General features: G+C 45.3%; 3 protein-coding genes, 1 non-coding gene and 1 pseudogene across 4 annotated transcripts; 4 read left to right on the top strand and 1 right to left on the bottom strand.

The window, feature by feature from the left end:
* Positions 1–16812: 16812 nt before the first annotated feature.
* On the top strand, positions 16813–16947 carry LOC137365911 (U2 spliceosomal RNA; annotated as a pseudogene).
* A 13436-nt stretch (positions 16948–30383) lies between these two features.
* LOC137365885 (histone H2B 1/2-like) lies at positions 30384–30761 on the top strand. The gene has a single exon (XM_068028129.1). It carries the CDS (start codon positions 30384–30386, stop codon positions 30759–30761), a length of 378 nt encoding a protein of 125 aa, XP_067884230.1.
* Positions 30762–31622: 861 nt separating this feature from the next.
* LOC137365891 (histone H2A-like) lies at positions 31623–32012 on the top strand. The gene has a single exon (XM_068028134.1). It carries the CDS (start codon positions 31623–31625, stop codon positions 32010–32012), a length of 390 nt encoding a protein of 129 aa, XP_067884235.1.
* Positions 32013–55716: 23704 nt separating this feature from the next.
* LOC137365856 (histone H2B-like) lies at positions 55717–56091 on the bottom strand. Its single transcript, XM_068028099.1, has one exon. The coding sequence runs from the start codon at positions 56089–56091 to the stop codon at positions 55717–55719; it is 375 nt and encodes a 124-aa protein (XP_067884200.1).
* A 14165-nt stretch (positions 56092–70256) lies between these two features.
* trnam-cau (transfer RNA methionine (anticodon CAU)) lies at positions 70257–70328 on the top strand. Its single transcript has one exon. It is a non-coding gene; the product is annotated as a tRNA-Met (tRNA).
* Positions 70329–72089: the final 1761 nt, after the last annotated feature.

Raw genomic sequence — 72089 nt, 5'->3', positions numbered from 1 at the left:
CTTTAACTGACTGTCCCAGAAACAGACACATGAAAAGTGAATTGCAACACACATTAAGTACCAGAGACTGCCAAATGCAGAATGAGCTCTGGATGTGCACATGCAGACTGTACCAGAAATTGACTAATACTGAATGGGACCCACACTCATACGTTGTACCAGAGACTAACAGCTAAAGAATATATCCAACATTCACTTCCAGTACCAGAAAATAATATATGCATAACAGATATCACTCACATACACGAGCAGAGATTGACAGACAACAGAATGAATCCCACAATCTCATTCAGTACCAGATACTAACAGGTACAGAATTACTCCCATACACACTGTACTAGGCACTGAAAGACATAGGAGGAATTGTACATTCACATACAATAGCAGACACTGACAGATACTGTAGGAGTCACATGCTCACAGTGAGTACCAGATACTGTTGAAAAGAGAATTAATCCCACACTTGCATTCATTGCAAGAGACTGACAGATACATAAATGATATCAATACTCACATCGGAGACTGACATGCAGAACTTGAACCACACCCATACATAGTACCAAAACCTGAAAGGTATTAAATCAATAAAACAATCAGTATCTTACACATTCAATAAAACAGTGTCAAAGACTGACAGAGGTCACTTGCATAGAATAGCAGAGATTTTCATGGACAGAATGCATCTTATTTCACATTCAGTCTGGATATTGACCAATACACAATGAATCCTACGATCATACTCAATACCAAGTTCAGACAGACACCATATATATCCCCCACTTACTCACAGTATCATAGATTGACAGACACAGAGTGAGTCACAAAATCAATGAATTTCAGAGACCAGCAGATAGAGAATTAATCTCACTCTCACAGAAAGAACCAGAGACTGACAAATATACAATGAGACCCAAGCTCACATAAAGTGACAGACACTTAATTAAAACCACACACATACATAATACCTTAGACTTACACATTGAGAATGAATCAAACAATCACATTCTGACTGTAAGACTGGTGCATACAGAATGAATCTCACACTTAAATTTAGTTCCAGACACTGACAGATACAGAATGATATCCACATTCACCCACAGTAGCAGATAAATACAGAAGCTGCCACACATTCACATACAATACTCATGATTGACATACAGAATGAATCACACAATCACATTTAGTTCCATAGACTGACACTCAAATAATCTCACACTCAGATACAGGACAACAGAGATAGATTTAGAATTAAATTTGCTGTCATATAATGTACCAGAAAGTGTGACAAAATTAATCTCATACAGTACAAAAGATTGATGGAATTTGTCCCACACTCAATGTAATAGGTTTTAAGTAAGTGAAGTGGGGATGGTGGAGGGGTGGGGAGGATATGTGGAGGTGGGGAAGAGAACAAAAGGGAAGGTGTGTGTTCAGGCAGGAGACAGTTGCCCACCTCCTCCTGGAATGTGTCTTTGCAAAGCAGGTGTGGAAAGAGATGCAGTGGATTTTGTTGAGATTCATCCCAAGCAGCTCTGTAACGCAAGAGTCTGTGCTCTACGGGCTGTTCCCAGAGACGCGCACCGAGACAAACATCAACTGCTGCTGGAAGACTATCAATTTGGTGAAAGACGCCCTTTGGTCTGCACAAAACTTGCTGGTCTTCCAGCGCAAAGAGTTGTCCACCACCGAATGTTGCAGACTGGCACATTCCAAGGTCCAGTACGACGTGCTGAGGAACGCACTAAAGCTTGGGGCAGCCGCAGCAAAGGCTCAATGGGGAAAGACCAATGTGTAAGGTCCCCCCAACAAGATGAACGGAGGGGCTGGATCCATGGAAAACCCCTTGAACTGAATCTGGAAAATTTTTGTTTGCGAAAAAATGTAAAATGAAATGGAAGGGTGGTGAGGCAACTCACTCCAGTATTGAAGGAAACTGATCTCCTTTGCATTGTTTGTATTTTTGTAATGTATATTTTACAGATTTTTATGAATAAAATATATTTTGGAATTTTAAAAAAAGTGTTAGGGCAGGAGAGAATTACTGACAAGCAGGTCATGCGGCAAAGACAAAGGGAGAGTGCTAATGGTGCAGTGAAGGACAAAACATTAGTGTACAGACAGTGTTAATGACAGAATAATGAACAGCTCGCTCCAAAAGCACAAACTTGAAAAACCAAGATTAAGGCAGGAACATGGTAACAAAAAATTATCAATCAAAATAAAATAAAATAATAAAAAAGATCCAGCCATGCTCTGAAATTATTTTACTCAATGTTCAGTCCGGGAGGCTGTTGAGTGTCTAATCAGAAAATGAGGTTCTGTTCCTGGAGCTTGCTTTACTGGAACACTGCAGCAGGCCGAGGACAGAAATGTGGGCATGAGAACAGTGTGGTGAAGTGAAGTGGCAAGCAAACGGAAGCTTGGGTTCATGCTTGCAGATTGTCCGGAGATGTTCCGCAAAGCAGTCACCCAATCTACGTTTGGTCTCCCCAATGTAGAGGTGCCGCATTGTGAGCAGCGAACACAGAAGACAAAATTGAAAGAAGTACAAGTAAATCGCTGCTTCACTGGAAGGAGTGCTTGGGGCCTTGGATGGTGAGGAGAGAGGAGGTAAAAGGGCAGGATCTATGCCTCCTGCGATTATATGGGAAGAGGCCATGGGAAGGGGAATGCTGACAGGGCAGTGGAGGGGAAGATGTGTTTCGTAATGGCATCATGCTGGAGGTGGCAGAAATAGTGGAGGATGATCCTTTGGATGTGCAGGCAGGTCGGGTGGAATTTGGTTGCAGTTCTGGGAGGGAGGGGATGGGATGAGGGCAGAAGTGCAGGAAATAGGTCAGACACGGTTGAGGGCCCTGTCAACCACAGTGTGGGGGAATCCTCGGTTGAGGAAAAAGGAAGACATATCAGAACTGCTGTTGTCGAAGGTTGCATCATCAGAAATGATGTGTCAGAGATGGAGAAACTGGGAGAATGGAATGGAGTCCTTACAGGAAGCAGGGTGTGAGAAAGTGTAGTCAAGGTAACTGTGGGAGTCAAAGAACAAGAACAAAGAACAAAGATAATTACAGCACAGGAACAGGCCCTTCGGCCCTCCAAGCCTGCGCCGATCCAGATCCTCTCTCTAAACATGTCGCCTATTTTCTAAGGTTCTGTATCTCTTTTCTTCCTGCCCATTCATGTATCTGTCTAGATACATCTTAAAAGACTCCATCGTGCCCGCATCTATCACCTCCGCTGGCAATGCGTTCCAGGTGCCCACCACCCTCTGCGTAAAGAACTTTCCACGCATATCCCCCCTAAACTTTTCCCCTTTCACTTTGAACTCGTGTCCTCTAGTAATTGAAACCCCCACTCTGGGAAAAAGCCTCTTGCTATCCACCCTGTCTATACCTCTCATGATTTTGTACACCTCAATCAGGTCCCCCCTCAACCTCCGTCTTTCTAATGAAAATAATCCTAATCTGCTCAACCTCTCTTCATAGCTAGCGCCCTCCATACCAGGCAACATCCTGGTAAACCTCCTCTGCACCCTCTCCAAAGCATCCACATCCTTTTGATAATGTGGCGACCAGAAGTGTACGCAGTATTCCAAATGTGGCCGAACCAAAGTCCTATACAACTGTAACATGACCTGCCAACTCTTGTACTCAATGCCCCGTCCGATGAAGGAAAGCATGCCGTATGCCTTCTTGACCACTCTATTTACCTGCGTTGCCACCTTCAGGGAACAGTGGACCTGAACACCCAAATCTCTCTGGACATCAATTTTCCCCAGGAATTTTCCATTTACTGTATAGTTCACTCTTGAATTGGATCTTCCAAAATGCATCACCTCGCATTTGCCCTGATTGAACTCCATCTGCCATTTCTCTGCCCAACTCTCCAATCTATCTATATTCTGCTGTATTCTCTGACAGTCCCCTTCACTATCTGCTACTCCACCAATCTTAGTGTCGTCTGCAAATTTGCTAATCAGTCCACCTATACTTTCCTCCAAATCATTAATGTATATCACAAACAACAGTGGTCCCAGCACGGATCCCTGTGGAACACCACTGGTCACACGTCTCCATTTTGAGAAACTCCCTTCTACTGCTACTCTCTGTCTCCTGTTGCCCAGCCAGTTCTTTATCCATCTAGCTAGTACACCTTGGACCCCAAGCGCCTTCACTTTCTCCATCAGCCTGCCATGGGGAACCTTATCAAACGCCTTACTGAAGTCCATGTATATGACATCGACAGCCCTTCCCTCATCAATCAACTTTGTCTCTTCCTCAAAGAATTCTATTAAGTTGGTAAGACATGACCTTCCCTGCACAAAACCATGTTGCCTATCACTGATGAGCCCATTTTCTTCCAAATGGGAATAGATCCTATCCCTCAGTATCTTCTCCAGCAGCTTCCCTACCACTGACGTCAGGCTCACCGGTCTATAATTACCTGGATTATCCCTGCTACCCTTCTTAAACAAGGGGACAACATTAGCAATTTTCCAGTCCTCCGGGACCTCACCCGTGTTTAAGGATGCTGCAAAGATATCTGTTAAGGCCCCAGCTATTTCCTCTCTCGCTTCCCTCAGTAACCTGGGATAGATCCCATCCGGACCTGGGGACTTGTCCACCTTAATGCCCTTTAGAATACCCAACACTTCCTCCCTCCTTATGCCGACTTGACCTAGAGTAATCAAACATCTGTTCCTAACCTCAACATCCGTCATGTCCCTCTCCTCGGTGAATACCCATGCAAAGTACTCGTTTAGAATCTCACCCATTTTCTCTGACTCCACGCATAACATTCCTCCTTTGTCCTTTAGTGGGCCAATCCTTTCTCCAGTTACCCTCTTTCTCCTTATATATGAATAAAAGGCTTTGGGATTTTCCTTAACCCTGTTCGCTAAAGATATTTCATGACCCCTTTTAGCCCTCTTAATTCCTCGTTTCAGATTGGTCCTAATCTCCCGATATTCTTTCAAAGCTTCGTCTTTCATCAGCCGCCTAGACCTTATGTATGCTTCCTTTTTCCTCTTAGCTAGTCTCACAATTTCACCTGTCATCCATGGTTCCCTAATCTTGCCATTTCTATCCCTCATTTTCACAGGAACATGTCTCTCCTGCACGCTAATCAACCTCTCTTTAAAAGCCTCCCACATATCACATGTGGATTTACCTTCAAACAGCTGCTCCCAATCTACATTTCCCAGCTCCTGCCGAATTTTGGTGTAGTTGGCCTTCCCCCAATTTAGCACTCTCCCTTTTGGACCACTCTCGTCTTTGTCCATGAGTATTTTAAAGCTTACGGAATTGTGATCACTATTCCCAAAGTAGTCCCCTACTGAAACTTCAACAAATTGGCCGGGCTCATTCCCCAACACCAGGTCCAGTATGGCCCCTTCCCGAGTTGGACTATTTACATACTGCTCTAGAAAACCCTCCTGGATGCTCCTTACAAATTCTGCTCCATCTGGACCTCTAACACTAAGCGAATCCCAGTCAATGTTGGGAAAATTAAAATCTCCTATCACCACCACCCTGTTGCTCCTACATCTTTCCATAATCTGTTTACATATTTGTACCTCTATCTCACGCTCGCTGTTGGGAGGCCTGTAGTACAGCCCCAACATTGTTACCGCACCCTTCCTATTTCTGAGTTCTGTCCATATTGCCTCACTGCTCGAGTCCTCCATAGTGCCCTCCTTCAGCACAGCTGTGATATCCTCTTTGACCAGTAATGCAACTCCTCCACCCCTTTTACCTCCCTCTCTATCCCGCCTGAAGCATCGATATCCTGGGATATTTAGTTGCCAATCATGCCCTTCCCTCAACCAAGTCTCAGTAATAGCAATAACATCATACTCCCAGGTACTAATCCAAGCCCTAAGTTCATCTGCCTTACCTACTACACTTCTTGCATTAAAACAAATGCACCTCAGACCACCAGTCCCTTTATATTCATCATCTGCTCCCTGCCTGCTCTTCCCCTTAGTCACACTGACTTCATTATCTAGTTCCTTACAGGCTTTAGTTACTGCCTCCTTACTGTCAACTGACCTCAATTGGTTCCAATCCCCCTGCCACATTAGTTTAAACCCTCCCCAACAGCGTTAGCAAAAGCACCTCCAAGGACATTGGTTCCAGTCCGGCCCAGGTGTAGACCGTCCAATTTGTAATAGTCCCACCTCCCCCAGAACCGGTCCCAATGTCCCAAAAATCTGAACCCCTCCTTCCTGCACCATCTCTCAAGCCACGCATTCATCCTGACTATTCTTTCATTTTTACTCTGACTATCACGTGGCACTGGTAGTAATCCTGAGATTACTACCTTTGAGGTCCTACTTTTTAACTTGGCTCCTCACTCCCTAAACTCTGCATGTAGGACCTCATCACGTTTTTTACCTATCTCATTCGAGCCTATGTGCACAATGACAACTGGCTGTTCACCCTCCTCCTTTAGAATGTTCTGCAGCCGATCTGAGACGTCCCTGACCCGTGCACCTGGGAGGCAACATACCATTCGGGAGCCTCGTTTTCGACCACAGAACCGCCTATCTACTCCCCTTACAATCGAATCCCCTACGACTATAGCCCTTCCACTCTTTTTCCCGCCCTTCGGAACAGCAGAGCCAGCCACGGTGCCATGGACCTGGCTACTGCTGCCTTCCCCTGGTGAGCCATCTCCCTCAACAGTATCCAAAACGGTATACTTGTTTTGGAGGGAGATGACCGCAGGGGACTCCTGCGCTGCCTTCCTGCTCTTTCTCTTCCTTTTGGTCACCCATTCCCTTTCTCCCTCAGCAATCCTAATCTGCGGTGTGACCAATTCACTAAACGTGCTATCCACGACCTCCTCAGCATCGCGCATGCTCCAAAGTGAGTCCATCCGCAGCTCGAGAGCCGTCATGCGGTCTAACAAGAGCTGCAGCTGGACACACTTCCTGCACGTGAAGGAGTCAGGGTCATCAGCCATGTCCCTGAGCTCCCACATTGAGCAAGAGGAGCATGATACGGGTCTGAGATCTCCTGCCATTTTTAATCTTAAGTTTAAACTTAGTCGGTGGGCTTAGAAAGAATATTAGCGGACAGCCTTAAATTCAGAGATGGAGACAGAGAAGTCACAAAGGGAAGGGAAGTGTCGGAGATAGATCATGTGAAGGTGAGGGAAGGGTGGAAATTGGAAGCAAAGTTGATGAAGTTTTCCAGTTCCGGGCGGGAGCAGGAAATGACACTGACACAGTCATCATTCTACCGGAAAAAGAGCTGGGGTGTGGGGCCCTGAGTAGGACTGGAAAAAGGAATGTTTGACATACACCACAAAAAGACAGGCATAACTAGGACCCATGTGGGTAACCATGGCAATACCTTTTATGTTATTCTCTGAGGAACACACCTCCTGATTCACCAAACCGTGTCCACCCTCTACAAGGCGCAAGTGAGGTGTGTAATGGAATACTCTCCACTTGCCTAGCTGAGTTCAGCTCTAACTTCACTCTGGAAGCTCGACCCCATCCAGGACAAAGTAGCTCACTTGATCAACATCCCGTCCACCACCTTAAATATTCACTCCTTCCACCACTGGTGCACAGTGGCAGCAGTGTTTACAATCCTAGACAGCACCTTCCAAACACGTGAACTCTACCACCATTTTTAAAAATTCATTCATGGGATGTGGGTGTTGCTGGCTAGGCCAGCATTTATTGCCCATCCCTAATTGCCCTGGAGAAGGTGGTGGTGAGCTGCCTTCTTGAACCGCTGCTGTTCATGTGAGGTAGGTACACTCACAGTGCCGTTAGGAAGGGAGTTCCAGGGCTTTGACCCAGTGACAGTGAAGGAACGACAATATAGTTCCACATCAGGATAGTGTGTGACTTGGAGGGGAACTTGCTGGTGGTGGTGTTCCCATGCATTTGCTGCCCTTGTACCTCTAGTTGGTATAGGTTGTGGATTTGGAAAGTGCTGTCGAAGGATCCTCGGTGCGTTGCTGCAGTGCATCTTGTAGATGGTGCACACTGCTGCCACTGTGCGCGCTGGTGGAGGGAGTGAATGTTTGTGGATGGGGTGCCAATCAAGTGGGCTGCTTTGTCCTGCATGGTATCAAGATTCTTGCATGTTCTTGGAGCTGCATCCATCCAGCAAGTGGAGAGTGTTCCATCACGTTCCTGACTTGTGCCTTGTAGATGGTCGACAGGCTTTGGGGAGTCAGGAGGAGACTTACTCGTTGCAGGATTACTAGCCTGTGACCTGCTCTTGTAGCCACAGTATTTTGTGGCTACTCCAGTTCAATTTCTGGTCAATGGCAGCCCCTAGGATGTCGATAGTGGGGGATTCGGCAATGGTAATGCCATTGAATGTCAAGGGAGATGCTTAGATTCTCTCTTGTTGAAAGTGGTCATTGGATAAGTCCTGGATACTGTCGAGCACTTGTTGCATTTCTACACAGACTGCTTCAGTATCTGAGGAGTCACGAATGGTGCTGAACACTGTGCAATTATCAGCCAAAATCCCCACTTCTGACCTTATGATTGAAGAAGGTTATTGATGAAGCAGCTGAAGATGGTTGGGCCCAGGACACTACCCTGAGGAACTCCTGCAGTGATCTCCTGGAGCTCAGATGATTGACGTCCAACAACCACAACCATCTTCCTTTTTGCTAGGTATGTCTCTAACCAGCGGAGAGATATCCCCCTGATTCCTTAGAAGGACAAGAGCAGCAGACACATGGGAATACTACAATCAGCAACCTCCCCTCCAATCCAAATCCTGACTTGGAACTAGTTTGCCGTGCCTTCCCTGGGGCATATCAAAATCCTGGAACTCCCTCCCTAATAGCACTGTGTGTGTACCTATAACATATGGACTGCAGTGGTTCAAGTAGGCAGCTCACCAAAACCAGGGCAATTAGGGATGGGCAATAAATGATGGTCTTGCCAGCGATGCTTACATCCCATGAAAAAAAATAACAAAAATAAAATGGAGTTAAAATCTCTATGAAAGAAATCTTTATAAAATTCTGCAATCAGTCCATGTGACCAGGGGATCCCCACCCCCTTCATTCCAGTTTTTACTTGCATTGATTCCACTTCATTGTCACACAAGATTCTCTCATCCTCCTTTCAACCTTCTTCAATAAAACCACTCACTTTCCATCAAGAATTTGCAAATGGATTCATTTATGATGCTGGAACATTCCTCACACAGAAATTATTCAACTCAGTAAAAACATTCTTACAGCTGATAACTTTGCTACCAATTGAAGGACTGTCTAATGTGGTTATCAAGTCAGAGTGAAAAGTTTATTAAACTTGGTTCCATTCAATCCAGCTGTCATAAACTTTGAACCTTTATTCATTTTATAAACAGTATTTGAAGGGTCTCAGTAACAATGTTCAGTGTTGATGAGATTGGGGTCTGGGTGAGAAGCTGCTGAGTGTGACAGGGTCAGGACTGAATGCAGGAAGTTCTCTAACAGTCTCTCTCTCTCTTTCTCCCTCTCTATTGCTGAAGGGATTGAGTTGATTGACAACTGGCGGCTGCTGGTATTTGAATAAATGAAGTTCCTTCCAACCATTTTTTGATTGACAGCTACACAGAACTTTTTTGTCCCAGGACACAAAAATGAACAGAAGTGGATCAGTGTAGGATGATTCTCGGTCTGTATAAAAGGGGTGTGATTTCAGCTGCCATGGTCCAGTGGTTAAAGTTTTCAACATTGAAATCCACTGGACTTATCCGAGTTTGGTTTGAGTCCTGCTCACAGAGGATCTATTCAGTGATTTTTATTATTTTTAATCTTTAATCCTCTATTTCCACAAAACGCAGGCACTGAAATAACTCATACTCCTCACCATTGCTATCCATTATACAGGTAGTGGCTGCATGGTCCAATGGAGACACACTCGGAGGGCTCTGGGAGAGGTTTCTTCTCGGGTTTTAGGACTCTTTTGGTCTACCAACAGCAACCGGATGTCTGCAGAGGAACTCGGAGTGCCAGGCCGCTCAGAGGACAGACTTCCTAGGATCAATTTTAATCAGGGGACAAAATATCAGTGGAACAGAACATCAAAGGTCCGAGGATTGAGGCTGAAATTCCCGATGTTTTGGAAGAAACCTGCAGATGTGGGACGTTAATATTTGCTCGGTGCAGATTCACTTTAGTCCGTTATTGTGTCCTGCGACAAACAAATGGCTGGCAGCTGTCAATCCAAAAAATAAAAATCAGAAGATTCTGGCAATTTCCACCCTTACAGCTCTCAGCAGTCTTGGTTCCATCCCATCCAGTCCTAATGACTTATCAACATGAAGTACAGCCAGCCGTTCCAGTATCTCCTATTTATTAGAACGCGCTGACTGAGCTGTGTCTTCATCACTTCTGGGCAATCAGACAGTTCACCCTTCATTCTGCTCTGATTCACTTTCCCAAAGCGGATCTCCAGATTCTCAAATCTGGGGACAAGGATTTCTTATTTGCTTCCTTTCAGTTTTTATCATTCTCAACTGATAATATAATCCAAAACTCGGACAAATCCTCCACCTTGCATCGTGTCCCAGGCTCAGTAGAAAGCAGCACATAGTGACATGAACACACTGACAGATACAATCCGTCACACTCTGATTCAGTGAGATTAATGTCAAGAGTGGTTTCCAGATCAAATGCAATGATGAACAAATTTCTCTCAAAGGAGGTGTGGTTGACTGAGGTACCTTTATAGTATTTGCAGTGAATTTCTGTGCAAGAAGGGACAATCGTCAAACATCCATTCCGAAATCCTTCGCTCAGCAAAGACAGATAGAGTCCTGTTTTAAATAAAAACAGAAAGTGCTGGAAATATTCAGCAGGTCTGGTAGCATCTGTGCAGAGAGGAGCAGAGTTAACATTTCAGCAGTTCTGATAAAATGTCACAGACCTGAAAGGTTAACTCTGCGTCTCTGTCCACAGATGCCACCAGACCCGCTGAGTATTTCCAGTACTTTCTGTTTTCATTTCAGATTTCCAGCATCTGCAGTATTTTGCTTTTGTTGCTGTCCTGTCTTATTGTGCTGCTCAATAAAGTAGTTGGAAAACCTAGTTACAGTAAGGCTTTAAGGGGATTTGAATCCAGGATTGATCTGTTCATTAAAGAGGTGCTTCGACCAACTAAATCAAAGGGTCAAAATACAGTGTTTGAGTTTTTTGAGCTACAGATTAGTGCAGATCTTTCTAGCTGTGCTGAACATTGATTTCCATCTCCGGGTTCCTTCTGAGTCTGTGAGATTGCAGTTCTTTGCGAGTGAGTGCCAGACATGAAGATATGTTTAGACGATTTCTCGTAAGTCATTTGCATCTCCATATTTTTCTGAAATTTGTACAAACACATTAAATGAGGGAATCACATAAGTCACGCCGTGAAATTTCTCCACAAAACACTGAAAGGTGACAGTGTTTATTGTGAGGGGTTTCCACTTATTCAGACACATATCTAGTAAAAGTGATCAGGACGTGATTCACATATGTAGTGTATTTGTATATTATGCTAATAATGTAATGACGTGATGATGTAATGGCGTGAATAAACACTTATTTGAACTGGCCATATTTGGTGTCCATTTCCTCTGCTGGACCCACCTGAAAATATTAGAGAAAATGGCAACTAGGGGAAGATAAAGTCTGTAAATATAGGCAGAAAACAGCAGCAGGGACTGCAGTAAACAAGATCAGCCTGGTGACTTAGTTGCTCGGATAGTGGAGAATTTAGCTGGGTTGTGGGCAGCCTCAGCCTCAGACTGTCTCCTGAGTTGAATAGGATACCGCAGGGTCTTAGTGCTCATTGAGGAAATTTGGCTGTACCCATGTGATACAGCTGAAAGCTGGCAACGAATGAGAGGCTTTGAGCAACATTCCGTTCCTGTATTGAAAGAATGGGCATGTTCTTAGAGTTAAGAATATTTTGGGACTGGTAGGTGAGGCGGTCAAGACTCAGAATAAGGCAATTCCTGAGCAAAGGAAAACAATTTTGCTTGTGGAAATTGGCCTGGAAGTGTCTGGCATGCTGACAAAGCTTCCTGCTCTGAACAAAGCAAAATATGTGCCAGTCAAAACAAAATCACCAAGTTGGAGGAACATTTCAATCCTAAGCCACTAGAGATAGCAGAATGCTATAAATTTGGAACCAGAAATCAGAAAAGTAGTGAAGCAATTGGTGAGTATATTGTGGCACTGAAGAATTTTTATTCCGTTGCAACTTTGGCACATTCTTAGACCATGCATTTTGAGACATATTTGTGTGTGGATTTGTGAACAAAAGAATCCAATCAAAGTTACTAAACACACAAAATCTTACATTTGAGATCGTGTGTAAGATTGCTGTTTCCATGGAGATGGCATCAAAGAATGTTAGGGAATTTTATCCCATGCTGGTAACTAGTACAGGCTTCTGTCCACTGTTAAAGTGCTTCAGCCAAGTCTAAAGTGGACAGACATAGCCAGAAGAGTGCCAATGATAGCAGTTTAGTGTTGTTATCACCATAAGGGCAACTACACAGCACAATCATGTCAGTACAGAAACGCAAAATGTTTCAATTGTCAAGCAGAGGCCAAAGAAGGAAAGGGAACTAATTCCAGTGGTAATGGAAAACAGTGATGTTATGAGGGTGGAGTTCACAATCTTGAAGTGAATCCAGAGTGCCTAACCAAAGAGGAGCAAGGGCTGTACAGCATTTATGCCACTAGCAATCACTCAAATGATGGAGACTTTTGTATAATGTTGTTGGAAAATAAACAGTCCATTGCTACGACCATGGATTGCTCCATCATGAGTAGAGAAATGTATGGGAGCAAAGTCAGTGATGTACCTCTAACTGAGAGCACAGCTCAATTGAAAACCTACTCTGGTGAGGTGTTAGCAATGTGTTGGCAAATGGAGTGTAATGTGCAACATAAGGGCAGGCCCCTCAAGATACCTGTTTTTTATTCATTATTTCATGGGAGGCGGGCATCACTGGCAAGGCCAGCATTTATTGCCCATTCCTAATTGCCCTTGACAACTGAATTGCTTGCTAGGTCATTTCAGAGGACAGGTGAGAGTAAACCACATTGTTGTGGGCCAGCATCACATCCAGGCCAGACCAGGTAAGCACAGCAGATTGCCTTCTGTAAAGGGTATGAGTGAACCAGATGGGTTTTAATGAAAATCAATTATAGTTGCATGGCACCACTACTCAGATTTTATATTATTCATTAATGAATTGAATCTGAATTCCACCAGCTGCCATGGTGGGATTTAAACCCATATCCCCAGGGCATTAGTCTGAGTCGTGAGATTATCAGTTCAGTGACATTACTGCTGTGCCAGCCTCTCCCCTACAAGGTAGTGAGATATGTCAACAAACCAATAATAATGGGGAAAGACTGGCTTTGAAAGCTGAAGTTAGACTGGAAGCATGTTTTTTCATGTGGTGTACCTTGGCCTGAAAATCAATGAAAAGAACTCCAGCCAGTGAAAGAGAAGATAGAGGCTATGGTCAAAGCCCCAAAGACAAAAAGATGTGTCTGAGCTTAGATCTTTTCTCGGCATGGTCCAATACTACTCACAATTTCTGCCTGAGCATGCAATGGTGTTAGCTCCACTACATAAGTTGTTGAAGAAAGATGTGAAATGGAAATGGTCTGAAACACAAGATGCTAATGATGCATGTAAGAGAAGCTCGATCAGTGACACACTACACATTCATTACCACACAAATGGTGAACTGAAGCTAGCTTCAAAATATGGAGTTGCAGCAGTAATCAGTCATGTTGTGGATCATGGCCGCTGCAAAGGCTCAATGGGGAAAGAACACTGTGTAAGGTCTTCCCACCAGAGTGAACTAAAGGGCTGGACCCATGGGAAACCCCTCTGGCTGTCTACACCAACATGGGTCTGCTGTAAAATGTACATGGCATGTAAAATGGAATGGAAGGGGTGTGAGGCAACGCACTCCTGTATCGAAGAAAACTGATTTCCTTTGCGCTTTTGGAATGTCAACTTGGTGCTGTTTTGGACTGTTTTGTAAAGCTTTTTTTAAACAGATTTTTATGAATGGAGTATACTTTTGGGAAAAAGTGTCTGGCAGAGGTGAAGGATGCAAGGGACCTGGCAAAGGCAGAGCAAAGCGGCACCGCACAGTGCTTCGTGATAATATCCAGGGCATCACCAAACCAGCAATCCTCCGCCTGGCTCGCCGTGGCAGGGTCAAGCGGATCTCGGGTTTGATCTATGAGGAGACTCGCGGGGTGTTGAAAGGTTTCCTGGAGAATGTGATCAGGGATGCGGTCACCTACACTGAGCACGTCAAGCGCAAGACGGTCACTGCCATGGATGTGGTGTACGCTCTGAAACGGCAGGGCCGCACTCTCTGCGGATTCGGCGGCTGAGAAACCAGCCCCTTTCCCACAAACACACAACAAAGGCTCTTCGAAGAGCCACCCACCGCCTCACAGAGAGAGCAGTGACCTGGAAACGGGAGATGGGATAGGCTGTTCAGAACTGACTGGAATAAATCTGTGCTGTGTTCGGGTATAAAACTGGAATCCCCGAGTTTGACATTTCATTTGCAGCAAGGAAGTGCAGTGGATTTGATTTTCAAAACGGGCTGTGTAAACAGTGCCCGAGGCTCCACACTTAGTTATTTCCCCAGTCGACACATGCCCTCAGTGAAAAGCCACATCACTCCTCCAGAATCACTCATTGTTTTCAAAGAATTTCAAAATGATTTCGCTGCAATGAGGGAATCCGGGAGTTTTGCAGCAGCCGTTAAATCGGTCACTGGAACCAGACCCACTTGTGATGTTATTTCCCCCGAGACGGTGTTTCCTGCACTGAAACTGACAGGGTTTGTGAAACTGACCAATTTCCAAAATATACTTTATTCATAAAAATCTGTAAAAATTACATTGCCAAACAGTTTCAAACAGCACCAAAAAATACAAACATTGCAAGGGAGATCAGTTTCCTTCAACACAATCATGAGTTGCTTCACAACCCTTCCATTTCACATTTGTCATGCCAATTACAGTTTTACATTTACAGCAAATGAACATTTTCCCGATACAGTTCGAGGGGTTTCCCATGGATCCAGCCCCTCAGTTCAGCCTGGTGGGGGGACCTTACACAGTGGTCTTTCCTCATTGAGCCTTTGCTGCGGCTACCCCAAGCTTCAGTGCATCCCTCAGCACGTAGTCCTGGTCCTTGGAATGTGCCAGTCTGCAACATTCGGTGGTGGACAACTCCTTGCGCTGGAAGACAGCAAGTTTCGGGCAGACCAAAGGGCGTCTTTCACCGAATTGATAGTCCTCCAACAGCAGTTGATGTCTGTCTCGGTGTGTGTCCCTGGGAACAGCCCGTAGAGCACAGACTCCTGTGTTACAGAGCTGCTTGGGATAAACCTCGACATAAACCAATGCATCTCTTTCCACACCTGCTTTGCAAAGACATATTCCAGGAGGAGGTGGGCAACCGTCTCTTCCCCACCACAGCCACCGTGGGGGCATTGCGCGGAGGGGGCGAGTCTTCGGGCGTGCAGGAAGGATCTGACGGGGAAGGCTCTTCTCACCACCAGCCAAACTACATCTTGGTGCTTGTTTGAAAGTTCTGGTGATGAGGCATTCTGCCAAATGACTTTGGTGGTCTGCTCGGGGAACCATCCGACAGGATACCCCATCTCCTTTTCCCGTAGGGCCTTGAGAACATTCCGTGCAGACCACTGCCTGATGGATCAGTGGTCAAAGGTGTTTTCCCGCAGAAACTGCTCCACGAAGGATAGGTGGTACAGCACGGTCCAACTACATGGAGCGTTCCGCGGCAATGTGACCAGGCCCATCCTTCGCAACACTGGGAACAGATGGAACCTCAGCACGTAGTGACACTTGCAGTTTGCATACTGGAGGTCTACACACAGCTTGATGCAGCCGCACACGAAGGTGGTCATCAGGATGAGGGCAACGTTGGGTACATTTTTCCCGCCCTTGACCAGAGATTTGAACATCGTGTCCCTCTGGACCCAGTCCATTGTTGATCCCCAGATGAAGCGGAAAATGGCTCGGGTGACCACCACACTTGAGTGCCTCTGCTGCCTGGGATTGTCACCCCCTCTCATGCTCGCATCCTTCCTAATAGACTCAGCAAAGGGTTCAACACAGCAAACAAACAAGACAGGGGAGAGAGGACAGCCATGTCTGACTCCAGATTGGATCAGGAAACTTTCCGATTCCCACCCATTGATTGAGACTGCGCTACTGATGTTTGTGTAGAGCAGTTTGATCCAATTGCAGATTCCCTCCCTAAACCCCATTTTGGAAAGAACGTCCATCATGTAGGTGTGCGATTTCCTGTCAAAAGCCATCTCCTGGTCCAGGCTGATGAGGCAGGTGTCCACCCTCCTGTCCCGTACATAGGCGATCGTATCCCTGAGTAGCACGAGACTATCAGAGATCTTCCTGACGGGTACAGTACAGGTCTGGTCAGGGTGAATCACCAACTCCAGAGCAGACTTGACTCGACTGGCTATGACTTTGGACAGAGTTTCAGCTCAGTCATTCAGGGACCTGGAATTCACACAGTTTGAGCCCATGCTTACCCGAACCCACTTCTGATTGGTCACCCTCTTCTTATTCACACGTCTTAACCAATCACAGAGCCTTGAATTAGAAAATGCAGCCAAGCATTGGCTTAAATTGTCGACCTGACAGAATATTTTAAATCGAAAAAGCCTCCAATTTCAGTGCAGTAAAGAAGCGAATTCCTGGAAAATCTATGTCCAGTAGCTTGGGGTCCAGGCAACTGAAGGCAGGACCGCCAGTGGTGGAGCTTCTCAGCCTTTTGGCTAAGATCAAGTGTAGTATCTGTTCTTATCAGTACTTACTTGGCAGAGGAGAAACCATGATCAGTGGCTTTTGATCCTGGGTAGGCTTTGAGTAAAATGGCTATAACTAATCTTTGAGCTTCAGGCCAGGGAGTGCGGAACACCATTCGGGTGGTGGTGAAGGACAAGGAAGGAGATGCACTGGTCGATCGCACCTTCTTCATCAAGAAAATCCTCATCGATTGCTGTGGATTTCAAGCTAGGCACATCTTCTGCCTGCAGGATTTCCCCAGCAGTGGGTATATCGACATGACATTCAAGAATGTGGCGGGGTGCATCAAGTTCCTGAAGGCGTTCAAGGAGAAAGGGGACCGGGCGCCGCTGTCGATCCTCCCAGTGGAGCCGCTCTTCACGCTTCCGTCACAACATGACCGGGTGGTGACAATTCACCTCTCCAACCCCCATGTTCCTGTGGTGGATGTACTCACCTTTCTCGCCAGGTACGTCGAGGTGGCCAGCACTGATGTCAAAGACCCCTTTGGGATTTGGACCAATAAGCGGCAAGTCAAGGTGACCTTGACGGTCGATGCCAATGGAGCCATCATCCACCCTCCCTCCAGCTTCGCTATCAGGGGAAGTCGAGGCTTCTTGGTCTACGCTGGGCAGCCCAAAGTTTGTAGCACCTGTGGCAAATCTGGTCACGTGGCAGCTAACTGCAGCACGGTTGTCTGCAAGAACTGCAAGAAGGAAGGCCATCAGACCAAGGACTGTAAGCAGAGTAAGTGTTGCAACCTGTGTGGTGCGGCAGGCCATCTCTACAAAACCTGCCCCAAACGCTGCCTCAGTTATGCTCAGGCGGCAAGGTCCAAGGAAAGGCCGGGAGAAGGTTCGACGAAGGCGTCCGGTGTTGGAAAGGAGACAAGCAACCTTCTCTGCAGTGAGGAACTTCTACCTGAGAAGGAGAAGAAAGGGAAGGCAACTGAAACCAGCAACCCGGCACCTACCCTGCACCCGGAAACCCCTCCTCCACAGACAGAATCAATGGAGGAGGAGGCAGCAGATGGACAAACAGGTCAGTGGCAGTTTGTCCAAAGGAAAACCACAAAGAAAAGACCTCCAAAAGCGGAACAGGCCACCACCCAAACCAGTGGCAAGAGGAGGCTACCGTCTGAGACAGACTACAGCAGCTCCTCTTCACTGAATGAGGAAGTGCCGGAGCGACAGCACCTTCAAAAGAAGCGGCAGAACTCAAAAGGAGCTGGAAGATAAAGCCCCCCAGCCCCCGGGCACTGGAAGCTGTGATGGGCCTGTCAAGCCCCAAACCCAAAGCGCCACACCTAGCGACATGGCCAACACATCCCAGCTCTGGGACACTGAGAGCAAAGACACATCTGGCGCACTTCAGCTCTGGAAAGCCGGCAGCAGTGATGCTTTCGAGGAGGAACAGAGGGGAACAGCAGAGAACAGCCCAATCCCTGCTGCCAACAAGACCCCCGCCCCCCCACCGATGTCACCTCAGTGGAAGAAACCCTGCATGAAAAACCAGGAGGGGTTTCTGAGCCCAACGAGTGTGAAACAGCTTGCGTACACTATGGGTATACAGGAACATCCTGAAGGACTGGGACTAGGAAGGACAAATGGTATGGGAAGCAACAACTAACTTTAAAAAAATGGGTATAACGATTGCTTCAATTAATGTGCGTAGCATTAAATCCACTATGCGATGGATTACCTCGCCAAGGTCAAAGCCGACCCCCTGTTTCTGCAGGAGTGTGGAATACCACATCTCAGCACCGACAGGCAGTGGTCGCAATGGTGGTCCCACGGGCCATCGATCTGGTCAGGGGGTAATGATTGCCATTCCTCCGGCCTGGGTCTTCTGCTGCGGGGAGGTGACTTCACCATCTCCGAAGTTAAGGAGGTGGTGGGCAGTCGCCTCCTCATCGCAGATGTAATGTACAACAATGCTTCGCTCTGGTTGATCAGCATGTACGCCCCGTTTCAATGCAGCGAACGGTTGACCGTCTTTAGAATTAGAATTAGAATTAGAACTAGAACATTACAGCGCAGTACAGGCCCTTCGGCCCTCGATGTTGCGCCGACCATCTGACCTACACTATTCCATTTTCATCCATATGTCTATCCAATGACCACTTAAATGCCCTTAAAGTTGGCGAGTCTACTACTGTTGCAGACAGGGCGTTCCACGCCCCTTCTACTCTCTGCGTAAAGAAACTACCTCTGACATCTGTCCTATATCTTTCACCCCTCAACTTAAAGCTATGTCCCCTCGTGTTTGCCATCATCATCCGAGGAAAAAGACTTTCAATATCCACCCTATCTAACCCTCTGATTATCTTGGATGTCTCTATTAAGTCACCTCTCCTCCTCCTTCTCTCTAACGAAAACAACCCCAAGTCCCTCAGCCTTTCCTCGTAAGACCTTCCTTCCATACCAGGCAACATCCTAGTAAATCTCCTCTGCACCCTTTCCAAAGCTTCCACATCCTTCCGATAATGCGGTGACCAGAATTGCACGCAATACTCAAGGTGCGGCCTCACCAGAATTTTGTACAGCTGCATCATGACCTCGTGGCTCCGAAACTCGATCCCCCTACTAATAAAAGCGAACACACCAAATGCCTTCTTAACAGCCCTATTAACATGGATAGCAACCTTCAGGGATTTATGTATCTGGACACCAAGATCTCTCTGTACATCTACACTACCAAGAATCTTCCCATTAGCCCAGTACTCTGCATTGCTGTTACTTCTTCCAAAGTGAATCACCTCACACTTCTCCGCATTAAACTCCATTTGCCATCTCTCAGCCCAGCTCTGCAGCCTATCTATGTCCCTCTGTACCCTACAACACCCTTCGACACTATCCACAACTCCACCGACCTTCGTGTCATCCGCAAATGTACTAACCCACCCTTCTACACCCTCATCCAGGTCATTTATAAAAATGACAAACAGCAGTGGCCCCAAAACAGAACCTTGCGGTACACCACTAGTAACTCAACTCCAGGATGAACATTTGCCATCAACCATTGCTGCTGGCAACGTGCAGGCCAGTCATCCTAGGCGGTGACTTCAACTGCATCATCGATGCAGCTGGGCGATCTGGCAGAGACGACAGCAAACTGGACGCTATGTCCAGATTCCTAATAGAAACAGTAAAAGATGCAAAACTGCACGACGTTTTCAGCAAACCTGCAGACGGAGTGCAGCGTAGACAGACATGGTCAAGATTGGACGGGTCTGCCCATTCCAGGATTGACTTCCTGTTTGTGGCCCATGCCGTCACGGTCAGATCCATTGACGTCAAGCCGGTGTTCTTGTCGAACCACTGCCTCGTAATGGCCGACTGTCACTTATAGGACGACTGGCGGGTTGGCAGAGGGACGTGGAAGCTCAATGCTACACTGCTAAACCCAGAGAACGTTGAGGAACTTAAAAGGGATTACAAAGGTTGGAGAACCGTGAAACCCCTCCTGAGTCTCCAGTTCCCAGGTGGGACGCGATCAAGGAGAACATCAAGAGGTTCTTTCTCCTCAAAAGGTGTTCAGAGGGCGAGAGAGAGACAGAGGGAAATGTCCTGACTCCAGAAAAGTATGCAAAATCTGCTCCGGCTACAGTCGATGGGGGTTGAGGTCAAGGAGGACCTCCAAGAGGTGAAGAGAAAGCAGGCCTCGCTCTTTGCCACGGAGACCTCCAATATAATCTTCCGTCCAGAGTCCACCCCATTGAGCAGGATGAGATGTGCCTGCATTACTTCTTCCAAAAGGTACACAGAGAGAGCTCTGTTATCAGCAGCCAGAAGGAAGAAGATGGCTCGGTAACATCTTCGCAGTCCGACATACTAAGGATCAGCAAATCCTTTTATGCTGGGCTGTATGACGCGAAGCCCACAGACAGAAGAGCCTCCCAGTCCTTCCTGTCATCTATCACAGAGGTCTTAGATGACAGCAGGAGGGAGAGACTGTACAAGCCGCTAACTCGGGATGAGCTAACAAAGGCCGTCAAGTCCTTCGAGACGAATAAAACTCCCGGAAGCGATGGCTTACCGGTTGAGCTGTATTGTGTCCTGTGGGACTGGGTTTGCCTGGACCAGCTGGAAGTATACGAGAGTATGCTCCTGGCCGGCAGCATATCAGAATCCATGAGGAAAGGCATCATCACCCTCATTGACAAGCGGAACGGGGAGAGGGCAGAAATTGGAAATTGGCAGCCCATCTCACTGCTTAATGTTGACGACAAGATTCTGTCCAATGTCATAGCCAGTCGAGTCAAGTCTGCTCTGGAGTTGGTGATCCACCCTGATCAGACCTGTACTGCACCTGGCAGGAAGATCTCCGATAGTCTCGCACTACTCAGGGATACAATCGCCTATGTACGGGACAGGAGGGTGGACACCTGCCTCATCAGCCTGGACCAGGAGAAGGTTTTTGACAGAATATCACACACATACATGATGGACGTGGGAATCTGCAATTGGATCAAACTGCCCTACACAAACATCAGTGGCGCAGTCTCAATCAATGGGTGGGAATCGGAAAGTTTCCCGATCCAATCTGGAGTCAGACAGGGCTATCCTCTCTCCCCTGTCTTGTTTGTTTGCTGTATTGAACCATTTGCTGAGTCTATTAGGAAGAATGTGAGCAGAAGAGGGGTGACAATTCCAGGCAGAGGAGGCACTCAGGTTAAAACCTCCCTCTACATGGATGACGTCGCGGTCTTCTGCTCGGACCCGATGTCTGTGTGCAGACTGATGAGCATCTGCGACCAGTTGAAACTGACCTCGGGAGCCAAAGTTAACCACGGCAAGAGAGAGGCCATGTTCTTTGGGAACAGGGCTTACCGATCCTTTGTCCCCTTCACCGTCAGCTCAGACTACCTGAAGGTGCTGGGAATATGGTTCAGAAGGGCCGGGGTGTGCACCAAAATCTGGGAAGAGCGAGCAGCCAAGGTACAACACAAGCTGAGCATGTGGGAGAAGCGATCTCTCTCCAATGTGGGTAAGAACCTGGTCATCAGGTGCAAGGCGCTCACGTTGTTGCTGTTCATGGCGCAGGTCTGGCCCATACCCCACTCCGGCGCTGTGGCGGTCACCCGAGCCATTTTCCGCTTCATCTGGGGATCCAAAATGGACCGGGTCCGGAGGGACACGATGCTCAAACCTCTGGATAAGGGTGGGAAAAATGTACCCAACATCACCCTCATCCTGATGACTACCTTCGTGTGTGGCTGCATCAAGCTGTGTGTAGACGCAAACTCCAAGTGTCACCACGTGCTGAGGTTCTATCTGTCCCCGGTGTTGCGAAGCCTTGTCACATTGCCGCGGAATGCTCCATCCAGTTGGACTGTGTCGTTCCACCTATCCTTCGTCGAGCGGTTTCTGCGGAAAAACACCTTTGACCACCGGTCCATCAGCCAATGGTCTGCACAGAATGTCCTCAAGGCCCAACAGGAAAAGGAGATGGCGGATCCTCTTCCCCAAGCAGACCACCGAAGTCATTTGGCGGAATGCCTCATCACCAGAACCTTCAAACAAGCACCAAGATGAAGCTTGGCTGGTGGTGAGAAGAGCCCTCCCAGTCAGATCCTTCCTGCACACCCGAAGTCTCACCCCCTCTGCACAACACCCTCGAGGTGACTGTGGTGGGGAAGAGATGGTTGCCCACCTCCTTCTGGAATTTGTCTTTGCAAAGCAGGTGTGGAAAGAGATGCAGTGGTTTTTGTCGAACTTCATCTCAAGCAGCTCTGTAACACAGGAGTCTGTGCTCTACGGGCTGTTCCCAGGGACGCACACTGAGATAAACATCAACTGCTGTTGGAGGACTATCAATTCGGTGAAAGACACCCTTTGTTCTGCCCGAAACTTGCTGGTCTTCCAGCACAAAGAGTTGTCCACGACCGAATGTTGCAGACTGGCACATTCCAAGGTCCAGGACTATGTGCTGAGGGACGCACTAAAGCTTGGGGCAGCCGCAGCAAATGTTCAATGGGAAAAGACCACTGTGTAAGGTCCCCCCACCAAGTTGAACGGATGGGCTGGGTCGATGGAAAACCCCTCGAAATGTATCAGGAAAATTTTCGTTTGCTGTAAAATGTATATGGCATGGAAAATGAAATGGAAGGGTTGTGAGGCAGCTCACTCCTGCAATGAAGGAAACTGACCTCCTTTGCACTGTTTGTAATTTTCGACTTGGTGCTGTTTAGAACTGTTTAGTCATGTACTTTTTACAGATTTTTATGAATAATGCATATTTTGGAAGTAATAAAAAAAAGTCCAGTAACAAGTTAAAAACCTGTTTCCATATTCCACTTTTACTGTCACAAATTCCGGGCGCTATTTCACAAGCAGATTTAATTTGTCAATTGTTGTCAACTGTTCGAACTGGCGGTAAACAACTCTGTTCAGCAATCTATAATGGGACAAGTAACTCAAACTCCGTGTGGAACAAAGAACAAAGAACGAAGAACAAAGAAAATTACAGAACAGGAACAGGCCCTTCGGCCCTCCAAGCCTGCGCCGATCCAGATCCTCTTTCTTAACATGTCGCCTATTTTCGAAGGGTCTGTATCTCTTTGCTTCCTGCCCATTCATGTATCTGTCGAGATACATCTTAAAAGACGCTATCGTGCCCGCGTCTACCACCTCCGCTGGCAACGCGTTCCAGGCACCCACCACCCTCTGCGTAAAGCACTTTCCACGCATATCCCCCCTAAACCTTTCCCCTCTCACTTTGAACTCGTGACCCCGAGTAATTGAATCCCCCACTCTGGGAAAAAGCTTCTTGCTATCCACCCTGTCTATACCTGTCACGATTTTGTACACCTCAATCAGGTCCCCCCTCAACCTCCGTCTTTCGAATGAAAATAATCCTAATCTACTCAACCTCTCTTCATAGCTAGCGCCCTCCATACCAGGCAACATCCTGGTGAACCTCCTCTGCACCCTCTCCAAAGCACCTACATCCTTTGGAAGTAATAAATTATGGACAATTAGTAATTCCCCTTCACACAGGCTTCAGGGAGACAGTGAGAAGTCACTGAAATAGTTGCTTAAACATTTTAAATAGTTGCCATTCCTGTTACAAATGTTTTGGAATTAGACGGTAATCAGCCCTTTCACAGAGACTGTGGGTGGCTCAGAAAAGAGCCTTTGGCTTATTAGATGACATTTTGGCCATTTACTTTTTCTGGGAGCTCTGAGCGCTGGTTTTTTTGGGCAGCAGCACGGCCTGGATATTAGCCAGCACCCCGCCCTGTGCAATGGTCACCCCTCCCAGCAGCTTGTTGAGCTCCGCGTTGTCGCGGACGGCCAGTTGCAGGTGTCGGGGGATGATGCGGATCTTCTTGTTGTCCCGGGCCGCGTTACCGGCCAGCTCGAGGATTTCAGTGGTTAGATACTCGAGCACAGCAGCCAGCACCCACAGGCTCAGCATAGTTGCCCTTTCTCAGGAGCCTGTGTACACGGCCCACTGGGAACTCCAGTCCAGCCCGGGAGGAGTGAGACTTGGCCTTGGACTGAGCTTTCCCGCTGGTCTTTCCTCTTCCTGACTTTTTTTATTTCCAAAATATACTTTATTCATAAAAATCTGTAAGAAAAAACAATACAGAACAGTTCCAAACATCATCGAGTCAGACAATACAAAGAGTGCAAAGGAGATCAGTTTCCTTCAATACAGGAGTGAATTGCCTCACAACCCTTCCATTTCATTTTACGTACCATGTACATTTTACAGCAAACAAATATTTTCCCGATAAAGTTCGAGGGGTTTTCTATGGATCCAGCCCCGCAGTTCAGCTTGGTGGAGGGACCTTACACAGTGGTGTTTCCCCATTGAACATTTGCTGCGGCTGCCCCAAGCTTTAGTACGTCCCTCAGCACGTAGTCTTGGACCTTGGAATGTGCCAGTCTGCAACATTCGGTCGTGGACAACTCTTTGTGCTGGAAGACCAGCAAGTTTCGTGGGGCAGACCAAATTGATAGCCCTCCAGCAGCAGTTGATGTTTATCTCTGTGTATGTCCCTGGGAACAGCCAATACAGCACAGACTCCTGTGTTACAGAGCTGCTTGGGATGAACCTCGACAAAAACCACTGCATCTCTTTTCACACCTGCTTTGCAAAGACACATTCCAGAAGGAGGTGGGCAACCGTCTCTTCCCCACCGCAGCCACCTCAAGGGCATTGTGCGAAGGGTGTGAGACTTCGGGCGTGCAGGAAGGATCTGACGGGGAGGGCTCTTCTCACCACCAGCCAAGCTACACCTTGGTGCTTGTTTGAAAATTCTGGTGATGAGGCATTCTGTCTAATGACTTTGGCAGTCTGCTTGGGGAACCATCCAACAGGATCCACCATCTCCTTTTCCCGTAGGGCCTTGTGGACATTCCATGCAGACCACTGCCTGATGGGTTGGTGGTCAAAGGTGTTTTTCTGCAGAAATTTTCCCACGAAGGATAGGTGGTACGGCACGGCCCAACTGGATGGAGCATTCCGCGGCAATGTGACGAAGTCCATCCTTCTCAACATCGGGTACAGATAGAACCTCAGCACATAGTGACACTTGGTGTTTGCGTACTGGAGATCTACACACAGCTCGATGCCGCCGCACACGATGGTAGTCATCAGGATGAGGGCAATGTTGGGTACATTTTTCCCGCCCTTATCCAGAGGTTTGAACATCGTGTCCCTCCGGACCCGGTCCATTTTGCATCCCCAGATGAAGTGGAAAATGACTTGGGTGACCACCAGAGCGCAGGAGTGGGGTATGGGCTAGACCTGCGCCACATACAGCAACAACGTGAGCACCTCGCATCTGATGACCAGGTTCTTACCCATATTGGAGAGAGATCGCTGCTCCCACATGCTCAGCTTATGTTGTACCCTGGCTACTCACTCCTCCCAGGTTTTGGTGCACGCCCCGGCCCTTCCGAACCATATCCCCAGCATCTTCAGGTACTGTGACCTAATGGTGAAGGGGACAAAGAATTGGTCAGCCCAGTTACCAAAGAACATGGCCTCGCTCTTGCCCTGGTTAACTCTGGCCCCTGAGGCCAGTTCGAACTGGTTGCAGATGCACACAGACAGCGGGTCCAAGCGGAAGACGACGACGTCATCCATGTACAGGGAGGTTTTAACCTGAGTGGCTCTGCTGCCTGGGATTGTCACCCCTCTTATGTTCACATCCTTCCTAATATACTCAGCAAAGGGTTCAAACAGCAAACAAACAAGACCGGGGAGAGAGGACAGCCCTGTCTGACTCCAGATTGGATCGGAAAACTTTCTGATTCCCACCCATTGATTGAGACAGCGCTACTGATATTTGTGAAGTGCAGTTTGATCCAATTGCAGATTCCCTCCTCAAACCCCATTTTGGAAAGCACATCCATCATGAAGGTGTGCGATATCCTGTCACAAGCCTTCTCCTGGTCCAGGCTGATGAGGCAGGTGTACACCCTCCTGTCCCGTACATAGGCGATCGTATCCCTGAGTTACGCGAGACTATCAGAGATTTTCCTGCCGGGTACAGTACAGGTCTGATCAGGGTGAATCACCAACTCCAGAGCAGACTTGACTCGACTGGCTATGACTTTGGACAGCATCTTGTAGTCAAAATTAAGTAGTGAGATGGGCTGCCAATTTCTGATTCCTGCCCTCTCCCCCTTCCGCTTGGAGATGAGGGTGATGATGCCTTTCCTCATGGATTCTGACATTCTGCCGGCCAGGAGCATACTCTCGTATCCTTCCAGCAGGTCTGGGCCGATCCAGTCCCACAGGGCCGAATACAACTCAACCAGTAAGGCATCGCTTCCGGGAGTTTTACTCGTCTCAAAGGACTTGACGGCCTTTGTCAGCTTGTCCAGAGTTAGCGGCATGTCCAGTCTCTCCCTCATGCTATCATCTAAGACAGCTGTGATAGATCACAGGAAGCTCTGCTGTCTGTGCGCTTCGCGTCAGACAGCCCGGCATAAAATGATTTGCTAATTCTTAGTATGTCGGACTGCGAAGACGTTACCGAGCCATCCTCTTCCTTCAGGCTTCTGATGAAGCTGTGGAAGCTTTTGGAAGAGGTAGTGCAAACACATCTCATCCTGTTCGATGGAGTGGACTCTGGACCGGAAGATGATTTTGGAGGCCTCTGTGGCAAAGAGTGAGGCCTCCTGACTCTTCACCTCATGGAGGTCCTCCTTGACCTCGACCTCTATCGTCTGAAACACATGCGAAGTGCCAGATGCTGAAAGGTTTTTTTTTTAGATTAGAGATACAGCACTGAAACAGGCCCTTCGGCCCACCGAGTCTGTGCCGAACATCAACCACCCATTTATACTAATCCTACACTAATCACATATTCCTACCAAACATCCCCACCTTTCCCTATATTTCCCTACCACCTACCTATACTAGTGACAATTTATAACGGCCAATTTACCTACCAACCTGCAAGTCTTTTGGCAGGAAACCAGAGCACCCGGAAAAAACCCACGCAGACACAGGGAGAACTTGCAAACTCCACACAGGAAGTACCCGGAATCGAACCCGGGTTCCTGGAGCTGTGAGGCTGCGGTGCTAACCACTGCGCCACTGTATAGGTTGATTACTATACTCACAGTATCTCAGCCTGTGTCATCTAAAGGAACCTAACACACAAATAGTAGCACTGAGAGATTGTGAAAGAGTCCAAAACTCAGAGTACCAGACACTGACAGACACAATCTGAAAACTACACACACATGGATATAGAATTGGCTAACTCACAGGAAACAGAGAGTGGGGATAAATGGGGCATTTTCAGATTGGCAAACTGTAACTAATGGAGTGTCACAGGGATCAGTGCTTGTGCCTCAACTATTTATGGCCTATATTAATAATTGCATGAAGGCACTGAGTGTTTTGTTGCCAAATTTATGGACGGTACAAAGATAGGTAGGAAAGCAAGTTGTGAGGAGGCCACAAAGTGTCTGCAAAGAGATATAGATGGGTTAAGTCAGTGGGCAAAAATTTGGCAGATGGGGTATAATACGGGAAAATGTGAGATTGTCTACTTTGGCAGGAAGAATAGAAAAGCAGAATATTACTTGCATCAGAGAGACTGCAGATTGCTGCTGTACCGAGGGATCTGGGTGTCCAGGTACATGAATTACAAAAACGTTAGCATGCAGCTAAGGCAAGTAATTCGGAAGGCAAATGGAATGTTGGCATTTTTAGCAAGGGGAATGGAGTATAAAAGTGGGGAAGTTTTGCTATAACTGTACAGGGCATTAGTGACATCCCAACTAAAGGACTCCACACAGTTTTGGTCTCCTTATTTAAGGAGAGGTGCACATGCATTTGAATCAGTTCAGAGAAAGTTCACTCGGCTGATTCCTGGGATGTTGGATAGTCTTTAGTTTAGAGATACAGCACTAAAACAGGCCCTTCGGCCCACCGAGTCTGTGCCAACCATCAACCACCCATTTATACTAATCCTGCACTAATTCCACATTCCTACCACATCCCCACATTTCCCTACCACTTACCTCTACTCGGGGCAATTTTTATGATGGCCAATTTACCTATCAACCTGCAAGTCTTTGGCATGTGGGAGGAAACCGAAGCACCTGGAGGAAACCCACGCAGACACAGGGAGAACTTGCAAACCCCACACAGGCAGTACCCAGAATTGAACCCGGGTCGCTGGAGCTGTGAGGCTGCTGTGCTAACCACTGCGCCACTGTGCTGCCCTATTGTCGATGGCTGCCCTTGATGAGACAATGCTCGCTAGGGATGAGCAGTGATCACATCGTCCAGTGGTTCGCCATGGATCTTGATATAGAGGGGCAGTGTCGGGGAGCAGGCTGGCAGAGGACCTTTGTCTTCCAGACATTTAGCTTAAGGCCAATTCTTTCATATGCCTCACTGAATGCATCGATCAGGGTTTGAAGCTTGGTCACTGGGTGTGCGCACCCGCAGGCGTTGTCAGCGTATTGCAGCTAGATGACAGATGTTGGAATGGCCTTGCTTCTGGACAGGAGGCAAAGTCAGTTCAATAGTTTCCAACTCGTACTATAGAGTAGATCGACTGACACAACAGCTGGTGGGCTGAAAGAACGCTGGAACTACAAAAACTTGCGGAAAGCCACGACATATGTGGCTTCTTCGGCACTGTCAAGATCATTCACGGCCCAAGTATCAAAGGACCTACCCCACTGAGAGCAAAGAATGGAGTGACACTGATCAAGGACAGAGAGGCAGTCAGCACTCATTGGAAGGAGCACTTTGAATATCTCCTCAATTGCGATGCCGTCTTTGATGTGAGTGCCCTTGACTACATTCCACAGCATGCTACCCACCATGACGTCAGCACAATCCCAGACTGACAGAGATTGACAGCTAAAAAAAAAATAAGGCCACCGGCATAGATGGAATTCCCACCAAAATTCGAAAATACAGCAGAGAAGCACTCTTGACACAAATACATCGTCTCACGTCTCTCATGTGGAAGGAAGAGAGCATGTCAGGGATTTCCGAGATGCCATAATTGTGACCATCTTCAAAAAAGGTGACAACCCCGACTGTAGTAACTACAGAGGGGCAGCCCTGCTGTCCGTCACAGGGAAGGTCATCACAAGAGTCCTTCTCAACCGCCTCCTCCCCATGGCTGAAGAGCTCCTACTGGAATCACAATGCGGATTCTGTCAATGAAGAGGCACAGTGAACGTAATCTTCACAGCAAGACATTCCCAAGAAAAATGTAGGGAGCAGCAGCAACCTTTCTACATGGCCTTCTCTGACCTGACAAAGGCCTTCAACTCTCCAAACTGGGAGGGATTATGGAACATCTTCTTCAAATTTGGCTGCCCGGAGAAATTCGGCACCATCGTCTGCCGACTGCATGACATGTAATCATTGGCAACGGACCTACCACTGACCTAATCCCAATGCAAACTGGGCTCAAGCAAGGCTGTGTCATCGCACCAACGCTCTTTTCCATCTTCCTCCCTGCAACATTCCACCTCATCTCCTCACACTCAAACACAGTACCAGAGACTGACAGATACAGAATGGATGTCACAATCACAGTACCAGAGTCTGTAATATACAGAATGAATCCCTACTGCACCAGAGACTGAGAGCTACCGAATTACACAACACGCTCAAACACAGGATCAGAGAAAAAAGAAATGAAATTAATTGCACGCTCACATGCAATAGCAGAGACACAAGGACACAGAATCAGCCAATATGTGTCTTCCCAACAACAGCCAGGACATTTCCAGGGAGCTTTACATAAGAAGCGGCTCTTTCAACAGAAACTGGGGTTGGAGACAGTCTTTGGGAAATATACTTCCTGATTGCAGGAAGGGTGTTTGTGATTGGTTGCAAATGTTTAATCTGAGTGGATGGCGAAAGAGACCAATTAGACAATTACAATATGAAACCTTTGTGACATCACTGCCAGTCACCCAATCACAATCTTTATTTTCCCCCATCCCTCATTAGCATAGAGCTGTGGGATTGTCTATTTAATCCGCACTCGGAAGGGGTTTGGTTTATTTCTGTGTCTGAAATTGAGACTGAAGATGGTTGAAGAGAAGAAGAAAGCAGCTCCTAAGAAGGGCGCCAAGAAAACCTTAAATAAACCATCAGCAAAGGGCGGCAAGAAGCGGAGAAAGTCGAGGAAGGAGAGTTACTCCATCTACATCTACAAAGTGATGAAGCAGGTTCACCCCGACACCGGCATCTCCTCCAAGGCCATGAGCATCATGAACTCGTTTGTGAACGATATTTTCGAGCGCATCGCGGGTGAGGCTTCCCGCCTGGCCCATTACAACAAGCGCAGCACCATCAGCTCCCAGGAGATCCAGACCGCCGTGCGCCTGCTGCTGCCCGGGGAGCTGGCCAAGCACGCCGTGTCGGAAGGGACAAAGGCGGTGACCAAGTACACCAGCTCCAAGTAAAACTGCACAATGGACTGAAAAACATCCCAAACACAACGGCTCTTTGAAGAGCCACCCACAATCTCTCTGAAAAAGCTGCATCCGAACATCTCTATTAAATCACTTTAAGATAATGTATAATATACTGTGTTTGTGTCTCCTGTCCCATGAACCCATAATGCGCTCATTCGCCTTTCCTTTTTTGCTTAAAGCTGTTATTTTTTTTGCACAGCCCCTGAATGACCGCTTTAACAGCTGCTTTCAGCGGGAAGAGTCAGACCTCCGTTCCTTCACTCCATTCCTGAAATGTGAACTGATTCATCATTTTATTTACAGTAACTCTCCGCAGTGTAACAGCCCGGAATGGGATCATTATAGAGCAGATTAAGGGCAGTTTGAGGATTCGATCCGGCTCCCTCTTTTCAGAGAAGGACACTGGGCTCTGATTGAAGATAAACTGAACGTTTCGCTTCAGGGAAATGCTGTGAACAGGGATTTAGTACCTCCCGGGACAGTTTGAAAGGGATTGTGGGAAGATCCACAATTTAAACAACATTTAAAACCCGCGTCTCTGATTGGTGACGAAAGGAGTTGAATGAAAGAAAATAAAGAGAAGGGATTTTAAATCTTTGACGAAGGATGACATTTATTTTAATCCGCTCCTTTCCGAAAATGAAATTGGCGGGCTTTTTGAAATTGACAAATTCTGTTTCTGAGGTTGTGGTGGGTAAATCCCGCCCTCTTCTGTTGTCAGTGACCTGATTGGTGATGAATATAGGCAAATAAGGTGAATTAAGTACCGACCAATGAGGAGAGTTTTCAGTCTGTAAGTACAGTAAATGCAGTGGAAAATATCCATTCTTCGTGAAAGAATTTGTGAAAATGTCTGGAAGAGGAAAGACCGGCGGCAAAGCTCGGGCCAAGGCCAAGTCTCGCTCCTCCCGGGCTGGACTGCAGTTCCCGGTGGGCCGTGTTCACAGGCTCCTGAGAAAGGGCAACTATGCTGAGCGTGTGGGTGCTGGAGCCCCGGTCTATCTGGCTGCTGTGCTCGAGTATCTGACCGCTGAAATCCTCGAACTCGCCGGTAACGCGGCCCGGGACAACAAGAAGACCCGCATCATCCCCAGGCACCTGCAGCTGGCCGTCCGCAACGACGAGGAGCTCAACATGCTGCTGGGAGGGGTGACCATCGCTCAGGGCGGGGTGCTGCCTAATATCCAGGCCGTGCTGTTGCCCAAGAAAACCGGCGCTCAGAGCTCCCAGAAAAAGTAAAGCGGCCAAAATATCATCGAATAAACCAAAGGCTCTTTTCAGAGCCACCGACAGTCTCTGTGAAAGGGCTGATTACTGTCTGATTCCAGAATGTCAGTAACAGGACCGAATCAGATTTATTTACAATGTTCAAGCAACTATTTCAGTGACTTCTCACTGTCCCCCGAAACCCTGTCCAATTTATTACTTCCACACCGAATTTGAGTTATTTGTCCCGTTACATTTTGCCGGCAGTTACAGATGAGTAACCAATAATATTACAGATTAAAGCTGTTCGTAAAATATGGACATAACCATCCAAAATCTTGTTTTTTATTCCGCTTTTATCAGCACAATTTCCTGGCGCTATTTTACGAACAGCTTTAAAATGGTGCCAGGAATTTGCTGATAAAAGCGGAATATAAATGTTTTTTAATGGTCATACATGTATATATATATATATATATATATATATAAAACGATCAGCTTTGGATAGATTTTCCAGTAATCGCTTCTTTCCGATACTGAAATTGGCGGCTTTTTCGAATTCAAACTTTGTCAGGTCGACAATTTGAGCCAATGATTTGCTGCATTTTCCAATTCGAAGCTCTGCGATTGGTTAAGACATACGAATGGGAAGAGGGTGACCAATCAGAAGTGGGCTCGGGCTCAAACTGCGGGAATTCCAGGTCCCTGAATGATTGAGCTGAAACTGATCAGTTTCACAAACCCTCTCAGTTTCAGTGCAGGAAACACCGTCTCGGGAGAAATAACATCACAAGTGGGTCTGGTTCCAGTGACCGATTCAACGGCTGCTGCAAAACTCCCGGATTCTCTCATTGCATCGAAATCATTTTGAAATTCTATGAAAACAATGAGTGATTCTGGAGGAGTGATGTGGCTTTTCACTGAGGGCATGTGTCGACTGGGGAAATAACTAACTGGAGAGTCTCGGGCACTGTTTACACAGCACGTTTACAAAATCAAATCCACTGCACATCCTTGCTACAAATGAAATATCAAACTCGGGGATTCCAGTTTTGTATCCCGAACACAGCAGATTGATTGAACTGTTCTGAACAGCCTATCCCAGCTCCCATTTCCAGGTCACTGCTTTCTCTGTGAGGTGGTGGGTGGCTCTGAGAAGAGCCTTTGTTGTGCGTTTGCTGGAAAGGGTCAAGTTGTTCAACCGCCGAATCCGTAGAGAGTGCGGCCCTGCCGTTTCAGAGCGTACACCACATCCATGGCAGTGACCGTCTTGCGCTTGGCGTGCTCAGTGTAGGTGACCGCATCCCTGATCACATTCTCCAGGAAAACCTTCAACACCCCGCGAGTCTCCTCACAGATCAAACCCGAGATTCGCTTGACCCCGCCACGGCGAGCCAGGCGGCGGATTGCTGGTTTGGTGATGCCCTGGATATTATCACGAAGCACTTTGCGGTGCCGCTTTGCTCCGCCTTTGCCCAGTCCTTTGCCTCCTTTACCTCTGCCAGACATGATGATTCTTCACTCAGATCACTGCAGTACATGAGTAACAGAATCCTTCAGGATCCTTTGTATACAGACCCCCTGGACCTGGCTGAGAAAGGCAGAGTGAGAGCAGGGAGTGGAGGAGACAGAGTGAGGATTAAACAGAGAGCGAGAGGGAGGAGACACCCAGAGTGACAAGACAGAGAGAGAACGGCCCCTCATCTTTCAGATCCACCTCCAGTTTCCTCCGGGCTGCCAATTTCAAACCCTTTATTAACAGTAGAACCGAAACCCAGCTCTCCACACAAACCCTTCCAGACTCGGCATTCGTAGTCAAAGCCTTCCAGAAAGCCGGAGCTTTTCAATATGGTCCCGCTACAATTAACACTCAGTTATGTTCCCACCGAAACGCAATCCATTCGATACTAAGAAACCTCCTCAGTAACATCACCATTTCCACACACATCCGCTTCCAGCAGTTTACAAACACCTTATTACAGCTGTTTGGGGAATCTCCTGTGTTAAGATTGGAGTTGGAAAGCGGCCTTTACCCGGCAGTGTTATCGGCTCACAGTGAACCTGCCGACTGGTCGACTCAGTCATGGCCACAATTTCTATTATGAAGATTGCACCTTCACAGTCTACATCTAAATCTTCATGCAGTAAATGTGACAGTGCGTCAGCGATAGCATTCTCCTTTGAACTACGATATTCAATGTTACAGTCAAACAGTGAGAGAAGTACAGCCCACTGCAGCATCCTTGATACTGCCATTGTCAGTATTGTAGACTTTGGTCCCAGAATAGCTATTAGTGGTTTATGATCTGTTACTAGCGTAAAGTTACCACCCAACAAAATCTGGTGAAACGTTTTGTTTCCAAAGATGATTCCAAACACTTCCTTTCCTATCTGTGTGTAGTTCCAGTCACTCTTGGTCAGGGTACGTGACACAAATGCTCTGGGCTTCTCCTGACCATGATCCACAACATGACTGATTACTGCTCCAACTCCATATTTTGAAGCTAGCTTCAGTTCACCATTTGTGTGGTAATGAATGTGTAGTGTGTCACTGGTCAAGCTTCTCTTACATGCATCATAAGCATCTTGCTGTGCTTTAGACCATTTCCATTTCACATCTTTCTTCAACAACTCATGTAGTGGAGCTAACACCATTGCATGCTCAGGCAGAAATTGCAAGTAGTATTGGACCATGCGTAGAAAAGATCTAAGCTCAGACACATCTTTTTGTCTTAGGGGCTTTGACCATAGCCTCTATCTTCTCTTTCACTGGCTGCAGTACTTTTCATTGATTATCAGGCCAAGGTACACCACCTCAGATTGTACAAAGGCACACTTGTTCTTTTTCAACTGACACATTGTGATCATTGAGCCTTTTTAACACTTCATCCAACACTTGAAAATTCTCTTCATTTGTTACAGTCATGATCAACACATCATCCTGATTGCACAAGCAATGTAGCACTCCTTGTAAAATCTTACCCATTGTAACTTGGAAGAAGTTTGGAGAAGGCTTCACACCGTACGGCAGCTTTATGTAGGAGTATAACCCCATGTGTGTGTTTATCGTGAGATACTGCAGATTCACTTGATTCACATTGAGCTGTGCATAAGCATGGAATAAATCCAACTTTGTGAATAGCTTGGATCCTGCTAAATCCGCATACAAATCTCGAGGTCAGTAGTGGATACTTCTCATAATCCACTGCCTGGTTCATTGTGACATTGTCATCCCCACATAGACTGATGGTTTTGTCTGACTTGGGCACAATGACAATTGGGTTTGCCCAATCACAGTGATCAGTTTTCACCAGCACACCATATCTCTCCAGATTCTTTTGCTCCTCTTCAACCTTGGTTTTGGAAGCATAAGGAAGCAGCCAAACTTTGCAATATACTGGTTTGGTATCAGGCCTGATTCAGATGTGAGCTTTCACACTGATTATGCCTTCATAGCTGTCCTCGAAAGTGTTCCTGTAACAATTCAATGCCTGATCAAGCTCCTTGGTTGTTTCAACTTGAAAAAACATGCTTCCAGTCTAACTTCAGCTTTCAAAGCCAGTCTTTCCCCATTATTATTGGTTTGTTGACATATCTCACTACCTTGTAGTGGAGAGGCTGGCATAGCAGTAATGTCACTGAACTAATAATCTCACGACTCAGACTAATGCCCTGGGGATATGAGTTTAAATCCCACCATGGCAGCTGGTGGAATTCAGATTCAATTCATTAATGAATAATATAAAATCTGAGCAGTGGTGCCATGCAACTATAATTGATTTTCATTAAAAACCATCTGGTTCACTCATACCCTTCACAGAAGGCAATCTGCTGTGCTTACCTGGTCTGGCCTGTATGTGATGCTGGCCCACAACAATTTGGTTTACTCTCACCTGTCCTCTGAAATGACCTAGCAAGCAATTCAGTTGTCAAGGGCAATTAGGAATGGGCAATAAATGCTGGCCTTGCCAGTGATGCCTACTTCCACTGACCTAATTTTTTAAACAATGGGTAACTTGAGGGGCCTGCCCTTATGTTGGATATGGCACTCCATTTGCCCACACATTTCTCACACCTCACCAGAGTAGGTTTTCAATTGACTGGTGCTCTCAGTTTGACGGACATCACTGACTTTGCTCCCATACATTTCTCTACTCATGATGGAGCAATCCATGGTCGTAGCAATGGACTGTTTATTTACCAACAACATTCTACAAAAGTCTCCATCATTTGAGTGATTGCTAGTGGCATAGATGCTGTACAGCCCTTGCTCCTCTTTGGTTAGGCACTCTGGATTCACTTCAAGATTGTGAACTCCACCCTTATAACATCACTGTTTTCCATTACCACTGGAATTAGTTCCCTTTCCTTCTTTGGCCTCTGCTTGACAATTGAAACATTTTGCATTTCTGTACTGACATGATTGGGCTGTGTGGTTGCCCTGATGGTGATAACGACACTAAACTGCTATCATTGGCACTCTTCTGGCTATGTCTGTCCACTTTAGACTTGGCTGAAGCACTTTAACAGTGGACAGAAGCCTGTACTAGTTACCTGCATAGGACAAAATTCCCTAACATTCTTTGATGCCATCTCCATGGAAACAGCAATCTTACACACGATCTCAAATGTAAGATTTTGTGTGTTTAGTAGCTTCGATTGGATTCTTTTGTTCACAAATCCACACACAAATATGTCTCATAATGCATGGTCTAAGAATGTGCCAAAGTTGCAACGTAATAAAAATTCTTCAGTGCCACAATATACTCACCAACTGCTTCACTACTTTTCTGATTTCTGGTTCCAAATTTATAGCATTCTGCTATCTCTAGTGGCTTAGGATTGAAATGTTCCTCCAACTTGGTGATTTTGTTTTGACTGGCACATATTTTGCTTTATTCAGAGCAGGAAGCTTTGTTAGCATGTCATACACTTCCAGGCCAATTTCCACAAACAAAATTGTTTTCTTTTGCTCAGGAATTGCCTTATTATGAGTCTTGACCGCCTCACCTTCCAGTCCCAAAATATTCTTAACTCTAAAAACATGCCCATTCTTTCAATACAGGAACGGAATGTTGCTCAAACCCTCTCATTCGTTGCCATCTTTCAGCTGTATCCCATGAGTACAGCCAAATTTCCTCAATGAGCACGAAGACCGTGCGGTATCCTATTCAACTCAGGAGACAGTCTGAGGCTCAGGCTGTCCACAACCCATCTAAATTCTTCACTATCCGAGCAACGAAGTCACCAGGAACTGGCTGATCTTGTTTACTGCAGTCCCTGCTGCTGTTTTCTGCCTATATTTACAGACTTTATCTTCCCCTTGTTGCCATTTTCTCTATAATATTCAGGTGGGTCGAGCAGAAAAAATGGATACCAAATATGGCCAGTTCAAGGAAGTGTTTCTTCACGCCATTACGTCATCACGTCATGTGTGAATCACGTTCTGATCACTCCTTCCAAATGTATGTCTGAATAAGTGAAAAACCCCCCTCACAATTAACAATGTCACCTTTCAGTGTTTTGTGGAGAAATTTCATGGCGTGACGTATGTCATTAATGTGTTCGTACAAATTTCAGAAAAATATGGAGTTGCAAATGATTTGCCAGGAAATCGTCTAAACATATCTCCATGTGTCCCACTCACTCGCAAAGAACTGCAAACTCACAGATTCAGAAAGAACCCGGAGATGGAAATCAATGTTCAGCACAGCTAGAAAGATCTGCACTAATCTGTAGCTCAAAAAACTCAAACACTGTATTTTGTCCCTTTGACTTAGTTGGTCGAAGTACCTCTTTAATGAACAGATCAATCCTGGATTCAAATCCCCTTTCAGCCTGACTGTAACTTGGTTTTCCAACTACTTTATTGAGCAGCACAACAAGACAGGACAGTAACAAAAGCAAAATACTGCAGATGCTGGAAATCTGAAATGAAAACAGAAAGTGCTGGAAATACTCAGCGGGTCTGGTGGCATCTGTGGACAGAGAAGCAGAGTTAACCTTTCAGGTCTGTGACATTTTATCAGAACTGCTGAAATGTTAACTCTGCTCCTCTCTGCACAGATGCTACCAGACCTGCTGAATATTTCCAGCACTTTCTGTTTTTATTTAAAACAGGACTCGATCTGTCTTTGCTGAGCGAAGGATTTCGGAATGGATGTTTGACGATTGTCCCTTCTTGCACAGAAATTCACTGCAAATACTATAAAGGTACCTCTGTCAACCACACCTCCTTTGAGAGAAATTTGTTCATCATTGCATTTGATCTGGAAACCACTCTTGACATTAATCTCACTGAATCAGAGGGTGACGGATTGTATCTGTCAGTGTGTTCACGTCACTATGTGCTGCTTTCTACTGAGTCTGGGACACGATGCAAGGTGGAGGATTTGTCCGAGTTTTGGATTATATTGTCAGTTGAGAATGATAAAAACTGAAAAGAAGCAAATAAGAAATCCTTGTCCCCAGATTTGAGAATCTGGAGATCCACTTTGGGAAAGTGAATCAGAACAGAATGAAGGATGAACTGTCTGATTGCCCAGAAGTGATGAAGACACAGCTCAGTCAGCACGTTCCCCTGGTTTATGATGCTGGAACATTCCTCACACAGAAATTATTCAACACAGTAAAAACATTCTTACAGCTGATAACTTTGCTACCAATTGAAGGACTGTCTAATGTGGTTATCAAGTCAGAGTGAAAAGTTTATTAAACTTGGTTCCAGTCAATCCAGCTGTCATAAACTTTGAACCTTTATTCATTTTATAAACAGTATTTGAAGGGTCTCAGTAACAATGTTCAGTGTTGATGAGAGTAGGGTCTGGGTGAGAAACTGCTGAGTGTGACAGGGTCAGGACTGAATGCAGGAAGTTCTCTAACAGTCTCTCTCTCTCTTTCCCCCAGTCTATTGCTGAAGGGATTGAGTTCATTGACAACTGGCGGCTGCTGGTATTTGAATAAATGAAGTTCCTTCCAACCATTTTTTGATTGACAGCTACGAAGAACTTTTTTGTCCCAGGACACAAAACTGAACAGAAGTGGATCAGTGTAGGATGATTCTCGGTCTGTATAAAAGGGGTGTGATTTCAGCTGCCATGGTCCAGTGGTTAAAGATTTCAACATTGAAATCCACTGGACTTATCCCAGTTTGGTTTAAGTCCTGCTCACAGAAGATCTATTCAGTGATTTTAATTATTTTTAATCTTTAATCCTCTATTTCCACAAAACGCAGGCACTGAAATAACTCATACTCCTCACCATTGCTATCCATTATACAGGTAGTGGTTGCATGGTCTAATGGAGACACACTCGGAGGGCTTTGGGAGACGTTTCTTCTCGGGTTTTCGGGATCTTTTGGTCCACCAACAGCAACCGGATGTCTGCAGAGGAACTCGGAGTGCCAGGCCGCTCAGAGGACAGACTTCCCAGAATCAATTTTAATCAGGGGACAAAATATCAATGGAACAGAACATAAAAGGTCCGAGGATTGAAACTGAAATTCCTGATGTTTTGGAAGAAACCTGCAGATGTGGGACGTTAATATTTGCTCGGTGCAGATTCATTTTAGTTCGTTATTGTGTCCTGGGACAAACAAATGGCTGGCAGCTGTCAATCCAAAAAATAAAATTCAGAAGATTCTGGCAATTTCCACCCTGACAGCTCTCAGCAGTCTTGGTTCCATCCCATCCAGTCCTAATGACTTATCAACATGAAGTACAGCCAGCCGTTCCAGTATCTCCTATTTATTAGGAGTTATGTGCAAATGAATCCATTTGCAAATTATTGAAAGTGAGTGGTTTTATTGAAGAGGGTTTAAAGGAGGATGAGAGAATCGTGTGTGACAATGAAGTGGAATCAATGCAAGTAAAATTAGCAGGAACTGGAATGAAGGGGGTGGGTATCTCCTGGTCACATGGACTGATTGCAGAATTTTATAAAGATTTCTTTCATAGAGATTTTAACTCCATTTCATTTTTGTTATTTTTTTCATGGGATGTAAGCATCGCTGGCAAGACCATCATTTATTGCCCATCCCTAATTGCCCTGGTTTTGGTGAGCTGCCTACTTGAACCACTGCAGTCCACATGTTATAGGTACACACACAGTGCTATTAGGGAGGGAGTTCCGGGATTTTGATATGCCCTCGGCAAAATAGATCCAAGTCACGATGTTGTGTGGCTTGGAGGGGAGGTTGCTGGTTGCAGTGTTCCCATGTATCTGCTGCTATTGTCCTTCCAGGGAATCAGGGGGAAATCTCTCCGCTGGTTGGTGTCATACCTAGCACAAAGGAAGATGGTTGTGGTTGTTGGAGGTCAATCATCTGAGCTACAGGACATCACTGCAGGAGTTCCTCTTGGTAGTGTCCAAGGCCCAACCATCTTCAGCTGCTTCATCAATGACCTTCCTTCAATCAGAAGGTCAGAAGTGGGGATATTCGCTGATAATTGCACAATGTTCAGCAGCATTCATGACTGCTCAGACACTGAAGCAGTCTGTGTAGAAATGCAGCAAGACCTGGACAATATCTAGGCTTGGGCTGATAAGTGGCAAGTAACATTCATGCCACACAAGTGCCAGCAATAACCATCTCCAACAAGAGAGAATCTAACCATCTCCCCTTGACATTCAATGGCATTACCATCGCCGAATCCCCCACTATCAACATCCCAGGGGCTACCATTGACCAGAAATTGAACTGGAGTCGCCAAAAAAATAATGTGGCTACAAGAGCAGGTCAGAGGCTAGGAATCCTGCGGCAATTAACTCACCTCCTGACTCCACAAAGCATGTCCACCATCGACAAGTCACAAGTCAGGAGTGTGATGGAATACTGTCCACTTGCTGGATAGGTGCAGCTCCAACAACTCTCAAGAAGCTCGATACCATCCAGGCCAAAACAGCCCACTTGATTGGCACCCTATCCACAAACATTCACTCCCTCCGCCACTGATGTACAGTGGCAGCAGTGTGCACCTTTTTAAAATTCATTCATGGGATGTGGGCGTCGCTGGCTCGGCCAGCATTTATTGCCCATCTCTAACTGCCCTTGAGAAGGTGATGGTGAGCTGCTGTCTTGAACCACTGCAGTCCATGTGAGGTAGGTACACTCACAGTGCTGTTCGGAGGGGAGTTCCAGGATTTTGACCCAGTGACAGTGAAGGAACTGCGATATAGTTCCAAGTCAGGATAGTGTGTGACTTGGGGGGAACTTGCAGTTGGTGGCGTTTCCATGCATTTGCTGCCCTTGTCTTCTAGTTGGTAGAGGTTGCGGGTTTGGAAGGTGCTGTCGAAGGACCCTTGGTGCGTTGCTGCAGTGCATCTTGTAAAAAAAATGGTGGTAGAGGTCGGGTGTTTGGAAGGTGATGTCTAGGATGTTAAACGCTGCTGCCACTGTCCACCAGTGGTGGAGGGAGTGAATATTTAAGGTGGTGGACGGGGTGTCGATCAAGTGAACTACTTTGTCCTGGATGGAGTCGAGCTTCCAGAGTGTTGTTGGAGCTGCATTCATCCAGGCAAGTGGAGAGTATTCCATTACACACCTAACTTGTGCCTTGTAGATGATGGACAGGGTTTGGTGAGTCAGAAGGTATGTTACTCAGAGAATAACATAAAAGGCTTTGCTATGGATACCCGCATAGGTCCTAGTTATGCCTGTCTTTTTGTGGTGTATGTCAAACATTCCTTTCTCCAGTCCTACTCAGGGCCCCACCCCCCAGCTCTTTTTCTGGTAGAATGATGACTGTGTCAGTGTCATTTCCTGCTCCTGCCCCGAACTGGAAAAATTCATCAACTTTGTTTCCAATTTCCACCATTCCCTCACCTTCACATGATCTATCTCCGACACTTCCCTTCCCTTTGTGACTTCTCTGTCTCCATCTCTGAGGATAAGGCTGTCCACTAATATTCATTCTCCACCATTTCTGCCACCACAGTTACCTTGACTACACTTCCTCACACCCTTCCTCTTGTAAGGACTCCATTCCATTCTCCCAGTTTTTCCATCTCAGACACATCATTTCTGATGATGCAACCTTCGACAACAGCACTTCTGATGTGTTTTCATTTTTCCTCAACCGAGGATTTCCCCCCAGCTGTGGTTGACAGGGCCCTCAACCGTGTCTGACAAATTTCCTGCACTTGTACCCTCATCCCTTCTCCTCCCTTCCAGAACTGCAATCAAGTTCCACCCGACCTGCCTGCACATCCAAAGGATCATTATCCACCATTTCTGCCACCTCCAGCGTGATGCCATTACCAAACCCATCTTCCACTCCCCTGTCAGCAATCCAAAGGACTGTTCCCTCCGTGACACCCTTGTCCACTCCTGCATTACCCCTGACACCTTGTCCCCTTCCCATGACATCTTTGCATGTAATTGCAGGAGGCATAGATCCTGTCCTTTTACCTCCCCTCTCTTCACCATCCAAGGCCCCAAACACTCCTTCCAGGTGAAACAGTGATTTACTTGTACTTCTTTCAATTTAATACATTGTATTCGCTGCTCACAATGCAGCCACCTCTACACTGGGGAGATCAAACATAGATTGGGTGACTGCTTTGCGGAACATCTCTGCTCAGTCCGCAAGCATAAACCCAAGCTTCCGGTTGCTTGCCATTTCAGTTCACCACCCTGCTCTCATGCCCACATTTCTGTCCTCGGCCTGCTGCAGTGTTCCTGTGAAGCAAGCTCCAGGAACAGAACCTCATTTTCTGATTAGACACTCAACAGCCTTCCGGACTGAACATTGAGTACAATAATTTCAGAGCATGACTGGCTCTTTTAGATTATTTTATTTTATTTTATCATTTTTTGTCACCATGTGTCTGCCTTAATCTTGATTTTTCAAGTTTGTGCTTTTGGACAGAACTGTTCATTATTCTGTCATTAACACTCTCTCTATACTAATGTTTTGCCTTTCACTGCACCCTTAGCACTCTCCCTTTACCGCATGACCTATTTGTCAGTTAATCTCTCCTGCCCTCTGCCCTAACACATACCTTCCATTTTGTTCTCTTCCCCACCTCCACCCCCATCCCTCCGACAACCCCACTTCACTTACTTAAAACCTATTACATTGAGTGTGGGACAAATTCCATCCATCCTTTGTACTGTATGAGATTAATTTTGCCACACTTTCTGGTACATTATATGACAGTGAATTTAATTCTAAATATATCTCTGTGGTACTGTGTCTGAGTGTGAGATTATTTGAGTGTCAGTCTATGGAACTAAATGTGATTGTTTGATTCATTCTGTATGTCATTCATGAGTGTTGTATGGGAATGTGGGGCAGCTTCTGTATCTATCTGCTACTGTGGCTGAATGTGGATATCATTCTGTATCTGTCAATGTCTGGAACTAAATGTGAGTGTGAGCTTCATTGTGTATGCATCAATCTTATTGTCAGAATGTGTTTGATTCATTCTCAATGTGTCAATCTAAGGTACTATGTATGTACGTGGTTTTAATTATGTGTGTCACTTTATGTGAGCTTGGGTCTCATTGTATATCTGTCACTCTCTGGTTCTTTCCGTGACAGTGAGATTAATTCTCTATCTGCTGGTCTCTGAAATTAATTGATTTTGTGATTCACTCTGTGTCTGTCAGTCTATGATACTGTGAATAATTGGGGGATATATATGGTGTTTGTCTGAACTTGGTATTGAGTATGATTGTAGTGATTCATTGTGTATCTGTCAGTATCCAGACTGAATGTGAAACAAGATGCATTCTGCACATGTAAATAACTGGCATTCTATGGAAGTGAACTCTATAATATGGCTGTCAGTCTTTGACACTGTATCTGATTGTGGTATTGACTCAATATCTTTCAGGTTTTGGTACTATATATGGGTGTGGATCAAGTTCTGCATGTCAGTCTCTGTTACTCTATGTGAGTGTGGGAAAACCTTTATGTAACTGTCAGTCTCTTGCAATGAATGCAAGTGTGGGATTAATTCTCTTTTCAACAGTATCTGGTACTGACTGTGAGCATGTGACTCCTACAATATCTGTCAATGTTTGCTCTTGTATGTGAATGTGCAATGCTTCCTATGTCTTTCAGTGCCTAGTACAGTGTGTACGGGTGGGATTAATTCTGTACCTGTCAGTATCTGGCACTGAATGAGATTGTGGGATTCATTCTTAGAATTAGAATTAGAACATTACAGCGCAGTACAGGCCCTTCGGCCCTCGATGTTGCGCTGACCTGTGAAACCATCTGACCTACACTATTCCATTTTCATCCATATGTCTATCCAATGACCACTTAAATGCCCTTAAAGTTGGCGAGTCCACTACTGTTGCTGGCAGGGCATTCCACGCCCCTACTACTCTGAGTAAAGAAACTACCTCTGACATCTGTCCTATATCTATCACTCCTCAACTTAAAGCTATGTCATCTCGTGTTTGCCATCACCATCCGAGGAAAAAAACTCTCACTATCCACCCTATCCAACCCTCTGATTATCTTATATGTCTCTATTAAGTCACCTCTCCTCCTCCTTCTCTCCAACGAAAACGACCTCAAGTCCCTCAGCCTTTCCTCGTAAGACCTTCCCTCCATACCAGGCAACATCCTAGTAAATCTCCTCTGCACCCATTCCATAGCTTCCACATCCTTCCTATAATGCGGTGACCAAAACTGCTTGCAATACTCCAGGTGCGGTCTCACCAGAGTTTTGTACAGCTGCAGCATGACCTCGTGGCTCCGAAACTCGATCCCCCTACTAATAAAAGCTAACACACCATATGCCTTCTTAACAGCCCTATTAACCTGGGTAGCAACGTTCAGGGATTTATGCACCTGGACACCAAGATCTCTCTGTTCATCTACATTACCAAGAATCTTCCCATTAGCCCAGTACTCTGCATTCCTGTTACTCCTTCCAAAGTGAATCACCTCACACTTTTCTGCATTAAACTCCATTTTCCATCTCTCAGCCCAGCTCTGCAGCCTATCTATGTCCCTCTGAACCCTACAACATCCTTCGGCACTATCCACAACTCCACCGACCTTCGTGTTATCCACAAATTTACTCACCCACCCTTCTGCACCCTCTTCCAGGTCACTTATAAAAATGACAAACAGCAGTGGCCCCAAAACAGATCCTTGCGGTACACCACTAGTAACTAAATTCCAGGATGAACATTTGCCATCAAACACCACCCTCTGTCTTCTTTCAGCTGGCCAATTTCTGATCCAAAGCTCTAAATCACCTTCAACCCCATACTTCCGTATTTTCTGCAGTAGCCTACCTTGGGGAACCTTATCAAACGCCTTACTGAAATCCATATACACCACATCCACTGCTTTACCCTCATCCACCTGTTTGGTCACCTTGTCGAAAAACTCAATAAGGTTTGTGAGGCACGACCTACCCTTCACAAAACCGTGCTGACTATCGCTAATGAACTTATTGTTTTCAAGATGATTATAAATCCTGTCTCTTATAACCTTTTCCAACATTTTACCCACAACCGAAGTAAGGCTCACAGGTCTATAATTACCAGAGCTGTCTCTACTCCCCTTCTTGAACAAGGGGACAACATTTGCTATTCTCCAGTCTTCCGGCACTATTCCTGTCGACAATGACGATAAAGATCAAGGACAAAGGCTCTGCAATCTCCTCCCTAGCTTCCCAGTGAATCCTCGGATAAATCCCATCTGGCCCAGGGGACTTATCTATTTTCAGACTCTCCAAAATTGATAATACCTCCTCCTTGTGAACCTCAATCCCATCTAGCCTAGTAGCCTGATTCTCAGTATTCCCCTCGACAACATTTTCTGTCTCTACTGTAAATACTGACGCAAAATATTCATTTAACACTTCCCCTACCTCCTCTGATTCCACACACAACTTCCCACTACTATCCTTGATTGGCCCTAATCTAACTCTCGTCATTCTTTTATTCCTGATATACCTATAGAAAGCCTAAGGGTTTTCCCTGATCCTATCCGCCAATGACTTCTCGTGTCCTCTCCTTGCTCTTCTTAGCTCTCCCTTTCGATCCTTCCTAGCTAGCTTGTAACTCTCAAGCGCCCTAACTGAGCCTTCACGTCTCATCCTAACATAAGCCTTCTTCTTCCTCTTGACATGCGCTTCAACTTCTTTAGTAAACCACGGCTCCCTCGCTCGACAACTTCCTCCCTGCCTGACAGGTACATACTTATCAAGAACACGCAGTAGATGCTCCTTGAATAAGCTCCACATTTCGATTGTTCACATCCCCTGCAGTTTCCTTCCCCATCCTACACATCCTAAATCTTGCCGAATCGCATCATAATTTCCTTTCCCCCAGCTATAATTTTTGCCCTGCAGTATATACCTGTCCCTGCCCATCGCTAAGATAAACCTAACCGAATTGTGATCACTATCACCAAAGTGCTCACCTACATCTAAATCTAACACCTGGCCGGGTTCATGACCCAGTACCAAATCCAATGTGGCATCCTGGTTGGTCTGTCTCCATACTGTGTCAGAAAACCCTCCTGCACACACTGGACAAAAACAGACCCATCTAAAGTACTCGAACTATAGTATTTCCAGTCGATATTTGGAAAGTTAAAGTCCCCCATAACAACTACCCTGTTACTCTCGCCCCTGTCGAGAATCATCTTCGCTATCCTTTCCTCTACATCTCTGGAACTATTTGGCGGTCTATAAAAGACTCCCAACAGGGTGACCTCACCTCTCCTGTTTCTAACCTCGGCCCATACTACCTCAGTAGACGAGTCCTCAAACGTCCTTTCTGTCGCTGTCATACTCTCCTTGATTAACAATGCCACACCCTCCCCCCCCCTCTTTTACCCTCTTCTCTGTTCTTACTGAAACATCTAAATCCCGGAAACTGCAACATCCATTCCTGCCCCTGCTCTCCCCATGTCTCCGAAATGGCCACTACATCGAGATCCCAGGTATGAACCCATGCTGCAAGCTCACCCACCTTGTACCGGATGCTCCTGGCGTTGAAGTAGACACACTTTAAACCAGTTTCTTGCTTGCCAGTGCCCTCTTGCGTCCTTGTAACCTTATCCCTGACCTCACTTCTCCACATCCTGTACACTGGCACTACATTTTAGGTTCCCATTCCCCTGCTGAATTAGGTTAAACCCCCCCGAAAAGCACTAGCAAATCTCCCCCCCCCCCCCAGGATATTGGTACCCCTCTGGTTCAGGTGAAGACCATCCTGTTTGTAGAGGTCCCACCTACCCAGAAAGAGCCCCAATTATCCAGGAAACCAAAACCCTCCCTCCTACACCATCCCTGCAGCCACATGTTCAACTCCTCTCTCTCCCTATTCCTCGCTTCGCTATCACGTGGCACGGGCAACAACCCAGAGATAACAACTCTGTTTGTTCTCGCCCTAAGCTTCCACCCTAGCTCCCTGAATTTCTGTCTTAAATCCCCATCTCTCTTCCTACCTATGTCGTTGGTGCCTATGTGGACCACAACTTGGGGCTGCTCCCCCTCCCCCTTAAGGATCCCAAAAACACGATCCGAGACATCACGAACCCTGGCACCTGGGAGGCAACATACCAACCGTGCGTCTCTCTCGTTCCCACAGAACCTCCTATCTGTTCCCCTAACTATGGAGTCCCCAATGACTAAAGCTCTGCTCCTCTTCCCCTTCCCTTCTGAGCAACAGGGACAGACTCTGTGCCAGATACCTGTACCCCATTGCTTACCCCTGGTAAGTCGTCCCCCGCAACAGTATCCAAAACGGTATACCTGTTGTTGAGGGAAAGGGCCAGAGGGGATCCCTGCACTGCCTGCTGGTTCCCTCTCCTTCCCCTGACGGTAACCCATCTACCTACTTTTACCTGAGGTGTGACTACCTCCCCATAACTCCTCTCAATAACCCCCTCCGCCTCCCGAATGATCCGAAGTTCATCCAGCTCCAGCTCCTGTTCCCTAACGCGGTTCTCGAGGAGCTGGAGTTGGGTGCACTTCCCGCAGATGCAGTCAGCAGGGACACTCTTGGCGACCCTGACCTCCCACATTCCGCAGGAGGAACATACAACTGCCTTCACTTCCATTCCCTCTATTCTAAATTCCCAACAAATCTACTGAAAAACCAAAACACTGTCAAAACTTGTTAGGTTAGCAAGCCAACGGACAGAACTTCTTAAATAAAAAGCTTACCATATCAACACAACAGAGTCCTTTTTTTTTGTTAGAGGAGGAGGGTGGGTGGGAGACACTACACGTGTAGTGTCTCGGGTACAGCCACCACCCAAATATATAGTTTTTACTTACCCAGCAGTCCCCTGGCCCTCCGAAAACAAAAGGGAATTAACTTTTAAACTCCCACTGAAATTGACTTCCCAGCTGCAAGCTCGCTCTCGCACCTTCGCTACTGTCAAGCTGCAGTCACCAAAACTAAAAGAAAGAGATTATAAACCACCCAAATATATAGTTTTTACTTACCCAGCAGTCCCCTGGTCCTCCGAAAACAAAAGGGAATTAACTTTTAAACTCCCACTGAAATTGACTTCCCAGCTGTAAGCTCGCTCTCGCACCTTCGCTACTGTCAAGCTGCAGTCACCAAAACTAAAAGAAAGAGATTATAAACCACCCAAATATATAGTTTTTACTTACCCAGCAGTCCCCTGGTCCTCTGAAAACAAAAGGGAATTAACTTTTAAACTTCCACTGAAATTGACTTCCCAGCTGTAAGCTCGCTCTCGCACCTTCCCGACTGTCAAACTGCATTCTGTTGTTTGTCAATCTCTGCTACTGTACATGAGTGATATCTGTTATGCATATATTATTTTCTGGTACTGGAAGTGAATGTTGGTTTTATTCTTCAGCTGTTAGTCTCTGGTACTGCATATGAGTCTGGGTCTCATTCAGTATCAGTCAATTTCTGGTACACTCTGCATGTGCACATCCAGGGCTCATTCTGCATTTGGCAGTCTCTGGTACTGAATGTGTGTTACAATTCATTTTTTATGTGTCTGTTTCTCAGACAGTCAGTTACAGTGGGATTAATTTTGTATCTCTCAGCTACTGCCATTGTCTGCAAATGTGATACATTGTGTATCTATGAAATTCTGGTAGAGGATTCCTCTGTACCTGCACTTAATATGTATCTCAGTGATGGTATTGAGAACTATTTGTTTAATGCCATAATGTGTCACGATTTGCTTGCCTCATTTGTATTTCAAAATATGGATCACATTTTAACTGCGTGTTTTATTGAGTTGTGGTGTGAGAATTTTAGGAACATAGGATCATAGGAGCAGGACATTCAGCCGATTGAGCATGCTCTGCCATTCAATATGATCATGGCTGATCATCCACTTCAATGCCTTTTTCACACACTATCCTCATTTCCCCTTATGTCATCTGTATTTAGAAATCTGTCACTCTCTGCTTTAAACATACTCAATGACTGAGCTTCCACAGCCCTCTGGGGTACAGAATTCCAAATGTTTACCAACGCTCTGAGTAAAGAGGGTTTTCCTCATTGCTATCTGTTTTGGACTAATATTTAGTCTTTAACTGAACACATTTGTGAATGATGGCATATATGTCAAACTCACAAATGGTGTGCTCAGTACAATTAGAATCATTGAATTGATACTCTATCTTTCGTTACAGCTCTTACAGAGATTATTGGACTGGTATGAAATGAGTAGTGCAGTGTGCACTAATTGACATAATACTATAACTTTATTTTTGATACTGTATGAGATGTTTGTACTACATTGTAATCTGTCACTGAGTATGCAGTCTGGGCTACATGCTAAGGATTCATTCTGTACCTTTCCATCAGCTGCTCTACCTGATATTTAATTTGTAGCTTAGGCTGCACTTTTGTGGGATTAATCCGGTGCCTTTCAATCTGATGGTGGGTGTGATTTTGAACTGAGATTGATAGACCTACCTTTCAGCAGTACTGAGTTGGGGTGAATTGGAAACAACTTCTGCCACTCCTGCATTGTTTGATTGTCTGCTGGATTGAAAATGTGTCTCTGGAACTTGGGATCTGTGCGAGTCTGACTACTTCTGCTCTCTGTGCCTGTGGAACTCATGGCCTGTCTGTTTCTCTGTGCTCTGGGTGTGATAATGTACCTACTCTGTGTTAGAAGGAGTGGACTGCACTTTTCCTTGTGCTGGGGAATCACCACCTTCCTTCAGGTTCCTTCAAGCTTTTGCCTACAGGGAGAAAGAAAAATATCTCTGTAACTCAAGATCAATTGAGGTAGAAGCTAGAAAAGTCATTGTTACGACCAGGTGAGAAAGGCTCCCCCTCTCAGCCTCTTCCTTACCTGTAACAGGGTTTAACTTTTTAAAACACCATGTTTTAGCTTCACTACTCCCTAATTCTAATGGCAAAGAAATCAACCAGGCATGTTTTCTCAGATTTAAAAAAGAACAGTGTAAGTTTATTAACCTTAAAAATCTAATTCAGTTAAAATGAATAAAGATACGCAGCACAACCACGCTAGCGTGCATATGTGATAAACAGACACACAAATAGAAACGGAAAAGGGGAAAAGATTTGAAGCAATAGCTGGAGTTCAGTTGCTGGCTTTGGGTTTGATGGAAAGTCTTTGATTGCTGTTATGGCTTGCAGTTCTTGTTGGGGACCAGTGCACACTTTCAAACTTGTTTCGCTGGTCTTCTGTCTTGAGGGTTGAGCTACTCCCATGGGTCTCTGGGACTCTGCATGTGTGTGTGAAAGAGAGAGAGAGACCTGCCTTCTGTTGTCTTCAAATTGCAGTCTCTGTCAGATTTTTATTTCCATCTGGCATTATAGCATAAGAACATAATAACTAAGAGCAGGATTAGGCTATTCTGCCACTCGAGCCTGTTCCACCATTCAATAAGATCATGGCAGATCTAATCATGGCCTCAACTCCACTATCCTGCCTGCCCCTATAACCAATTATTCCCTTGTAGATCAAAAGTCAGTCTAACTCAACCTTGAATATATTCAATGACTAACCGCCACCATCCTCTTGGGTAGATAATTCCAAAGAATAGCAGCCCTTTGTGAGAAGAAATTCCTCCTCGACTCCATCTAAAATGAGAGACTCCTTATTTTGAAACTGTTCCCCCATAGTTCTCGATTCCCTCATGAGGGGAAACATCATTTCAGCAAATACCTTGTCAAGCCCCCTCAGAATCTTATGTATTTCAATAAGATTGACTCTCATTCTTCTAAACTCCAATGAGTGCACCACAACCAGGTCAACCTTTCCACATAACACAACACCTTTATCCCAGAAATCAACCTAGTGGTACTTAACTGAACTACCTCCAATGCAAATATATCTCTCCTTAAATAAGGAGACCAAAACTGCATGCAACACTCAAGGTGTGGTCGAACCAACAACCTGCACATTTATACCCCATCCCCCTTGCAATAAACACCAACATTCCATTTGCCTTCCTAATTACTTGCTGTGTTTTCATGCTAACATATTGTGATTCATATATGAGGACACCCAGATCCCTCTGTACCACAGTATTCTGCATTCTCTCTCGAATTAAATAATATTCTGCTTTTCTATACGTCATACCAAAGTGGATAACCTCACATTTTCCCACATTATACTTCATTGCCAAATTTTTGTCCACACACTTAACCTGTCTTTATCCCTTTGCAAACTCATTGTGTCCTCCTCACAACTTGCTTTCCCACCTATCTTTGTATCCCCAGCAAATTTGATTACAATACACTCGATCCCTTCATCCAAGTTATTAATATAGATTGTAAGTAGTTGAGGCCCCAACACCAATCCCTGTGGCACCCCACTAGTTAGTTTGCCAACCTGAAAAATGACCCATTTAACCCAATTCTCTGTTTCTTGTTAGTTAGCCAATCCTCTATCCGTGCTAACATATTACACCTGAACACCATGAGCTCTTATCTTGTGTTGTAACTTTTTACATGGCACTTTATCGAACGCTTTTAAAATCCAAATACACTACATCTACTGGTTCCCCTTCATATACCCTGCTTGTTACATCCTCAAAGAACTCTAATAATTTTGTCAAACATGGTTTCCCTTTCATAAATCCATGTTGACTCTGCATGATTGTACTTTAATTTTCTGAATGTTCTGCTACCACTTACTTAATCATGGATTCCAGCATTTTCCCAATGACAGACATTCGGCTAGCAGGCCTATCATTACCTGCTTTTTGAATAGGGGTTTTACATTTGTGGTTTTAATATCCACTGGCACTGTTCCAGAATCTCGTGAATTGACGAAGATTACAACCAACGCATCCACTATGGCTGGAGCCATTTCTTTTAAACTCTGGGATGCAGGCCATCAGGTCTAGGGGATCTGTCAGATTTTAGTCCCATTAGTTTTCCTCATACATTTTTTCCAGCGACAATGATCGTTTCAAGTTCCTTCCCTCCTTTTCCCCTTGATTTTATACTATTCTTTGGATGCTTTTAGTGTTTTCTACCATGAAGACTGAGTCAAAATACTTGTTCAAAGTCTCTGCCATTTCCTTGTTTCTCATTGGACCAACAATTCAACCGAAATCGACAGCCGCTGTTTAAAATATTTCCTCGATACTTACCGAGTGACAGCAATAGTTGTTGTTCGCATAACTGCCCACATCCCTACTGCCCGGCTCTATTTCCTCTATTCACTGTTCAAGAACAACAAACAGTGTGAAACTAAAGCCAAACCAGGAACGTGCATTACAGGTTTGAGGACAGAAAACAACAATGATTTTCAATAGCAGATTCTTCCCGTTCTGTCTCCCTTACCTTGTCCACACACAGCCCGAGAATGGCCTCTTCCTTCCTGCACTTGCTCTGTTCCGGGAGCAGATTCTCATTGATCACCGGAGAGAGAAAAAAGAATTCAAACTGTCTCAATGAAAAACAGACCAGAATTGACCCAGATACTTCCATTATTAAATTAATTCATCAGCACCAAACCACTTATCATTAATGCACCGGGAGGGTCTCCAAATTTATGAAATTGAAGGTGGCGGCATTTATTAAATTGTTGATTGACATCATGTAGTTCAGTTCTTCATTTAATTAGGGGTGGGGGAAGGGTGCAGGGGGATGTGTGAGCAGAGGAGCAGAGCGAAATCCAGAGAGGGAACGGAAAACACACCTGGACAGATGTGAAACTGGTCAATGCACCATTACAATAACTCCATCTCTGACTCCCTCCTGACAGTAACCAACCCTTTCACAGAGACTGTGGGTGGCTCTGAAAAGAGTCTTTGGTTTATTAGATGACATTTTGGCCGCTTTACTTTTTCTGGGAGCTCTGAGCGCTGGTTTTCTTGGGTAGCAGCACGGCCTGGATATTAGGCAGCACACCGCCCTGAGCGATGGCCTCCCTTCCCAGCAGCTTGTTGAGCTCCTCGTCGTTGCGGACGGCCAGTTGCAGGTGCCTGGGGATGATGCGGCTCTTCTTGTTGTCCCGGGCCGCGTTACCGGCCAGCTCGATGATTTCAGTGGTCAGATACTCGAGCACAGCAGCCAGATAGACCGGGGCTCCGGCACCCACACGCTCAGCATAGTTGCCCTTTCTCAGGAGCCTGTGAACACGGCCCACCGGGAACTGCAGTCCAGCCCGGGAGGAGTGAGACTTGGCCTTGGCCCTGTCCCGAGCTTTCCCGCTGGTGTTTTCTTCTTCCTCTTTTCCCCCAAAATATACTTTATTCATAAAAATCTGTAAAGAAATACAGTACAAAACAGTTCAAAATAACACCAAGTTGACATCCCAAAAAGTGCAAAGGAAATCAGTTTTCTTTGATGCAGGAGTGAGTTTCCTCACAACCCTTCCATTTTACAGCAAACCCATATTCAGTGTATACAGCCCGAGGGGTTTCCCATGGGTCCAGCCCCTCAGTTCACTTTGGTGGGAGAACCTTACACAGTGTTTATACCTCATTGAGACTTTGCAGTGGCTGCCCCTCTTCCAGACACTTTTTTTAAATTTCCAAAGTATACTTTATTCATAAAAAACTATAAAAAAAATAGATTACCAAACAGTTCCAAAAAGCACAAAGTCGAAAAATACAAGGAGTGCAAATGAGATTAGTTTCTTTCAATACAGGAGTGAGTTGCCTCACAACCCTTCCATTTCATTTTACATGCTATGTACATTTTACAGCAAACCAAATATTTTCTAGATACAGTTGAGGGGTTTCCCATTGGTCCAGCCCCTCCGTTCACTTTGCTGGGGGGACCTTACACTGTGATCTTTCCACATTGAGCCTTTGCTGCGGCTGCCCCAATCTTTAGTGCGTCCCTCAGCACGTAGTCCTGGACCTTGGAATGTGCCAGTCCGCAACATTCGGTCCTGGACAACTCTTTGCGCTGGAAGACCAGCAAGTTTTGTGCAGACCAAAGGGCGTCTTTCACCAAATTGATAGTCTTCCAGCAGCAGTTGATGTTTATCTCGGTGTGCGTCCCTGGGAACAGCCCGTGGAGCACAGGCCCCTGTGCTACAGAGCTGCTTGGGATGAACCTCGCCAAAAACCATTGCATCTCTTTCCACACCTGCTTTGCAAAGACACATTCCAGGAGGAGGTGGGCAACCATCTCTTCCCCACCACAGCCACCTCGAGGGCATTGTGTGGAGGGGGTGAGACTTCGGGCATGCAGGAAGGATCTGACGGGGAGGGCTCTTCTCACCACCAGCCAAGCTACATCTTGGTGCTTGTTTGAAAGTTCTGGTGATGAGGTATTCTGCCAAATGACTTTGGCAGTCTGCTCAGGCCACAATCTCACAAATACTTTCACAAAGAATGCTGAAATCTGCTGACATTGGTCCCTCTGGGCTGGGATGTTAGTGGTGGAGGCTGCTGATTGGTCACTCTGTTACTGCATCTCATGATGTGGTTCATGTTTCCAATCCCAGAGCTGCTTAATTCACCAATCCGGAGATTCCACGCTGAATAACGGCGGAAAATAACGGCGCTAAATTGTCAGACTCCAACCGATTTTTTACATTTGAAAAGCCCGCTAATATATCTGTAAAACAAGGAGCAGCTTCAATATAGAATATCGCATTAACAGGCAATTTCATTTTACAGCAAAAAAATTTAAAATCTTTCTCCTCTTGTATTATTCTACACTTCGTCACAAGTTCCAGATACACTTTTACAATCCGGTATCTATTCGGGTTTATTCTCAGTCCTTTTTGAAACAGTCTGTAAGCGGAGGCAGAAAGTCTCATTCACAGCATTCTGCAAGCTGACACAATTCAGATCAATCTTTGTCAAGATACCGCATCACTGATTCTAGATTGAACCTATTTGTGGGAGACAAAAGCGGAGAGAAGATTTTTACTGTCAGGTGTTGAAATGTGAGACTGAGGGTTCCTACAACAGCGGGGTTTCCAGATAACGTACTTATTAATTATTGAGGCCGAGCTTGAACAAGGGAAACAAGTGACTGAGAACTGATCTGTCAGCTTTTATTAACGAGATACAGGAAAGGGGTCGAATATGAATGCGTCCGAGATCCAAGCGCACTTGGGGTCAGTGATCAGTAATTAATTTACACGGCATTAATAAGTAGAGACACAAAGATCTCAACAGTGAAAGTGAATCACCCAGAATCCATGGGGTTAAAACAGAGATCAGAAAGGCAATTAGAAAGTTCCAGACTCTTCATAAAAAAAAACAAATCGATACCATTGAGATGATGTAGCTTTTTCAGAGAGATTGTGGGTGGCTCTTAAAAGAGCCGTTGTGTTTGGGATGTTTTTCAGTCCATTGTGCAGATTTACTTGGAGCTGGTGTACTTGGTCACCGCCTTTGTTCCTTCCGACATGGCGTGCTTGGCCAGCTCCCCGGGCAGCAGCAGGCGCACGGCGGTCTGGATCTCCCGGGAGCTGATGGTGCTGCGCTTGTTGTAATGGGCCAGGCGGGAAGCCTCACCCGCGATGCGCTCGAAAATATCGTTCACAAACGAGTTCATGATGCTCATGGCCTTGGAGGAGATGCCGGTGTCGGGGTGAACCTGCTTCATCACTTTGTAGATGTAGATGGAGTAACTCTCCTTCCTCGACTTTCTCCGCTTCTTGCCGCCCTTTGCTGACGGTTTATTTAAGGCTTTCTTGGCGCCCTTCTTAGCAGCTGTTTTCTTCTCTTCAGGCATTTTCAGATTCAATTTCAGACACAGAAATAAACCAAACCCCTTCCGAGTGCGGATTAAATAGACAATCCCACAGCTCTTTGCAAATGAGGGATGGGGGAAAGTTAAGATTGTGATTGGGCGATTGGCAATGATGTCACAACGGTTTTATATTGTAATACTACAATTGGTCTCTTCAGCCATCCAATCAGATTTAACATCTACAAACCAATCACTAACTCTTTCACTCCATTCAGGAATTCCATTTCCCAAAGACTCTCTCCAGTCGCAGTTTCTATTGGAAAATCCACCGGGAAATGTGTCCTGGCTGCGAGGGTCCCTTATTCTCAGCAGTTTCTCACATTCCGGCCTCTCTAAGTTGAGCCACTTTTTTGGGTTCTCGGGAGGGAAAGAGTCGCCTTCAGATTGACACTTTGGTTGGCTCAAGAAGACTGAGGACACCAACACCTCACCTGCCTCATCGTCGGGGAGACTGTCAACACTGTTCTTCCCCACTGTATGATCCGGGACCGGTCATCCATTCAATCTGTTACGGGTCGTTTGTCTTTTCTGTCTGTTTGGCTTATGCATTACCATAATTAAACTGTTCATATATAAACTGTTACTTCTTAATATTATATTTAAACTGTTGCTTCTTAATAAACTATTATGAGCTCGACATTATGAGCTCGACCCGCTTCTTTGTGTATCTGTGAACACAGAACCTAAATCTTACAATTCCTTCCCAGGGAATATTTTATTCAAAAAGAGACTTTTTGCACACACTGGAAATCTGGATAATAACAGAAGATTCTGGAAACACTCAGCACTTCCCGCAGCATCTGTGGAGAGAGGAAGGTAGGAGCAACGTTTCAGGTTTATTGAAGGGTCGCAGAACTGGACCATTAACCCGAGCTTCACTTCTCCACAGTTGTTTCCGGACTGGCTGAGTGTTTTCAGTATTTTAGCTTTTATCTTTCTGTATTTCATCGCTTTCTATTTTAACTGTTTGCTGTGAAATTTTCAGCATTCTGCTCAGTTCTTTGTGTAGTCATGTATTCTTTATTTGAAGTAATGTAAATACTATCCTGAAAAAACAGACAGAAATACTGGTCAATGGTAAATACTGGTAAAATATAACAGGGCACATTTACAATCATCGGATCAACGAAGACAACCTTTATTACGAATCAATTATCTTTATTTTCAATATAAATATATGAAGCAATATCAGTGTAGCACTTACAGACAAAAATCTATTACCTCACATTGCCTGCTTCTTTAACACTGACAGACCATGTCAATTTCTGCCCCTATGTTGCATTTCTCACTTTTAGCTAGAAAACGTCAGCAATTTGTGATATAGTGCAGTTTACAGATCAGACAGTCAGACACAACCTGCAATAATTGTTCAGCTTTTGTTGGACAGATGGGATTTAGAAATACTAAGAAACAAGACGAGCTGTTATTGCATTTAGTTAGCTCAAACATTAGTGATGACCCTGTGCCAAATAAGTGAGCCTGTTGTCCCGTACCTTAGAGTAAGAATCATTCTTTATCTGTGGCGATCTGTCAGTTTCCGTTACTGAAAGAGAATGTGGAATTCATGCTGCCGTCAGTCAGTCTCTAATTCTGTTTGTGAGCTTAGGATTCAGACACTGCCAATAATTCTCTGTTGCAGTATGTAACTGTGTGATTCATTCTGTATCAGTCAGCCTCTGGTACTGTGTGTGAGAGTAGGATTGCTGTTGTACCTCTCTGCCACTGTAAACCTTTGAATCTGGGCTCATTTAACATCCGTCAGTCTCTGGTACTGCCTATGAGTGTGGGTTTTATTCAGTATGTGCCAGTTTCTGGTACTGCCTATGAGTGTGGGTTTTATTCAGAATCTGTCAGTTTCTGGTACTGCCTATGAGTGTGAGTTTTGTTCAGTGTCTGTCAGTCTCTGGTACTCTATGTGTGGGATGCATTCAGAAATCATTAATCTCTGGGATCGTTTGTATTTCAGAATTCATCCTACACACAATTACATAGAATTTACAACACAGAGACAAGCTATTCTGCCCAAGTGCTGCTGGTTCCACATGAGCCTCCTCGCACCTTACCTCCTCTAATTGTATCTGCAAATCCCTCAAATCTTTTCTGCCTCATATTTAATTTATCAATCATTTAATTTGATGTTAAATGTAACAATTCTCATCAACCCAAGTGCTGCATGTTCCAGATTCTAACCAGGTCCAAAGCAGGGTAAAGAAGTTTCTCCTGAATTAATTATTTGATTTATTCCTGACTATTTCATATTTACAGCTTTTGACTCCACCACAAATGGGAAATATCTCTACCTCTACCCTATCAAATCCTTTCATATAATTCAGTGCTTCTATTCGGTGATCATTCAGCTTCCTCTTTTCCAAACAAAAGAGACCAGACTTGTTCAGTATTTAGAACTTCTGCAAAACAAGTAGCTCAGTTTGCAGTAATGGAATAAATACTGTATCTCAGTCTGAAACTGTATGCGATTTTAGATAGTGATGTCTCGGATCATGTTTTTGGGATCCTTAGGGGGGAGGGGGAGCAGCCCCAAGTCGTGGTCCACATAGGCACCAACGACATAGGTAGGAAGAGAGATGGAGATTTAAGGCAGAAATTCAGGGAGCTAGGGTGGAAGCTTAGAGCGAGAACAAACAGAGTTGTTATCTCTGGGTTGTTGCCCGTGCCACGTGATAGCGAAGCGAGGAATAGGGAGAGAGAGGAGTTGAACAAGTGGCTGCAGGGATGGTGCAGGAGGGAGTGTTTTGGTTTCCTGGATAATTGGGGCTCTTTCTGGGGTAGGTGGGACCTCTACAAACAGGATGGTCTTCACCTGAACCAGAGGGGTACCAATATCCTGGGGGGGGGGGGAGATTTGCTAGTGCTCTTCGGGGGGGGGTTAAACTAATTCAGCAGGGGAATGGGAACCTAAATTGTAGTTCCAGTGTACAGGATGTTGAGAGTAGTGAGGTCAGGGATAAGGTTACAAGGACGCAAGAGGGCACTGGCAAGCAAGAACCTGGTTTAAAGTGTGTCTACTTCAACGCCAGGAGCATCTGGAATAAGGTGGGTGAGCTTGCAGCATGGGTTGGTACCTGGGATCTCGATGTAGTGGCCATTTCGGAGACATGGGGAGAGCAGGGGCAGGAATGGATGTTGCAGTTTCCGGGATTTAGATGTTTCAGTAAGAACAGAGAAGATGGTAAAAGGGGGGGGGGGGGGGGTGTGGCATTGTTAATCAAGCAGAGTATTACAGCGACAGAAAGGACGTTTCAGGACTCGTCTACTGAGGTAGTATGGGCCGAGGTTAGAAACAGGAGAGGTGAGGTCACCCTGTTGGGAGTCTTTTATAGACCTCCGAATAGTTCCAGAGATGTAGAGGAAAGGATAGCAAAGATGATTCTCGACAGGGGCGAGAGTAACAGGGTAGTTGTTATGGGGGACTTTAACTTTCCAAATATTGACTGGAAATACTATAGTTCGAGTACTTTAGATGGGTCAGTTTTTGTCCAGTGTGTGCAGGAGGGTTTTCTGACACAGTATGTAGACAGGCCAACCAGGGGCGATGCCACATTGGATTTGGTACTAGGTAATGAACCCGGCCAGGTGTTAGATTTAGATGTAGGTGAGCACTTTGGTGATAGTGATCACAATTCGGTTAGGTTTACCTTAGTGATGGGCAGGGACAGGTATATACCGCAGGGCAAGAATTATAGCTGGGGGAAAGGAAATTATGATGCGATTAGGCAAGATTTAGGATGTGTAGGATGGGGAAGGAAACTGCAGGGGATGGGAACAATCGAAATGTGGAGCTTATTCAAGGAGCAGCTACTGCGTGTCCTTGATAAGTATGTACCTGTCAGGCAGGGAGGAAGTTGTCGAGCGAGGGAGCCGTGGTTTACTAAAGAAGTTGAAGCGCTTGTCAAGAGGAAGAAGAAGGCTTATGTTAGGATGAGACGTGAAGGCTCAGTTAGGGTGCTTGAGAGTTACAAGCTAGCCAGGAAGGATCTAAAGGGAGAGCTAAGAAGAGCAAGGAGAGGACACGAGAAGTCATTGGCGGATAGGATCAGGGAAAACCCTAAGGCTTTCTATAGGTATATCAGGAATAAAAGAATGACTAGAGTTAGATTCGGGCCAATCAAGGATAGTAGTGGGAAGTTGTGTGTGGAATCAGAGGAGGTAGGGGAAGTGTTAAATGAATATTTTGCGTCAGTATTTACAGTAGAGAAAGAAAATGTTGTCAAGGAGAATACTGAGATTCAGGCTACTAGGCTAGATGGGATTGAGGTTCACAAGGAGAAGATGTTAGCAATTTTGGAGAGTGTGAAAATGGATAAGTCCCCTGGGCCAGATGGGATTTATCCTCGGATTCTCTGGGAAGCAAGGGAGGAGATTGCAGAGCCTTTGTCCTTGATCTTTATGTCGTCATTGTCGACAGGAATAGTGCCGGAAGACTGGAGGATAGCAAATGTTGTCCCCTTGTTCAAGAAGGGGAGTAGAGACAGCCCTGGTAATTATAGACCGGTGAGCCTTACCTCGGTTGTGGGTAAAATGTTGGAAAAGGTTATAAGAGACAGGATTTATAATCATCTTGAAAAGAATAAGTTCATTAGCGATAGTCAGCATGGTTTTGTGAAGGGTCGGTCGTGCCTCACAAACCTTATTGAGTTTTTCGAGAAGGTGACCAAACAGGTGGATGAGGGTAAAGCAGTGGATGTGGTGTATATGGATTTCAGTAAGGTGTTTGATAAGGTTCCCCACGGTAGGCTGTTGCAGAAAATACGGAAGTATGGGGTTTTTATTTATTTTATTAGAGATACAGCACTGAAACAGGCCCTTCGGCCCACCGAGTCTGTGCCGAACATCAACCACCCATTTATACTAATCCTACACTAATCCCATATTCCTACCAAACATCCCCACCTGTCCCTATATTTCCCGACCACGTACCTATACCAGTGACAATTTATAATGGCCAATTTACCTATCAACCTGCAAGTCTTTTGGCTTGTGGGAGGAAACCGGAGCACCCGGAGAAAACCCACGCAGACACAGGGAGAACTTGCAAACTCCACACAGGCAGTACCCAGAATTGAACCTGGGTCCCTGGAGCTGTGAGGCTGCGGTGCTAACCACTGCGCCACTGTGCTTTGGATCAGAAATTGGCTAGCTAAAAGAAGACAGAGGGTGGTGGTTGATGGCAAATGTTCATCCTGGAGTTTAGTTACTAGTGGTGTACCGCAAGGATCTGTTTTGGGGCCACTGCTGTGTGTCATTTTTATAAATGACCTGGAAGAGGGTGTAAAAGGGTGGGTTGGTAAATTTGCGGATGACACGAAGGTCGGTGGAGTTGTGGATAGTGCCGAAGGATGTTGTAGGGTACAGAGGGACATAGATAGGCTGCAGAGCTGGGCTGAGAGATGGCAAATGGAGTTTAATGCAGAAAAGTGTGAGGTGATTCACTTTGGAAGGAGTAACAGGAATGCAGAGTACTGGGCTAATGGGAAGATTCTTGGTAGTGTAGATGAACAGAGAGATGTTGGTGTCCAGGTACATAAATCCCTGAAAATTGCTACCCAGGTTAATAGGGCTGTTAAGAAGGCATATGGCGTGTTAGCTTTTATTTGTAGGGGGATCGAGTTTCGGAGCCACGAGGTCATGCTGCAGCTGTATAAAACTCTGGTGAGACCGCACCTGGAGTATTGCATGCAGTTCTGGTCACCGCATTATAGGAAGGATGTGGAAGCTTTGGAAAGGGTGCAGAGGATATTTACTAAGCTGTTGCCTAGTATGGCGAGAAGGTCTTACGAGGAAAGGCTGAGGGACTTGAGGTTGTTTTCGTTGGAGAGAAGGAGGAGGAGAGGTGACTTAATAGAGACATATAAGATAATCAGAAGGTTAGATAGGGTGGATAGTGAGAGTCTTTTTCCTCGGATGGTGATGGCAAACACGAGGAGACATAGCTTTAAGTTGAGGGGTGATAGATATAGGACAGATGTCAGAGGTAGTTTCTTTACTCAGAGAGTAGTAGAGGCGTGGAACGCCCTGCCTGCAGCAGTAGTAGACTCACCAACTTTAAGGAAATTTAAGTGGTCATTGGATAGACATATGGATGAAAATGGAATAGTGTAGGTCAGATGGTTTCACAGGTCGGCGCAACATCGAGGGCTGAAGGGCCTGTACTGCGCTGTAATGTTCTAATTCTAAAAAAAAAAGGTATGTAATGTGTAGCTCAGGCTGCAATAAATAATTGAGACAGTATCTTTCATTCGAACACTATAGATTTATGGCGTGCTATGTTATCTGTACTTCAGTCTGTTCCAATGGAATATATAATGTTATTTCTCAGTCTGATACTGCTTGTTTATTCACTCACAGGATGTTGACATCGCTGGCAAGGTCAGTATTTATTGCCCATCAGTAATTACTCTTACAATTATGCTGAGTGGTTTACTGGGCCATTTCAGAGGACAGTTAAGATTGAATCACATTCCTGTGGGTCTGGAATCACTTATAGGCCAGACTGGGTCAGAATGGCAGATTTCCTTCTCTTAAGGACATTCCTGGATCTGATGGATTTTCTTGCAACAATCTAGTAGTTCCAAGGTCACTAGTATTGATACTAGATTTTTTAATTCCAGATTTTTTTAATTAACTGAAATTAAATTACTCAGATTCTGTCGTAGAATTTGAACTCATGTCTCTGGATCATTAGTCGAGACTTCTGGATTACTAGTCTTGTAGCATAATAACTAAAACAACCTGATATGAGATTTTTTTATACTGCTTTGTAATGTGGAGCTCAGTCTACACAAATGGAATTGATAATCTATTTCACTCTGATAATGTATGAGATGTTTTTGGCTGGTAAATAATCCGTATCTCAGTCTACTGTATTTTTCAATTCCGCAGTCTGGGTAAGTTCTGCACTGGCATCTAATTTACATCACAGTTTAGACTTCATATCAGCATTGCTCAATCTGATACTGCATGTGATTTTTGCACTGGTATTGTTTAGATCAATCTATATGAATGGAATCAATACTGTATTTCAGTTTGATATTGTTTGAGTTTTTAGAATGGTATATAATGTTTAGATCTAATGGAATTGATTCTGTATCTTTCAATTTTACAGTGTGGGTGAGTTCTGAACTGGCATCTAATTTGTGTCTCAGGTTCTAATATCTTTCAGCAGCTTTAAATATTTCACTGTAATGAATGTTGGACTTGTATGTAACTTGTATCTTCAGGTACACTATGGGGATGTTTAAACATCCTTTATAATCAATCGATGTGAACTTTGCCTATGGTATTTAATTTAAATGTCAGGGTATACCATTAGGTTAGATTCTGTGTCATCCAATCAGTACCATGTGCCAATTCTATCTGATATTTAATTGATAGCTAAGTCTGCATTATATGTAGATTGACACATTACATTTTAATCTGCTAGTGGGTGTGATTTTGACCTGGGATTGATGTACCTGACTGTCAGTGGGACTGAATTGGGGTGAAATGGAAACAACTTCTTTCTCTCCTGCTTTGTTTGATTCTTGGATTGAAATGATGTCTCTGGAACGTGGGATCAATGTGGGCCTGACTACTTCTGCAGTCTGACACTGTGGAACTGATGAACCAACTGTGGCTCTGCATTCTGAGTGATAATGTACCTACTGTGTGTGAGAGGAACTGGCTGCACTGTTCCTTGTGCCTCAAGTGCAGCAACCATCACATTCATCATGATTCCTTCAAGTATTTGCCTGGAAGAAGAAAAAGTATATCTTATAACTCAAGAACAGGTGATGTGTAAAATATCAAAGTGATCAATTTAATCTCTCAACGAATAATCATTAATAATAGCCACAAATGAAAACCAGTGTCAGTGTCTGCCTCCACTGAAGTACTGAAGCTCCCAGCTCCTGCAACACAAGTGTTCTGGGCAGATCCATCCAGACAAAACACTGCACTGGGAACATCCCAACTGCGCTATGCTCCACACATATTTCCAGCCATCCTGCTTCATATGAATGAATGAAAGAAAAATAAAGCCCAATGTGTGTATCCCACAATTCCTTTCTCCCCATACACGTGTTCCACCTCCCCTTAAATGTGTCAATACTATCCGCCGCATCCTCTCCTTGTGATAGCAAATTCCAGATTCCACTCACCACTCACTACATAAATAGGGTTTTCAAGAATTCCTCAATGGTTTTATTAATGATGATTTTATATTTTTGGCTCTTGTTTCGGACACCAACACAAGTAGAAACATATCTCCGTGTACCCTATCAAAGCCCTTCACCATTTCCTTACCTTTCTTTCATTTGCTCATAGGTTGTGGGCATCATTGGCCAGGCCAGCATTTATTGTCCGTTCCTTATTGTCCTTGATATAGTGGTGGTGAGCTGCCTTCTTGAACCACTGCAGTCCTTGCTGTGTAGGTACAACCAAAGCGCTGTTTGGAAGGGAGTACCAGGATTTTGACCCAGTGACAGTGAAGGATTGGCAATTTAGTTCCAAGTCAGGATGGTGTGTGGCTTGGAGGGGAACTTTCAGATGGTGGTTTTCTAATGTGTCTGCTGCCCTTGTCCTTTTAGGTGGTAGAGGTGGCGGGTTTGGAAGGTACTGTCCAAGAAGCCTTGGTGAGTTGTTGCAGTGCAGCTTGTAGATGGTACACACTGCTGTCACTGTGCATCAGTGGTAATGGGAGTGAATATTTAAGGTGGCGGATGCGATGCCAATCAAGCGGGCTAATTTGTCCTGGATGGCGTCGAGCTTCTTGACTGTTGTTAAAGCTGCATTCATCCACGCAAGGGGAGAATATTTGATCACACTTCTGACTTGTGCCTTGTAAATAGTGGGCAGGTATTGGGGAGACAGGAGGTGAGTTACTTGCTGAAGAATTCCTAGCCTCTGACCTGCTCTTACAGCCACAGCATTTATGTGGCTGGTATAATTAAGTTTCTGGTCAATGGTATCCCCAAGATGTTAATAGTGGGGGATTCAGCAATGGCAATGTCATTGAACATCAAGGGGAGATGATTAGATTCTCTCTTGTTTGAGATGGTCATTGCCTGGCATTTATGTGGCACGAATGTTACTTGCCAGTTATCAGCCCAAGCCTGGATGTTGTCCAGGTCTTGCTACATCTGGACACGGGCTGCTTCAGTATCTGAGGAGTCATGAATGGTGCTGAACATTGTGCAATCATCAGCCAACATCCCCACCTCTCGCCTTTTGATGGAGGGAAGGTCATTAATGAAGCAGCTGAAGATGGTTGGTCCTTGGACAATACCCTGAGGAACTACTGCAGTGATGTCCTGGGAGTGAGATGACTGACCTGAACAACCACAGCCATCTTCCTTTATGCTTGGTATTAACTTTATTTTAAAAAAAAAATGTTTTCCCCCGAAATCCCATTGACTCCAGTTTTGCTAGGGCTCCTTGATGCTATACAAGGTCAATGGCTGCCTTGATGTCAAGGGCAGTCACTCTCACCTCACAATGCAATGTTTCTTGAACCCTAAAATAAAAGCAAAATTCTGCAGATGCTGGAAATCTGAAATAAAAACATAAAATACTGAAAATACCCAGCACGTCAGGCAGCATATGTTGAGAGAGAAGCAGAGTTAATTTCTCAGGTCTGTGGCCGTTCATCTTATAATCTGTTGTATGTAAGATCAGGTTCATTCAGTTTGCAGTAATGGAATGAATACTGTGTCTTCCACTCTGACTATTTGTGAGATTTGTGGAGTGGTGTGTAACATGGAGCTCAGTCTGCAGTCTGGGTACATTATTGAGATTAATTCTGCACTTTACAATCAGGTACTGTTTGTCTGTTCCATCTGACATTGAATTTGTAGTTCAGGCTGCTCTCTTGTAAGAGTGACACAATGCCTTGCAATCTGATAGTGGGTGTGATTTTGGACTGGGATTGATGTATCTACCTGTGAGTAGGACTGAGTTGGGGTGAAATGGAAACAACTTCAGTCTTTCCTGCTCTGTGTGACTGTTGGATTGAGTAAATGTCTCTGGAACTTGGGATCAGTGCCGGTCTGACTACTTCTGCTGTCAGTGACTGCGGAATTGATGTCTCTGCTCTCTGTGAGTGATCCTGTACTTACTGTGTGTGAGGAGCTGGCTGCACTTCCCCTTGTGTCGAGGAATCATTACATTTATTTTACTTCCTTCAAGTATTTGCCTGTAGAAAGAAAAAGTATTTATTATAATTCAGGAAGAGATGTGGTAGAAGATACAAAAGTGACCAAAACAATTTTTCAATGAATAATCATTATCAACAATCACAAAAAAAACCCAGCAATGCAAACAGAGTCAGTGTCTGATTCCACTGCAGTCCTGCAGCCCCCAGCTACTGCATACCAGGGGCTTTGGCCATTTTACAACAATTTAATGACATCCAGAAACAATCCACTGGGCCATGAATGGGACTGACCGACGGAACAGGGACTTTTACACAGGTCAGATTTCCAGTTCCCGCTCCCATGGTCTAACCGTTCAAATGAAACCAAACAGCCACTGTTTAAAATGTGTCCTTCACACTTCTCACCTGGTGATGATAATAGATTCTCTTTGTGTAACTCCCCACATCCTGACTGTCCGCTTCTGTTTCCACACTTCACGGTCCAAAAACAACAACTATGGGATGAATCGCTCCCTTTGCGCTGGCGTGGACAGGATGGTCCGAATGGACTCATTGTTTGCCCCAAATTTTCCATGTTTCTGTTTGCGGAATTGTTGCAGAAATCTGCGCCTGCGCTCCCCTCCCCCAGCACTGCCTGTGAGCGGAAGAAGATGGTTTAAAACAGCCGCGAATGAAAAGATCCAGGTCCCGGGGGAAGGGAGCAAACAGCAGCACATCGCTTTGGGACCGTATCCGCAGATGGACTCAGAGATCAGAATCGAGTCCGGGGTCAAGTTCAGGGAGAGGCGGGGGCTGTTTGTAAGAGGCGGAATGGAGCAGGAACTGGTCCCGGAACATGGAGTGAGTGGGGGAAGGGAGAGACCATTCTCGGCGTGTGTGGACAAGGGGATAGAGACAGAATGGGAAGAATTTGTTATTGAAATTCAATGCTGCTTCCTCTCCCCAGACCAGCAGTGAATGTTCCTGGTTTAGTTCCAGTCTCAGCCGGTTTGTTGCTATTTGACAGTGAAGAGCGGAAACAGAGCCAGAGAGGAAGAATGTGGGGAGTTATACAAAGAGCATCTGTAAGTCGCCAGGTGAGACCTAATACAGGCTCATTTTAAACAGGTTAATGCCATGGGAGCAATAAATGGAAATCTGACCAGTGCAAATGTCTCTGCTCCATCGGATATTTCCATTCATGGAACAGTGCAGGGTTTGGGCTCTGTCTACATATCATTACATTGTTGTCATCGCGCCCAATACTCCAAGGATACAGACCCTGAGTGCTGCAGTACTGCAGTGGAGTCAAATATTTGATAATGTTTGTATCCCAGGGGTTCCTTTGTGGCCGTTCATAATGATTATTAATCGAGACATTAAGCTGATGGTCCTTGTATCTTCCACCTCACCTGTACTTGAGTTGTAAAACATACTTTTGTTTCAACAGGAAAATAAATGAAGAAGCCAGAGTAAATGGGATGTTTCCTCCACCAAGTTACAAGGAAGAGTGTCACCAGCTCCTTCTCACACACAGTCCGTACATTATCACTCACAGAGCGCAGAAACACAGACAGGTCATCAGTTCCACAGTGTCAGACAGCAGAAATAGTTCCAGAGACACATTTTCAATCCATCTATCCAACAGAGCAGGAGAGACAGACGTTGTTTCCCTGTTACCATAACTCAGTACCACTGACAGGTAGATACATAAATCCCAGCCCAAATTCTCACCCACTATCAAATTATCAGTGTGTCAATCCCACAATAGTGCAACCTCAGCTACAAATTAAATACACATAGAACTGACACATGGTTCCTGTTTCAAAGTTACAGAATTAACCTCAATAACATAATCTGAGATTCAAATTAAATACCAGCCCAATATTTACTCACGTTATGATTTTATAAGTTTTAGTATTAATTCCCATAGTGCATCGTGACATATACATTAGATACATAATTATTAATGATTTAGACGTGAATATAGCAGGTATGATAAGTAAGTTCGCAGATGACACAAAAATTGGTGATGTTGTAATCGTGAGGAGGAAAGCCTTAGGTTACAGGACAATATAGATGGGCTGATAAGATGGACGGAGCAGTGGCAAATGGAATTTCATCCTGAGAAGTGTGAGGAGATGCACTTTGGGAGGACTAACAAGGCAAGGGAATAGACAATGGATGGTAGCACCCTAGGAAGTACAGAAGGTCAGAGGGGCCTTGGTGTACTTGTCCATAGATCACTGAAGGCAGCAGCACAGGTACATAAGGTGGTTAGGAAAGCATATGGGGTACTTGTCTTTATTAGTGGAGGCATAGAATATAAGAGCAGGGAGGTTATGATGGAGCTGTATAAAACGCTAGTTAGGCCACAGCTGGAGTACTGTGTACAGTTCTGGACACCATACCATAGGAAGGATGTGATTGCACTGGAGAGGGTGCAGAGGAGATTCACCAGGATGTTGCCTGGGCTGGAGCATTTCTGCTATGAAGAGAAACTGAAAAGGCTAGGGTTGTTTTCCTTAGAGCAGAGAAGGCTGAGGGGGGACATCATTGAAGTATACAAAATTATGAGGGGCATTGATAGGTTATATAGGAAGAGACTTCTTCCCTTAGCGGAGGGGTCAATAACCAGGGGGCAAAGATTTAAGGTAAAGGGAAAGAGGTTTAGAGGGGAATTTGAGGAAATTGTTTTCCACCCAGAGGGTGGTTGGAATCTGAACACACTGCCTGAAGGGGTGGTAGAGGTAGGAACCCTCACAACATTTAAGAAGCATTTAGATGAGCACTTGAAACGTCATAGCATACAAGGCTGCGGGCCAAGTGCCGGAAAATGGGATTAGAATACTTTGGTGCTTGATGGCCAGCACAGACACGATGGGCCGAAGGGCCTGTTTCTGTACTGTATAACTCTATGACTCTATATAAGTCTAAGTCTAAAGTGCGTTATCAGATTGAGAGAATCTGAAAGATAGTATAACCTGAGAAACAAACTGAGATTTCAGTTTAAAACGCACCCAGATTGTGAAACTGAAAGATACAATAGCAATTCAATTTGTATAGACTGAGCTTTGGATCATATTCCAGCCCTCATACAGTATCAGACTGGAAGATACTGTCGCAATTCCATTAGTGCAGACTCAGCTCTACATTACAGAGCAGGGAACATATTTAAACAACCGGGAACACTTTTACACAAGACGGATCATATTTACACAACTGAGAAGATCCTTACCCAACAGGGAACCATTTTACATAATACCAGAGAGCATCTTTACACAACAGCGAATACAGTAAGAAAGAAAAGAAGCAAATTATTATCGTGCACAGGGAATGTGGGGTGGATTGTGATCTCAGACAGGGAATGTGGGATGGACTGGGATCTCACACAGGGAATGTGGGTGGACTGGGCTCTCACACAGGGAATGTGGGTTGGACTGGGATCTCACACACAGCCTCATGCTGTGCGAAAGACCCAGACAGCCAGTGAAGGACGTTTAAAACATAGTCACTGTTGTAGGAAATGCTGCATCCAATTTGCCACTAAGATCAATCTGATAATGAGCAGATAATCACTTGTTTTAGTGATGTTGAGGGATAAATACTGGCCAGGACAAGAGGGAGAGCTTAAAACAGAAAACACAGAAAATATTCTGTTACACAGCAGGAAATATATTTAAAAGAACACAGGGGACATCTTGACAGAGAACACGTTTCCATAAATCATCCGTCTTTCGCTGTCTCTTGCTGGTTTGCTCAGTAACTTTCTCTGTCTGTTCCTTTCTGGGTCCTGAAATCTCTTCCTGGTTTTCTGTGTGTCTTTCTCTGCCTGCCTGATTGTCGGTGCTGTTACTCAGTGTCCTTGTGCCATTGTGCAGTGAGGGTGAGTCTGTCAGCGAGTGTGTTGCTGAGTCTGGGTTCTTGAGCAATCTGACAACAATCCTATTTTGTTAAAAAAAAATTGGGGAAATGATCATATTTCACTAATAGGCAGTTGAAATGAAAGACACCCGGTAGCAGAGTGGCGCAGCGGAAGCGTGCTGGGCCCATAACCCAGAGGTCGATGGATCGAAACCATTCTCTGCTATTCATGTTTTGTAGTAACACGAATTGTTTACTTTCAAAACATCAAGTGTTTATCCACAATCACATCATGCTTCTTCAAACGCTTTATTGCAATCAGCTTTTTTCTTCCACTCAATACATCAATCAGCAACAAGTCTCACAAACCAATTTGTTGCGCACAGGAACACAAGCTGCACCAGCTGCAAACACGTTTCACCCCAGTCTCTCCTCTTTGTTAAACCATTCCTGCAGCGCCTCCTCTCCACCAGCAGATGTAAAACGACGGCAAATGGTCACAGTCAGGAGATGGTGAGTAACAGAAAGTAAAACAATAAGACGGAAAACCTTTACTGAACATTGAATTCAATAATTTCCGAGCATGACAGCACCCACCACACACTCCCCCCACCCTCTCCTTTTTATGTGTAGTTATTTTTCCTTTTTTTCTTTTTAATTTGCTTATTTTATTTTAGGTTTTTTCGTGTGTTTAGTTTGTTTCTACTGTGCCTACCCACTGTTTCTGCTTTTTAATTTTTTTAATGCTTGTGCTTGGAGTGCTCTGTGCTTTACAGTCTATTTACACCCTCTCTGCAGTAATGCTTTGTCTTTCAGCACACCATTAACATACTCTGCTGAGTGATTCCAGCATTTCTTGTTTTTGTTTCAGATTTCCAGCATCCGCAGTATTTTGCTTTTATTTTACCATTAACATACGGTTGGCCTTTGTTCCATGACCTTCTGGTCAGTTATTCTCTGTGACCTTGTCCTATCAACACCTTCTCTTTTGTTATCTCTCCCCCCACCCCCCACCTGCTTTACTTGCTTCAAATCTTTTACATTTCTAATATTTGTCAGTTCTGAAGAAGGGTCACTCCCTGAAACGTTAACTATGTTTCTCTCTCCACAGATGCTGCCAGAGCTGCTGGGTATTTCCAGCATTTCTTGTGTTTATTTCAGACATGTGCCCTGTTTCTCTATCTCAGTCTCATTGTCTCTCTCTCGCTCTGTCTGTCCCTCACTTTCTGCTTCCTAATAGTCTATTCTTGGTTTTCTGTGTTTTTCTCTCTGTGTCCCATTGTCGATGGTGTTGCTCAGCGTCCTTGTAACATTGTGTAGCCAGGCTGAGCCTCCCAACACCTGTGTTGCTGTAATAAAAACAGAAAATGTTGGAAATGCTCATTAGGTCTGGCGGCATCTGTGGAGAGAGAAACAAAGTTAACTTGAGTTAACGAAACAGACCTGAAATGTTAACTGTTCTCTCTGCACAGATGCTGCCAGACCTACTGAGCATTTCAAGCATTTTCTGTTTATGTTTCAGATTTGCAGTATCCGCAGTATTTTGCTTTTGTACGTGTGTTGCTATGTCTGGGACTGTTTGAGTGCAATGCTATTGCTTCATAAACAGCGTTGAAACAAGCATTTATCTCGCAAACACACAACACCAATACACAGCTGGATAGAAACAGCAGCCTGCAGCAGAGGGCGCAGTGGAATTTATTAACACAAATAATTCACCAACACATTATTTACTGCTACCCACATTCACAACACGCTTTGTGTTAACACATTTTACTCTTTATTTACATCAACTTCTTGCTTCCAGTCAACACTTCAATCTGGAACACAGCTTCCAAATCACCTTTATTCACAAACCCAAACACAAGCTGCAAATGCTGCAAACACACACCAGCCGAGATTTTCCCCTTTCTGTCAACACATTCTTGCATCATTGCCTCTCCACCAACAGTTGCTACTAGAATCATAAAATCATAGAATGGCTACA

Source organism: Heterodontus francisci, unplaced genomic scaffold (assembly GCF_036365525.1).
Source record: "Heterodontus francisci isolate sHetFra1 unplaced genomic scaffold, sHetFra1.hap1 HAP1_SCAFFOLD_58, whole genome shotgun sequence".
NCBI classification, from domain to species: domain Eukaryota; kingdom Metazoa; phylum Chordata; class Chondrichthyes; order Heterodontiformes; family Heterodontidae; genus Heterodontus; species Heterodontus francisci.
The sequence above is the reverse complement of the archived record's forward strand: the minus strand, read 5'-3'. Positions and strand labels throughout refer to the sequence as shown.

Coding starts and splice junctions, on each gene's coding strand:
- LOC137365885 (XM_068028129.1), top strand. CDS start 30,384: ATGGTTGAAGAGAAGAAGAAAGCAGCTCCTAAGAAGGGCGCCAAGAAA.
- LOC137365891 (XM_068028134.1), top strand. CDS start 31,623: ATGTCTGGAAGAGGAAAGACCGGCGGCAAAGCTCGGGCCAAGGCCAAG.
- LOC137365856 (XM_068028099.1), bottom strand. CDS start 56,091: ATGCCTGAAGAGAAGAAAACAGCTGCTAAGAAGGGCGCCAAGAAAGCC.